The sequence below is a fragment of the Balaenoptera physalus genome (genome assembly GCF_965194825.1).
Source record: "Balaenoptera physalus genome assembly, contig: HAP1_SCAFFOLD_1323, whole genome shotgun sequence".
NCBI lineage: Eukaryota > Metazoa > Chordata > Mammalia > Artiodactyla > Balaenopteridae > Balaenoptera > Balaenoptera physalus.
In genome coordinates, this window is record NW_028125473.1 from 144,468 (window position 1) to 215,705 (window position 71,238).

A 71,238-nucleotide genomic window follows, 5' to 3' on the forward strand; every position below is an offset into this window, starting at 1 on the left:
ATTAGACTTGGCTTGGTGTAAGTGGTTTGGAGGGTTAGCATTAGGGCTGGGGCTGGTGTGAGGGTTGGGGCTGTGTATGGTTTATGGTTGCTGTGATGGTTTAAGTTTTATGCTTAATGAGTTATTTATGGGTATGGTTAATGAATATATTTTATGGTTTGCTTATGGTTATGGTTTGGCTTACTGGTTAAGGTTTATGGTTTTGGTCTCAGGGTGTTAGGGTTCTGTGTTAGAGTGGGTGTTAGGGTATGGGTGAGAATTGGGGTACAGGTAGGATGCGGGTAGAGCATGGGTTAGGGTAAGGTACAGGTTTAGGGTACGGGTTAGGCTAAGGTTAGGTCAGGGCTTAGGGTCAGGATCAGAGTTTAGGTTTAGGGTCCATGTCAGGATTAGCGTCAAGGTTGAGCGAGGCCATTGTTTTCTGCTCCTCCAGTTCTGGATTCTCATTGATAGATGAATGAAATGTCTGCTCTGGTCACCCACTGTTTCAAATTGAGCTCAGCCTTAGTCAAGGGTTCTTAGGGCCTCAGAGGTCATGCAGGGTTTCCCTCCACCCTCCCTCCTGGGAAGGGTGATGCAGGCCCCACTCTGTGTGGGCAGCCCCAGGTCCAGCATGGCCCTGACATGCAGGATACTAAGTAGACGTGATGTAAGACTTGGTGCATCAGTCTGCCAGCCCCCAGGTGCTGCCTTTTTTTTTTTTTCTTAATTAATTAATTAATTAATTTGGGGCTGTGTTGGGTCTGCATTGCTGCACGGAGGCTTTCTCTAGTTGCGGCGAGTGGGGGCTTCTCATTGCGGTGGCTTCTCTTGTTGCAGAGCACAGGCTCTAAGCGCGTGGGCTTCAGCAGTTGTGGCTCGCGGGTTCCAGAGCGCAGGCTCAGTAGTTGTGGTGCACGGGCTTAGTTGCTCCACAGCATGTGGGATCTTCCCGGACCAGGGCTCAAACCCGTGTCCCCTGCATTGGCAGGTGGATTCTTAACCACTGCGCCACCAGGGAAGTCTGGTGTTGCGTTCGTGAGGGCTGGTGGGGCCCTCTTGGGACTGGACAGATCCTTTGTTCCATCTGCACGGGTGTCCAAGCAGGTCTCAGAACAGCCCTTGGCCTCTGAGCATCCAGGCAGGCACCCACGTTCCTCCAGCTCAGGTTAGCCTTGGCCCCTCCATCCCCGTGGCCAATTACTGAGCTGATTGTGTCTTTACTCTTTAAAATTAAATCACTCTCTCCAGGTGGGCGAGAAGTTTACTTGTGAACTTGGTTAGGGTTAGGGGTTAGGGGTTAAGGGTAGGGGTTAGGGTCAGGGTTAGGGCTAGGGCTAGGGCTAGGGGTTAGGGTTAGGCTTAGGGTTGGGTTAGGGTTAGGGGTTAGGTTTAGGGTTAGGGTTAGTGTTGGGTTAGGGTTAGGGTTAAGGTAGGGTTAGGGTTGGGTTAGGGTTAGGGTTTAGGGTTAGGGTGTCCAGCCTTACGTCCCATTCAGCTGTGAGTGTAGATGTGGTCAGTCCAGTTGCATCAGAGCCCCTGATTGAATTTTGTAAGAATTCCTCTCTCTCTCACTGTCTTTCTTTTTTTATAATTAATTTTTATAGTGGGGTGTAGCTGATTTGCAATGTTGTGTTTCTTGGTGCTGTACATCCACCTGAGTCACTTACAGAGAGACATCAATAAATTCTTTTCTAGTTTCTAGTAGTCAGATAGATGTTTTTTCTGTGAATAGAGTGTGCTGAGTCCAGTTCCTTGAACAATGAGTATGTCTCGGCGATTACATTATTGGCGTATGGAACGGTATCTGTGCCAATTTCAACCTCCTGGTTTATGCATCACCGCACCACACTTTTCCCCTTAAGCAGCCATCAGTGTGTTTTGTAAATGTGTGATGGTGTTCGGTTTGTAATTCAGTTCATGGTTGGCGATTTTTAGATTCCCTTTATAAGTGATATCTTATGATAAGTTTCTCTTGCTGTCTAACTTATTTCACTCTCAATGACCAAACATAAGTCCCCCTGAGTTGCTGCAACTGGCCTCATTTCATTGATTTCAGGGCTGAGTAATATTCCGTTGTGCTTAAGTACCAAATTTTCTTTCACCATTTTTTCCTTCCAAGGACTATTAAGTTGTACCCAAGTCGAGGCTGTTGTAAACATAGCAGCAGTAAACGGGGTGCCTGCGTCCTGTGGATTTTTGGTTTTTCCAACATATAGGCCCATGAGTGGAAGCACCCTATGCTTTGTAGCTCTGTTTTTTAGATGTTTTAGGAAACACAGCACACTTCTCCAGAGTGGCCGTTGGCAATTTACATTCCCCCCTTCAGCGTAACAAGGCTCCCTTTTCTCCTCTCCTTGTCCTGCATATCTGGTTTTTACCCTTTGTGAGGATGGTCCTTTTTTCTGATTCGAAGTGATACCTCTTTGTAGTGTTGATTTGCATTGCCCGCTTCTTTGGTTGGCCAAAAAGGGCGTATGCGTTTTTCCTGAATATATTCTGGAAGTTAAATTTGAGAGACAGCTTTTTTTGTTTAATGGATTAATTAATTTATTTATTTTTGGCTGTGTTGGGTCTTCGTTTCTGTGTGAAGGCTTTCTCTAGTTGTGGCAAGCGGGGGCCACTCTTCATCGCGGTGCGCGGGCCTCTCACTATCGCGGCCTCTCTTGTTGCGGAGCACAGGCTCCAGACGTGCAGGCTCAATAGTTGTGGCTCACGGGCCTAGTTGCTCCGCGGCATGTGGGATCTTCCCAGGTCAGGGCTCGAACCCGTGTCCCCTGCATTAGCAGGCAGATTCTCAACCACTGCGCCACCAGGGAAGCCCCTTGAATAGTTTTGTATTTAAAATTTGTCTGTGGGGACTTCCCTGGTGACGCAGTGGTTAAGAGTCCGCCTGCCAATGCAGGGGACACGGGCTCGAGCCCTGGTCCGGGAAGATCCCACATGCCGCAGAGCAACCAAGCCTGCGCGGCACAACTACTGAAGCCTGCGCGCCTAGAGCCCATGCTCGCCCACAAGAAAAGCCACCGCAATGAGAAGCCCGTGCACCGCAACGAAGAGTAGCCCCGCTCGACGCAACTAGAGAAAGCCCACATGCAGCAACGAAGACCCAACGCAGCCAAACATAAATTAGAAACTACAATAAAATTTGCCTCTGAATAACTTTGAGTGAATTTGGTATAAGTTGTAAAGTTTGCATCTACATTCACTTCATTCCAAATGGTTTCCAATTAATTGTTCCTTAACTACTTTTAGAAAACTTTTGGGATAGAGACTCCATTTTAGTTTGAATGTCCAGTTTAATGGATTCAGCAGTCCTGTCAGTAGGGCACGCTGCCTCCAGTGACGTGTGAGGGAGGCGCGGCCTGCACTTCCTGCACTGACCACAGGGTGGCGCCGAGTTCGCCTCTCTGACCCACAGCGCATGCTCGTTCCCTGGGAACTCGATTGTGAGGTCAGCTGAGAGCAGTTGAGCCTCCTCAGGCGCGGCGGCGGGGGCGGAGGCCTTCCGGTAGGACGCCCGGCTCAGTGTCTCTGCTGAGAGGAGCTCGGTCTCCGTCTCCTTAGGACTCGCTGGGGTTTCGGCTTCAGGACAAAGTGGGGCTGCGTCCACGCTAACTAGGGAACTAGGTTTCCTGAGGACCCAGGTGATGCCTGAGGAAAAGGTGAAGAGACGGTGAGGAAAAGTGGGGAGAAGCTTCCTGTGGGCGACGGACCGTTGAGGGGGTCCGTCTTCGTGTGAGCGAGGGAGGGCTTGGCGTGGAAAGCTGGGTTTTTGTTCAGGTTTGTGTGCAGGGTAGCCAGCATGAGTTATGGGGCGTCCAGTTTTCCCAGCACCATTTATGGTGGGGAGTGTCGTGCTCCTTGGTGTGTCCTTGGTCCCTGTGTCATAAATTCACCGACCCCGTCCGTGGGGGTTGAATTCCGGTCTCTCTGTCCTGTTCCTCTGGTCCCTGTGCCCGTTTTGAGCCAGTTCCACACTGTTTTGGTGACTGTAGCTTCTCAGCAGAGTGTGACGTCAGGGAGGGAGATGCCTCCAGCCCGTTCTCTTTTTTCAGGGTTTCTTTGGCTATTTGGGGTCCTTTGTGGTTCCCCACAGATATTAGGAGGATTTGCTCTATTTGGGGGGAAAATACCATGGAATTTTGGGAGGGATTGCATTCACTGTGTCCACTGCTTTGGGTAGCATGGATATTTTAACAACATTAATTGTTCCATTCCATGAGAACAGGATATCTTTCCATTTATTGGTGTGTTTTTCAATGTCTTCATCAATGTCTTAAAGTTTTCAGTGTGCAGGTCTTTCACCTCCTTGGTTGACTTTATTCCCAGGTATTTTGTTCTTTTTGATGCAGTTGTAAATAGGGTTGCTTTCTTTCTCTTTCTGATGGTTCATTATTAGTGTTTAGAAATGCAACTGGTTTCTGTGTATTGATTTTGCAACTTTACTGAATTTATTTACTAGTACTAATCGTTTTTTTGTGGCATGAAGTGGAAAATTGGCATTCAAAAATCCCACTGTTTCTACCATATCCAGGTCGTCCACAACACGGAGGACAGCGGCTCCTCATATAACCTTCCCACGGTGCCTCTAAATGACATGTGGACTTTGGGTGAACTGGATCTGGGTAAGGCTTGGCTTCTATCTGGAAGTTTGATGTTTTCTCTGCTTTTCTGGCATGCTATTGACATACATGATGTTTTGAAAAGTAATTGACTTTCCAGTAATTTCAAACATACAACTTTACATACATAAAAACAAGTCTTGTACCTTGATTAAATATACTCCTAAATATTGATGTTGACATTATTACAAATGGAATTGTTCTCATCAATTCTTTTTCAGATTATTTTTTGCCAGCGTATGCATATAAGATAGATTTTCATGAATTGATATTTTGTTCTATAACTTTGCTTATTAATTAGTTGATTAGCTCAAAGAATTTCTTTGCTGATTATAGGTAGTTTTATATATAAGATGATGTGACCTATGTTCTGTGAAGAGACACGGTTTTAATTTTTCCATTCACCCATGGATGCCTTTTATTTCTTTCCTCAAGATTCTGGGTAGAACTTCCAGTACACTATTGAGTAACGGTGATGAAGGCCAGCTTCCTGGCCTTGTTCCTGATTTCAGGAGTAAATCTTTCAGTCTTTAACATTGAGCACGATGTTTGCTGTGGCTTTTTGTACTACTCTTTTCCATATTGAACAAATTTCCTTTTCTTCCTGCTTTCTTGAGTGTTTTTCATGAAATAACACTGGATTTTCATTGTAGATTTTTTGCATGAATTGATATGGTTATGTGTTTTTACTTCACACCATTATTGTGGTTGAATACATTGCTTACTTTTAATATGTTGAGCAACCTGAAATTCCTGGTGTAGAGATACTTGCTTATGGCATTATCCATTTAAAGTTCTGTTGGTTTCATGTTGCTATTATTGTGTGATAGATTTTTACATTCATATTTGTAAGTTGTACTGGGGTAGTTTTCTTGTTTTTTTCCTCTATTTTTAAAATCTTTTTTAAAATAGTGGTTTTATTTCATTCTAATTATTTATTTATTTTGGCCACGTCCCATGGCTTGTGGGATCTTAGTTCCCCAGTCAGGGATCGAACCCGAGCCCTTGGCAGTGAAAGCACAGAGTCCTAACCACTGGGCCACCAGAGAATTCCCCAGTTTTCTTTTTCAAGATGTATTTGTATAATCTGATTAGACTTGGCTTGGTGTAAGTGGTTTGGAGGGTTAGCATTAGGGCTGGGGCTGGTGTGAGGGTTGGGGCTGTGTATGGTTTATGGTTGCTGTGATGGTTTAAGTTTTATGCTTAATGAGTTATTTATGGGTATGGTTAATGAATATATTTTATGGTTTGCTTATGGTTATGGTTTGGCTTACTGGTTAAGGTTTATGGTTTTGGTCTCAGGGTGTTAGGGTTCTGTGTTAGAGTGGGTGTTAGGGTATGGGTGAGAATTGGGGTACAGGTAGGATGCGGGTAGAGCATGGGTTAGGGTAAGGTACAGGTTTAGGGTACGGGTTAGGCTAAGGTTAGGTCAGGGCTTAGGGTCAGGATCAGAGTTTAGGTTTAGGGTCCATGTCAGGATTAGCGTCAAGGTTGAGCGAGGCCATTGTTTTCTGCTCCTCCAGTTCTGGATTCTCATTGATAGATGAATGAAATGTCTGCTCTGGTCACCCACTGTTTCAAATTGAGCTCAGCCTTAGTCAAGGGTTCTTAGGGCCTCAGAGGTCATGCAGGGTTTCCCTCCACCCTCCCTCCTGGGAAGGGTGATGCAGGCCCCACTCTGTGTGGGCAGCCCCAGGTCCAGCATGGCCCTGACATGCAGGATACTAAGTAGACGTGATGTAAGACTTGGTGCATCAGTCTGCCAGCCCCCAGGTGCTGCCTTTTTTTTTTTTTCTTAATTAATTAATTAATTAATTTGGGGCTGTGTTGGGTCTGCATTGCTGCACGGAGGCTTTCTCTAGTTGCGGCGAGTGGGGGCTTCTCATTGCGGTGGCTTCTCTTGTTGCAGAGCACAGGCTCTAAGCGCGTGGGCTTCAGCAGTTGTGGCTCGCGGGTTCCAGAGCGCAGGCTCAGTAGTTGTGGTGCACGGGCTTAGTTGCTCCACAGCATGTGGGATCTTCCCGGACCAGGGCTCAAACCCGTGTCCCCTGCATTGGCAGGTGGATTCTTAACCACTGCGCCACCAGGGAAGTCTGGTGTTGCGTTCGTGAGGGCTGGTGGGGCCCTCTTGGGACTGGACAGATCCTTTGTTCCATCTGCACGGGTGTCCAAGCAGGTCTCAGAACAGCCCTTGGCCTCTGAGCATCCAGGCAGGCACCCACGTTCCTCCAGCTCAGGTTAGCCTTGGCCCCTCCATCCCCGTGGCCAATTACTGAGCTGATTGTGTCTTTACTCTTTAAAATTAAATCACTCTCTCCAGGTGGGCGAGAAGTTTACTTGTGAACTTGGTTAGGGTTAGGGGTTAGGGGTTAAGGGTAGGGGTTAGGGTCAGGGTTAGGGCTAGGGCTAGGGCTAGGGGTTAGGGTTAGGCTTAGGGTTGGGTTAGGGTTAGGGGTTAGGTTTAGGGTTAGGGTTAGTGTTGGGTTAGGGTTAGGGTTAAGGTAGGGTTAGGGTTGGGTTAGGGTTAGGGTTTAGGGTTAGGGTGTCCAGCCTTACGTCCCATTCAGCTGTGAGTGTAGATGTGGTCAGTCCAGTTGCATCAGAGCCCCTGATTGAATTTTGTAAGAATTCCTCTCTCTCTCACTGTCTTTCTTTTTTTATAATTAATTTTTATAGTGGGGTGTAGCTGATTTGCAATGTTGTGTTTCTTGGTGCTGTACATCCACCTGAGTCACTTACAGAGAGACATCAATAAATTCTTTTCTAGTTTCTAGTAGTCAGATAGATGTTTTTTCTGTGAATAGAGTGTGCTGAGTCCAGTTCCTTGAACAATGAGTATGTCTCGGCGATTACATTATTGGCGTATGGAACGGTATCTGTGCCAATTTCAACCTCCTGGTTTATGCATCACCGCACCACACTTTTCCCCTTAAGCAGCCATCAGTGTGTTTTGTAAATGTGTGATGGTGTTCGGTTTGTAATTCAGTTCATGGTTGGCGATTTTTAGATTCCCTTTATAAGTGATATCTTATGATAAGTTTCTCTTGCTGTCTAACTTATTTCACTCTCAATGACCAAACATAAGTCCCCCTGAGTTGCTGCAACTGGCCTCATTTCATTGATTTCAGGGCTGAGTAATATTCCGTTGTGCTTAAGTACCAAATTTTCTTTCACCATTTTTTCCTTCCAAGGACTATTAAGTTGTACCCAAGTCGAGGCTGTTGTAAACATAGCAGCAGTAAACGGGGTGCCTGCGTCCTGTGGATTTTTGGTTTTTCCAACATATAGGCCCATGAGTGGAAGCGCCCTATGCTTTGTAGCTCTGTTTTTTAGATGTTTTAGGAAACACAGCACACTTCTCCAGAGTGGCCGTTGGCAATTTACATTCCCCCCTTCAGCGTAACAAGGCTCCCTTTTCTCCTCTCCTTGTCCTGCATATCTGGTTTTTACCCTTTGTGAGGATGGTCCTTTTTTCTGATTCGAAGTGATACCTCTTTGTAGTGTTGATTTGCATTGCCCGCTTCTTTGGTTGGCCAAAAAGGGCGTATGCGTTTTTCCTGAATATATTCTGGAAGTTAAATTTGAGAGACAGCTTTTTTTGTTTAATGGATTAATTAATTTATTTATTTTTGGCTGTGTTGGGTCTTCGTTTCTGTGTGAAGGCTTTCTCTAGTTGTGGCAAGCGGGGGCCACTCTTCATCGCGGTGCGCGGGCCTCTCACTATCGCGGCCTCTCTTGTTGCGGAGCACAGGCTCCAGACGTGCAGGCTCAATAGTTGTGGCTCACGGGCCTAGTTGCTCCGCGGCATGTGGGATCTTCCCAGGTCAGGGCTCGAACCCGTGTCCCCTGCATTAGCAGGCAGATTCTCAACCACTGCGCCACCAGGGAAGCCCCTTGAATAGTTTTGTATTTAAAATTTGTCTGTGGGGACTTCCCTGGTGACGCAGTGGTTAAGAGTCCGCCTGCCAATGCAGGGGACACGGGCTCGAGCCCTGGTCCGGGAAGATCCCACATGCCGCAGAGCAACCAAGCCTGCGCGGCACAACTACTGAAGCCTGCGCGCCTAGAGCCCATGCTCGCCCACAAGAGAAGCCACCGCAATGAGAAGCCCGTGCACCGCAACGAAGAGTAGCCCCGCTCGACGCAACTAGAGAAAGCCCACATGCAGCAACGAAGACCCAACGCAGCCAAACATAAATTAGAAACTACAATAAAATTTGCCTCTGAATAACTTTGAGTGAATTTGGTATAAGTTGTAAAGTTTGCATCTACATTCACTTCATTCCAAATGGTTTCCAATTAATTGTTCCTTAACTACTTTTAGAAAACTTTTGGGATAGAGACTCCATTTTAGTTTGAATGTCCAGTTTAATGGATTCAGCAGTCCTGTCAGTAGGGCACGCTGCCTCCAGTGACGTGTGAGGGAGGCGCGGCCTGCACTTCCTGCACTGACCACAGGGTGGCGCCGAGTTCGCCTCTCTGACCCACAGCGCATGCTCGTTCCCTGCGAACTCGATTGTGAGGTCAGCTGAGAGCAGTTGAGCCTCCTCAGGCGCGGCGGCGGGGGCGGAGGCCTTCCGGTAGGACGCCCGGCTCAGTGTCTCTGCTGAGAGGAGCTCGGTCTCCGTCTCCTTAGGACTCGCTGGGGTTTCGGCTTCAGGACAAAGTGGGGCTGCGTCCACGCTAACTAGGGAACTAGGTTTCCTGAGGACCCAGGTGATGCCTGAGGAAAAGGTGAAGAGACGGTGAGGAAAAGTGGGGAGAAGCTTCCTGTGGGCGACGGACCGTTGAGGGGGTCCGTCTTCGTGTGAGCGAGGGAGGGCTTGGCGTGGAAAGCTGGGTTTTTGTTCAGGTTTGTGTGCAGGGTAGCCAGCATGAGTTATGGGGCGTCCAGTTTTCCCAGCACCATTTATGGTGGGGAGTGTCGTGCTCCTTGGTGTGTCCTTGGTCCCTGTGTCATAAATTCACCGACCCCGTCCGTGGGGGTTGAATTCCGGTCTCTCTGTCCTGTTCCTCTGGTCCCTGTGCCCGTTTTGAGCCAGTTCCACACTGTTTTGGTGACTGTAGCTTCTCAGCAGAGTGTGACGTCAGGGAGGGAGATGCCTCCAGCCCGTTCTCTTTTTGCAGGGTTTCTTTGGCTATTTGGGGTCCTTTGTGGTTCCCCACAGATATTAGGAGGATTTGCTCTATTTGGGGGGAAAATACCATGGAATTTTGGGAGGGATTGCATTCACTGTGTCCACTGCTTTGGGTAGCATGGATATTTTAACAACATTAATTGTTCCATTCCATGAGAACAGGATATCTTTCCATTTATTGGTGTGTTTTTCAATGTCTTCATCAATGTCTTAAAGTTTTCAGTGTGCAGGTCTTTCACCTCCTTGGTTGACTTTATTCCCAGGTATTTTGTTCTTTTTGATGCAGTTGTAAATAGGGTTGCTTTCTTTCTCTTTCTGATGGTTCATTATTAGTGTTTAGAAATGCAACTGGTTTCTGTGTATTGATTTTGCAACTTTACTGAATTTATTTACTAGTACTAATCGTTTTTTTGTGGCATGAAGTGGAAAATTGGCATTCAAAAATCCCACTGTTTCTACCATATCCAGGTCGTCCACAACACGGAGGACAGCGGCTCCTCATATAACCTTCCCACGGTGCCTCTAAATGACATGTGGACTTTGGGTGAACTGGATCTGGGTAAGGCTTGGCTTCTATCTGGAAGTTTGATGTTTTCTCTGCTTTTCTGGCATGCTATTGACATACATGATGTTTTGAAAAGTAATTGACTTTCCAGTAATTTCAAACATACAACTTTACATACATAAAAACAAGTCTTGTACCTTGATTAAATATACTCCTAAATATTGATGTTGACATTATTACAAATGGAATTGTTCTCATCAATTCTTTTTCAGATTATTTTTTGCCAGCGTATGCATATAAGATAGATTTTCATGAATTGATATTTTGTTCTATAACTTTGCTTATTAATTAGTTGATTAGCTCAAAGAATTTCTTTGCTGATTATAGGTAGTTTTATATATAAGATGATGTGACCTATGTTCTGTGAAGAGACACGGTTTTAATTTTTCCATTCACCCATGGATGCCTTTTATTTCTTTCCTCAAGATTCTGGGTAGAACTTCCAGTACACTATTGAGTAACGGTGATGAAGGCCAGCTTCCTGGCCTTGTTCCTGATTTCAGGAGTAAATCTTTCAGTCTTTAACATTGAGCACGATGTTTGCTGTGGCTTTTTGTACTACTCTTTTCCATATTGAACAAATTTCCTTTTCTTCCTGCTTTCTTGAGTGTTTTTCATGAAATAACACTGGATTTTCATTGTAGATTTTTTGCATGAATTGATATGGTTATGTGTTTTTACTTCACACCATTATTGTGGTTGAATACATTGCTTACTTTTAATATGTTGAGCAACCTGAAATTCCTGGTGTAGAGATACTTGCTTATGGCATTATCCATTTAAAGTTCTGTTGGTTTCATGTTGCTATTATTGTGTGATAGATTTTTACATTCATATTTGTAAGTTGTACTGGGGTAGTTTTCTTGTTTTTTTCCTCTATTTTTAAAATCTTTTTTAAAATAGTGGTTTTATTTCATTCTAATTATTTATTTATTTTGGCCACGTCCCATGGCTTGTGGGATCTTAGTTCCCCAGTCAGGGATCGAACCCGAGCCCTTGGCAGTGAAAGCACAGAGTCCTAACCACTGGGCCACCAGAGAATTCCCCAGTTTTCTTTTTCAAGATGTATTTGTATAATCTGATTAGACTTGGCTTGGTGTAAGTGGTTTGGAGGGTTAGCATTAGGGCTGGGGCTGGTGTGAGGGTTGGGGCTGTGTATGGTTTATGGTTGCTGTGATGGTTTAAGTTTTATGCTTAATGAGTTATTTATGGGTATGGTTAATGAATATATTTTATGGTTTGCTTATGGTTATGGTTTGGCTTACTGGTTAAGGTTTATGGTTTTGGTCTCAGGGTGTTAGGGTTCTGTGTTAGAGTGGGTGTTAGGGTATGGGTGAGAATTGGGGTACAGGTAGGATGCGGGTAGAGCATGGGTTAGGGTAAGGTACAGGTTTAGGGTACGGGTTAGGCTAAGGTTAGGTCAGGGCTTAGGGTCAGGATCAGAGTTTAGGTTTAGGGTCCATGTCAGGATTAGCGTCAAGGTTGAGCGAGGCCATTGTTTTCTGCTCCTCCAGTTCTGGATTCTCATTGATAGATGAATGAAATGTCTGCTCTGGTCACCCACTGTTTCAAATTGAGCTCAGCCTTAGTCAAGGGTTCTTAGGGCCTCAGAGGTCATGCAGGGTTTCCCTCCACCCTCCCTCCTGGGAAGGGTGATGCAGGCCCCACTCTGTGTGGGCAGCCCCAGGTCCAGCATGGCCCTGACATGCAGGATACTAAGTAGACGTGATGTAAGACTTGGTGCATCAGTCTGCCAGCCCCCAGGTGCTGCCTTTTTTTTTTTTCTTAATTAATTAATTAATTAATTTGGGGCTGTGTTGGGTCTGCATTGCTGCACGGAGGCTTTCTCTAGTTGCGGCGAGTGGGGGCTTCTCATTGCGGTGGCTTCTCTTGTTGCAGAGCACAGGCTCTAAGCGCGTGGGCTTCAGCAGTTGTGGCTCGCGGGTTCCAGAGCGCAGGCTCAGTAGTTGTGGTGCACGGGCTTAGTTGCTCCACAGCATGTGGGATCTTCCCGGACCAGGGCTCAAACCCGTGTCCCCTGCATTGGCAGGTGGATTCTTAACCACTGCGCCACCAGGGAAGTCTGGTGTTGCGTTCGTGAGGGCTGGTGGGGCCCTCTTGGGACTGGACAGATCCTTTGTTCCATCTGCACGGGTGTCCAAGCAGGTCTCAGAACAGCCCTTGGCCTCTGAGCATCCAGGCAGGCACCCACGTTCCTCCAGCTCAGGTTAGCCTTGGCCCCTCCATCCCCGTGGCCAATTACTGAGCTGATTGTGTCTTTACTCTTTAAAATTAAATCACTCTCTCCAGGTGGGCGAGAAGTTTACTTGTGAACTTGGTTAGGGTTAGGGGTTAGGGGTTAAGGGTAGGGGTTAGGGTCAGGGTTAGGGCTAGGGCTAGGGCTAGGGGTTAGGGTTAGGCTTAGGGTTGGGTTAGGGTTAGGGGTTAGGTTTAGGGTTAGGGTTAGTGTTGGGTTAGGGTTAGGGTTAAGGTAGGGTTAGGGTTGGGTTAGGGTTAGGGTTTAGGGTTAGGGTGTCCAGCCTTACATCCCATTCAGCTGTGAGTGTAGATGTGGTCAGTCCAGTTGCATCAGAGCCCCTGATTGAATTTTGTAAGAATTCCTCTCTCTCTCACTGTCTTTCTTTTTTTATAATTAATTTTTATAGTGGGGTGTAGCTGATTTGCAATGTTGTGTTTCTTGGTGCTGTACATCCACCTGAGTCACTTACAGAGAGACATCAATAAATTCTTTTCTAGTTTCTAGTAGTCAGATAGATGTTTTTTCTGTGAATAGAGTGTGCTGAGTCCAGTTCTTTGAACAATGAGTATGTCTCGGCGATTACATTATTGGCGTATGGAACGGTATCTGTGCCAATTTCAACCTCCTGGTTTATGCATCACCGCTCCACACTTCTCCCCTTAAGCAGCCATCAGTGTGTTTTGTAAATGTGTGATGGTGTTCGGTTTGTAATTCAGTTCATGGTTGCCGATTTTTAGATTCCCTTTATAAGTGATATCTTATGATAAGTTTCTCTTGCTGTCTAACTTATTTCACTCTCAATGACCAAACATAAGTCCCCCTGAGTTGCTGCAACTGGCCTCATTTCATTGATTTCAGGGCTGAGTAATATTCCGTTGTGCTTAAGTACCAAATTTTCTTTCACCATTTTTTCCTTCCAAGGACTATTAAGTTGTACCCAAGTCGAGGCTGTTGTAAACATAGCAGCAGTAAACGGGGTGCCTGCGTCCAGTGGATTTTTGGTTTTTCCAACATATAGGCCCATGAGTGGAATCGCCCTATGCTTTGTAGCTCTGTTTTTTAGATGTTTTAGGAAACACAGCACACTTCTCCAGAGTGGCCGTTGGCAATTTACATTCCCCCCTTCAGCGTAACAAGGCTCCCTTTTCTCCTCTCCTTGTCCTGCCTATCTGGTTTTTACCCTTTGTGAGGATGGTCCTTTTTTCTGATTCGAAGTGATACCTCTTTGTAGTGTTGATTTGCATTGCCCGCTTCTTTGGTTGGCCAAAAAGGGCGTATGCGTTTTTCCTGAATATATTCTGGAAGTTAAATTTGAGAGACAGCTTTTTTTGTTTAATGGATTAATTAATTAATTTATTTTTGGCTGTGTTGGGTCTTCGTTTCTGTGTGAAGGCTTTCTCTAGTTGTGGCAAGCGGGGGCCACTCTTCATCGCGGTGCGCGGGCCTCTCACTATCGCGGCCTCTCTTGTTGCGGAGCACAGGCTCCAGACGTGCAGGCTCAATAGTTGTGGCTCACGGGCCTAGTTGCTCCGCGGCATGTGGGATCTTCCCAGGTCAGGGCTCGAACCCGTGTCCCCTGCATTAGCAGGCAGATTCTCAACCACTGCGCCACCAGGGAAGCCCCTTGAATAGTTTTGTATTTAAAATTTGTCTGTGGGGACTTCCCTGGTGACGCAGTGGTTAAGAGTCCGCCTGCCAATGCAGGGGACACGGGCTCGAGCCCTGGTCCGGGAAGATCCCACATGCCGCAGAGCAACCAAGCCTGCGCGGCACAACTACTGAAGCCTGCGCGCCTAGAGCCCATGCTCGCCCACAAGAGAAGCCACCGCAATGAGAAGCCCGTGCACCGCAACGAAGAGTAGCCCCGCTCGACGCAACTAGAGAAAGCCCACATGCAGCAACGAAGACCCAACGCAGCCAAACATAAATTAGAAACTACAATAAAATTCGCCTCTGAATAACTTTGAGTGAATTTGGTATAAGTTGTAAAGTTTGCATCTACATTCACTTCATTCCAAATGGTTTCCAATTAATTGTTCCTTAACTACTTTTAGAAAACTTTTGGGATAGAGACTCCATTTTAGTTTGAATGTCCAGTTTAATGGATTCAGCAGTCCTGTCAGTAGGGCACGCTGCCTCCAGTGACCTGTGAGGGAGGCGCGGCCTGCACTTCCTGCACTGACCACAGGGTGGCGCCGAGTTCGCCTCTCTGACCCACAGCGCATGCTCGTTCCCTGGGAACTCGATTGTGAGGTCAGCTGAGAGCAGTTGAGCCTCCTCAGGCGCGGCGGCGGGGGCGGAGGCCTTCCGGTAGGACGCCCGGCTCAGTGTCTCTGCTGAGAGGAGCTCGGTCTCCGTCTCCTTAGGACTCGCTGGGGTTTCGGCTTCAGGACAAAGTGGGGCTGCGTCCACGCTAACTAGGGAACTAGGTTTCCTGAGGACCCAGGTGATGCCTGAGGAAAAGGTGAAGAGACGGTGAGGAAAAGTGGGGAGAAGCTTCCTGTGGGCGACGGACCGTTGAGGGGGTCCGTCTTCGTGTGAGCGAGGGAGGGCTTGGCGTGGAAAGCTGGGTTTTTGTTCAGGTTTGTGTGCAGGGTAGCCAGCATGAGTTATGGGGCGTCCAGTTTTCCCAGCACCATTTATGGTGGGGAGTGTCGTGCTCCTTGGTGTGTCCTTGGTCCCTGTGTCATAAATTCACCGACCCCGTCCGTGGGGGTTGAATTCCGGTCTCTCTGTCCTGTTCCTCTGGTCCCTGTGCCCGTTTTGAGCCAGTTCCACACTGTTTTGGTGACTGTAGCTTCTCAGCAGAGTGTGACGTCAGGGAGGGAGATGCCTCCAGCCCGTTCTCTTTTTGCAGGGTTTCTTTGTCTATTTGGGGTCCTTTGTGGTTCCCCACAGATATTAGGAGGATTTGCTCTATTTGGGGGGAAAATACCATGGAATTTTGGGAGGGATTGCATTCACTGTGTCCACTGCTTTGGGTAGCATGGATATTTTAACAACATTAATTGTTCCATTCCATGAGAACAGGATATCTTTCCATTTATTGGTGTGTTTTTCAATGTCTTCATCAATGTCTTAAAGTTTTCAGTGTGCAGGTCTTTCACCTCCTTGGTTGACTTTATTCCCAGGTATTTTGTTCTTTTTGATGCAGTTGTAAATAGGGTTGCTTTCTTTCTCTTTCTGATGGTTCATTATTAGTGTTTAGAAATGCAACTGGTTTCTGTGTATTGATTTTGCAACTTTACTGAATTTATTTACTAGTACTAATCGTTTTTTTGTGGCATGAAGTGGAAAATTGGCATTCAAAAATCCCACTGTTTCTACCATATCCAGGTCGTCCACAACACGGAGGACAGCGGCTCCTCATATAACCTTCCCACGGTGCCTCTAAATGACATGTGGACTTTGGGTGAACTGGATCTGGGTAAGGCTTGGCTTCTATCTGGAAGTTTGATGTTTTCTCTGCTTTTCTGGCATGCTATTGACATACATGATGTTTTGAAAAGTAATTGACTTTCCAGTAATTTCAAACATACAACTTTACATACATAAAAACAAGTCTTGTACCTTGATTAAATATACTCCTAAATATTGATGTTGACATTATTACAAATGGAATTGTTCTCATCAATTCTTTTTCAGATTATTTTTTGCCAGCGTATGCATATAAGATAGATTTTCATGAATTGATATTTTGTTCTATAACTTTGCTTATTAATTAGTTGATTAGCTCAAAGAATTTCTTTGCTGATTATAGGTAGTTTTATATATAAGATGATGTGACCTATGTTCTGTGAAGAGACACGGTTTTAATTTTTCCATTCACCCATGGATGCCTTTTATTTCTTTCCTCAAGATTCTGGGTAGAACTTCCAGTACACTATTGAGTAACGGTGATGAAGGCCAGCTTCCTGGCCTTGTTCCTGATTTCAGGAGTAAATCTTTCAGTCTTTAACATTGAGCACGATGTTTGCTGTGGCTTTTTGTACTACTCTTTTCCATATTGAACAAATTTCCTTTTCTTCCTGCTTTCTTGAGTGTTTTTCATGAAATAACACTGGATTTTCATTGTAGATTTTTTGCATGAATTGATATGGTTATGTGTTTTTACTTCACACCATTATTGTGGTTGAATACATTGCTTACTTTTAATATGTTGAGCAACCTGAAATTCCTGGTGTAGAGATACTTGCTTATGGCATTATCCATTTAAAGTTCTGTTGGTTTCATGTTGCTATTATTGTGTGATAGATTTTTACATTCATATTTGTAAGTTGTACTGGGGTAGTTTTCTTGTTTTTTTCCTCTATTTTTAAAATCTTTTTTAAAATAGTGGTTTTATTTCATTCTAATTATTTATTTATTTTGGCCACGTCCCATGGCTTGTGGGATCTTAGTTCCCCAGTCAGGGATCGAACCCGAGCCCTTGGCAGTGAAAGCACAGAGTCCTAACCACTGGGCCACCAGAGAATTCCCCAGTTTTCTTTTTCAAGATGTATTTGTATAATCTGATTAGACTTGGCTTGGTGTAAGTGGTTTGGAGGGTTAGCATTAGGGCTGGGGCTGGTGTGAGGGTTGGGGCTGTGTATGGTTTATGGTTGCTGTGATGGTTTAAGTTTTATGCTTAATGAGTTATTTATGGGTATGGTTAATGAATATATTTTATGGTTTGCTTATGGTTATGGTTTGGCTTACTGGTTAAGGTTTATGGTTTTGGTCTCAGGGTGTTAGGGTTCTGTGTTAGAGTGGGTGTTAGGGTATGGGTGAGAATTGGGGTACAGGTAGGATGCGGGTAGAGCATGGGTTAGGGTAAGGTACAGGTTTAGGGTACGGGTTAGGCTAAGGTTAGGTCAGGGCTTAGGGTCAGGATCAGAGTTTAGGTTTAGGGTCCATGTCAGGATTAGCGTCAAGGTTGAGCGAGGCCATTGTTTTCTGCTCCTCCAGTTCTGGATTCTCATTGATAGATGAATGAAATGTCTGCTCTGGTCACCCACTGTTTCAAATTGAGCTCAGCCTTAGTCAAGGGTTCTTAGGGCCTCAGAGGTCATGCAGGGTTTCCCTCCACCCTCCCTCCTGGGAAGGGTGATGCAGGCCCCACTCTGTGTGGGCAGCCCCAGGTCCAGCATGGCCCTGACATGCAGGATACTAAGTAGACGTGATGTAAGACTTGGTGCATCAGTCTGCCAGCCCCCAGGTGCTGCCTTTTTTTTTTTTCTTAATTAATTAATTAATTAATTTGGGGCTGTGTTGGGTCTGCATTGCTGCACGGAGGCTTTCTCTAGTTGCGGCGAGTGGGGGCTTCTCATTGCGGTGGCTTCTCTTGTTGCAGAGCACAGGCTCTAAGCGCGTGGGCTTCAGCAGTTGTGGCTCGCGGGTTCCAGAGCGCAGGCTCAGTAGTTGTGGTGCACGGGCTTAGTTGCTCCACAGCATGTGGGATCTTCCCGGACCAGGGCTCAAACCCGTGTCCCCTGCATTGGCAGGTGGATTCTTAACCACTGCGCCACCAGGGAAGTCTGGTGTTGCGTTCGTGAGGGCTGCTGGGGCCCTCTTGGGACTGGACAGATCCTTTGTTCCATCTGCACGGGTGTCCAAGCAGGTCTCAGAACAGCCCTTGGCCTCTGAGCATCCAGGCAGGCACCCACGTTCCTCCAGCTCAGGTTAGCCTTGGCCCCTCCATCCCCGTGGCCAATTACTGAGCTGATTGTGTCTTTACTCTTTAAAATTAAATCACTCTCTCCAGGTGGGCGAGAAGTTTACTTGTGAACTTGGTTAGGGTTAGGGGTTAGGGGTTAAGGGTAGGGGTTAGGGTCAGGGTTAGGGCTAGGGCTAGGGCTAGGGGTTAGGGTTAGGCTTAGGGTTGGGTTAGGGTTAGGGGTTAGGTTTAGGGTTAGGGTTAGTGTTGGGTTAGGGTTAGGGTTAAGGTAGGGTTAGGGTTGGGTTAGGGTTAGGGTTTAGGGTTAGGGTGTCCAGCCTTACGTCCCATTCAGCTGTGAGTGTAGATGTGGTCAGTCCAGTTGCATCAGAGCCCCTGATTGAATTTTGTAAGAATTCCTCTCTCTCTCACTGTCTTTCTTTTTTTATAATTAATTTTTATAGTGGGGTGTAGCTGATTTGCAATGTTGTGTTTCTTGGTGCTGTACATCCACCTGAGTCACTTACAGAGAGACATCAATAAATTCTTTTCTAGTTTCTAGTAGTCAGATAGATGTTTTTTCTGTGAATAGAGTGTGCTGAGTCCAGTTCTTTGAACAATGAGTATGTCTTGGCGATTACATTATTGGCGTATGGAACGGTATCTGTGCCAATTTCAACCTCCTGGTTTATGCATCACCGCTCCACACTTCTCCCCTTAAGCAGCCATCAGTGTGTTTTGTAAATGTGTGATGGTGTTCGGTTTGTAATTCAGTTCATGGTTGCCGATTTTTAGATTCCCTTTATAAGTGATATCTTATGATAAGTTTCTCTTGCTGTCTAACTTATTTCACTCTCAATGACCAAACATAAGTCCCCCTGAGTTGCTGCAACTGGCCTCATTTCATTGATTTCAGGGCTGAGTAATATTCCGTTGTGCTTAAGTACCAAATTTTCTTTCACCATTTTTTCCTTCCAAGGACTATTAAGTTGTACCCAAGTCGAGGCTGTTGTAAACATAGCAGCAGTAAACGGGGTGCCTGCGTCCTGTGGATTTTTGGTTTTTCCAACATATAGGCCCATGAGTGGAAGCGCCCTATGCTTTGTAGCTCTGTTTTTTAGATGTTTTAGGAAACACAGCACACTTCTCCAGAGTGGCCGTTGGCAATTTACATTCCCCCCTTCAGCGTAACAAGGCTCCCTTTTCTCCTCTCCTTGTCCTGCATATCTGGTTTTTACCCTTTGTGAGGATGGTCCTTTTTTCTGATTCGAAGTGATACCTCTTTGTAGTGTTGATTTGCATTGCCCGCTTCTTTGGTTGGCCAAAAAGGGCGTATGCGTTTTTCCTGAATATATTCTGGAAGTTAAATTTGAGAGACAGCTTTTTTTGTTTAATGGATTAATTAATTAATTTATTTTTGGCTGTGTTGGGTCTTCGTTTCTGTGTGAAGGCTTTCTCTAGTTGTGGCAAGCGGGGGCCACTCTTCATCGCGGTGCGCGGGCCTCTCACTATCGCGGCCTCTCTTGTTGCGGAGCACAGGCTCCAGACGTGCAGGCTCAATAGTTGTGGCTCACGGGCCTAGTTGCTCCGCGGCATGTGGGATCTTCCCAGGTCAGGGCTCGAACCCGTGTCCCCTGCATTAGCAGGCAGATTCTCAACCACTGCGCCACCAGGGAAGCCCCTTGAATAGTTTTGTATTTAAAATTTGTCTGTGGGGACTTCCCTGGTGACGCAGTGGTTAAGAGTCCGCCTGCCAATGCAGGGGACACGGGCTCGAGCCCTGGTCCGGGAAGATCCCACATGCCGCAGAGCAACCAAGCCTGCGCGGCACAACTACTGAAGCCTGCGCGCCTAGAGCCCATGCTCGCCCACAAGAGAAGCCACCGCAATGAGAAGCCCGTGCACCGCAACGAAGAGTAGCCCCGCTCGACGCAACTAGAGAAAGCCCACATGCAGCAACGAAGACCCAACGCAGCCAAACATAAATTAGAAACTACAATAAAATTCGCCTCTGAATAACTTTGAGTGAATTTGGTATAAGTTGTAAAGTTTGCATCTACATTCACTTCATTCCAAATGGTTTCCAATTAATTGTTCCTTAACTACTTTTAGAAAACTTTTGGGATAGAGACTCCATTTTAGTTTGAATGTCCAGTTTAATGGATTCAGCAGTCCTGTCAGTAGGGCACGCTGCCTCCAGTGACCTGTGAGGGAGGCGCGGCCTGCACTTCCTGCACTGACCACAGGGTGGCGCCGAGTTCGCCTCTCTGACCCACAGCGCATGCTCGTTCCCTGCGAACTCGATTGTGAGGTCAGCTGAGAGCAGTTGAGCCTCCTCAGGCGCGGCGGCGGGGGCGGAGGCCTTCCGGTAGGACGCCCGGCTCAGTGTCTCTGCTGAGAGGAGCTCGGTCTCCGTCTCCTTAGGACTCGCTGGGGTTTCGGCTTCAGGACAAAGTGGGGCTGCGTCCACGCTAACTAGGGAACTAGGTTTCCTGAGGACCCAGGTGATGCCTGAGGAAAAGGTGAAGAGACGGTGAGGAAAAGTGGGGAGAAGCTTCCTGTGGGCGACGGACCGTTGAGGGGGTCCGTCTTCGTGTGAGCGAGGGAGGGCTTGGCGTGGAAAGCTGGGTTTTTGTTCAGGTTTGTGTGCAGGGTAGCCAGCATGAGTTATGGGGCGTCCAGTTTTCCCAGCACCATTTATGGTGGGGAGTGTCGTGCTCCTTGGTGTGTCCTTGGTCCCTGTGTCATAAATTCACCGACCCCGTCCGTGGGGGTTGAATTCCGGTCTCTCTGTCCTGTTCCTCTGGTCCCTGTGCCCGTTTTGAGCCAGTTCCACACTGTTTTGGTGACTGTAGCTTCTCAGCAGAGTGTGACGTCAGGGAGGGAGATGCCTCCAGCCCGTTCTCTTTTTGCAGGGTTTCTTTGTCTATTTGGGGTCCTTTGTGGTTCCCCACAGATATTAGGAGGATTTGCTCTATTTGGGGGGAAAATACCATGGAATTTTGGGAGGGATTGCATTCACTGTGTCCACTGCTTTGGGTAGCATGGATATTTTAACAACATTAATTGTTCCATTCCATGAGAACAGGATATCTTTCCATTTATTGGTGTGTTTTTCAATGTCTTCATCAATGTCTTAAAGTTTTCAGTGTGCAGGTCTTTCACCTCCTTGGTTGACTTTATTCCCAGGTATTTTGTTCTTTTTGATGCAGTTGTAAATAGGGTTGCTTTCTTTCTCTTTCTGATGGTTCATTATTAGTGTTTAGAAATGCAACTGGTTTCTGTGTATTGATTTTGCAACTTTACTGAATTTATTTACTAGTACTAATCGTTTTTTTGTGGCATGAAGTGGAAAATTGGCATTCAAAAATCCCACTGTTTCTACCATATCCAGGTCGTCCACAACACGGAGGACAGCGGCTCCTCATATAACCTTCCCACGGTGCCTCTAAATGACATGTGGACTTTGGGTGAACTGGATCTGGGTAAGGCTTGGCTTCTATCTGGAAGTTTGATGTTTTCTCTGCTTTTCTGGCATGCTATTGACATACATGATGTTTTGAAAAGTAATTGACTTTCCAGTAATTTCAAACATACAACTTTACATACATAAAAACAAGTCTTGTACCTTGATTAAATATACTCCTAAATATTGATGTTGACATTATTACAAATGGAATTGTTCTCATAAATTCTTTTTCAGATTATTTTTTGCCAGCGTATGCATATAAGATAGATTTTCATGAATTGATATTTTGTTCTATAACTTTGCTTATTAATTAGTTGATTAGCTCAAAGAATTTCTTTGCTGATTATAGGTAGTTTTATATATAAGATGATGTGACCTATGTTCTGTGAAGAGACACGGTTTTAATTTTTCCATTCACCCATGGATGCCTTTTATTTCTTTCCTCAAGATTCTGGGTAGAACTTCCAGTACACTATTGAGTAACGGTGATGAAGGCCAGCTTCCTGGCCTTGTTCCTGATTTCAGGAGTAAATCTTTCAGTCTTTAACATTGAGCACGATGTTTGCTGTGGCTTTTTGTACTACTCTTTTCCATATTGAACAAATTTCCTTTTCTTCCTGCTTTCTTGAGTGTTTTTCATGAAATAACACTGGATTTTCATTGTAGATTTTTTGCATGAATTGATATGGTTATGTGTTTTTACTTCACACCATTATTGTGGTTGAATACATTGCTTACTTTTAATATGTTGAGCAACCTGAAATTCCTGGTGTAGAGATACTTGCTTATGGCATTATCCATTTAAAGTTCTGTTGGTTTCATGTTGCTATTATTGTGTGATAGATTTTTACATTCATATTTGTAAGTTGTACTGGGGTAGTTTTCTTGTTTTTTTCCTCTATTTTTAAAATCTTTTTTAAAATAGTGGTTTTATTTCATTCTAATTATTTATTTATTTTGGCCACGTCCCATGGCTTGTGGGATCTTAGTTCCCCAGTCAGGGATCGAACCCGAGCCCTTGGCAGTGAAAGCACAGAGTCCTAACCACTGGGCCACCAGAGAATTCCCCAGTTTTCTTTTTCAAGATGTATTTGTATAATCTGATTAGACTTGGCTTGGTGTAAGTGGTTTGGAGGGTTAGCATTAGGGCTGGGGCTGGTGTGAGGGTTGGGGCTGTGTATGGTTTATGGTTGCTGTGATGGTTTAAGTTTTATGCTTAATGAGTTATTTATGGGTATGGTTAATGAATATATTTTATGGTTTGCTTATGGTTATGGTTTGGCTTACTGGTTAAGGTTTATGGTTTTGGTCTCAGGGTGTTAGGGTTCTGTGTTAGAGTGGGTGTTAGGGTATGGGTGAGAATTGGGGTACAGGTAGGATGCGGGTAGAGCATGGGTTAGGGTAAGGTACAGGTTTAGGGTACGGGTTAGGCTAAGGTTAGGTCAGGGCTTAGGGTCAGGATCAGAGTTTAGGTTTAGGGTCCATGTCAGGATTAGCGTCAAGGTTGAGCGAGGCCATTGTTTTCTGCTCCTCCAGTTCTGGATTCTCATTGATAGATGAATGAAATGTCTGCTCTGGTCACCCACTGTTTCAAATTGAGCTCAGCCTTAGTCAAGGGTTCTTAGGGCCTCAGAGGTCATGCAGGGTTTCCCTCCACCCTCCCTCCTGGGAAGGGTGATGCAGGCCCCACTCTGTGTGGGCAGCCCCAGGTCCAGCATGGCCCTGACATGCAGGATACTAAGTAGACGTGATGTAAGACTTGGTGCATCAGTCTGCCAGCCCCCAGGTGCTGCCTTTTTTTTTTTTTCTTAATTAATTAATTAATTAATTTGGGGCTGTGTTGGGTCTGCATTGCTGCACGGAGGCTTTCTCTAGTTGCGGCGAGTGGGGGCTTCTCATTGCGGTGGCTTCTCTTGTTGCAGAGCACAGGCTCTAAGCGCGTGGGCTTCAGCAGTTGTGGCTCGCGGGTTCCAGAGCGCAGGCTCAGTAGTTGTGGTGCACGGGCTTAGTTGCTCCACAGCATGTGGGATCTTCCCGGACCAGGGCTCAAACCCGTGTCCCCTGCATTGGCAGGTGGATTCTTAACCACTGCGCCACCAGGGAAGTCTGGTGTTGCGTTCGTGAGGGCTGGTGGGGCCCTCTTGGGACTGGACAGATCCTTTGTTCCATCTGCACGGGTGTCCAAGCAGGTCTCAGAACAGCCCTTGGCCTCTGAGCATCCAGGCAGGCACCCACGTTCCTCCAGCTCAGGTTAGCCTTGGCCCCTCCATCCCCGTGGCCAATTACTGAGCTGATTGTGTCTTTACTCTTTAAAATTAAATCACTCTCTCCAGGTGGGCGAGAAGTTTACTTGTGAACTTGGTTAGGGTTAGGGGTTAGGGGTTAAGGGTAGGGGTTAGGGTCAGGGTTAGGGCTAGGGCTAGGGCTAGGGGTTAGGGTTAGGCTTAGGGTTGGGTTAGGGTTAGGGGTTAGGTTTAGGGTTAGGGTTAGTGTTGGGTTAGGGTTAGGGTTAAGGTAGGGTTAGGGTTGGGTTAGGGTTAGGGTTTAGGGTTAGGGTGTCCAGCCTTACGTCCCATTCAGCTGTGAGTGTAGATGTGGTCAGTCCAGTTGCATCAGAGCCCCTGATTGAATTTTGTAAGAATTCCTCTCTCTCTCACTGTCTTTCTTTTTTTATAATTAATTTTTATAGTGGGGTGTAGCTGATTTGCAATGTTGTGTTTCTTGGTGCTGTACATCCACCTGAGTCACTTACAGAGAGACATCAATAAATTCTTTTCTAGTTTCTAGTAGTCAGATAGATGTTTTTTCTGTGAATAGAGTGTGCTGAGTCCAGTTCCTTGAACAATGAGTATGTCTCGGCGATTACATTATTGGCGTATGGAACGGTATCTGTGCCAATTTCAACCTCCTGGTTTATGCATCACCGCACCACACTTTTCCCCTTAAGCAGCCATCAGTGTGTTTTGTAAATGTGTGATGGTGTTCGGTTTGTAATTCAGTTCATGGTTGGCGATTTTTAGATTCCCTTTATAAGTGATATCTTATGATAAGTTTCTCTTGCTGTCTAACTTATTTCACTCTCAATGACCAAACATAAGTCCCCCTGAGTTGCTGCAACTGGCCTCATTTCATTGATTTCAGGGCTGAGTAATATTCCGTTGTGCTTAAGTACCAAATTTTCTTTCACCATTTTTTCCTTCCAAGGACTATTAAGTTGTACCCAAGTCGAGGCTGTTGTAAACATAGCAGCAGTAAACGGGGTGCCTGCGTCCTGTGGATTTTTGGTTTTTCCAACATATAGGCCCATGAGTGGAAGCGCCCTATGCTTTGTAGCTCTGTTTTTTAGATGTTTTAGGAAACACAGCACACTTCTCCAGAGTGGCCGTTGGCAATTTACATTCCCCCCTTCAGCGTAACAAGGCTCCCTTTTCTCCTCTCCTTGTCCTGCATATCTGGTTTTTACCCTTTGTGAGGATGGTCCTTTTTTCTGATTCGAAGTGATACCTCTTTGTAGTGTTGATTTGCATTGCCCGCTTCTTTGGTTGGCCAAAAAGGGCGTATGCGTTTTTCCTGAATATATTCTGGAAGTTAAATTTGAGAGACAGCTTTTTTTGTTTAATGGATTAATTAATTTATTTATTTTTGGCTGTGTTGGGTCTTCGTTTCTGTGTGAAGGCTTTCTCTAGTTGTGGCAAGCGGGGGCCACTCTTCATCGCGGTGCGCGGGCCTCTCACTATCGCGGCCTCTCTTGTTGCGGAGCACAGGCTCCAGACGTGCAGGCTCAATAGTTGTGGCTCACGGGCCTAGTTGCTCCGCGGCATGTGGGATCTTCCCAGGTCAGGGCTCGAACCCGTGTCCCCTGCATTAGCAGGCAGATTCTCAACCACTGCGCCACCAGGGAAGCCCCTTGAATAGTTTTGTATTTAAAATTTGTCTGTGGGGACTTCCCTGGTGACGCAGTGGTTAAGAGTCCGCCTGCCAATGCAGGGGACACGGGCTCGAGCCCTGGTCCGGGAAGATCCCACATGCCGCAGAGCAACCAAGCCTGCGCGGCACAACTACTGAAGCCTGCGCGCCTAGAGCCCATGCTCGCCCACAAGAGAAGCCACCGCAATGAGAAGCCCGTGCACCGCAACGAAGAGTAGCCCCGCTCGACGCAACTAGAGAAAGCCCACATGCAGCAACGAAGACCCAACGCAGCCAAACATAAATTAGAAACTACAATAAAATTCGCCTCTGAATAACTTTGAGTGAATTTGGTATAAGTTGTAAAGTTTGCATCTACATTCACTTCATTCCAAATGGTTTCCAATTAATTGTTCCTTAACTACTTTTAGAAAACTTTTGGGATAGAGACTCCATTTTAGTTTGAATGTCCAGTTTAATGGATTCAGCAGTCCTGTCAGTAGGGCACGCTGCCTCCAGTGACGTGTGAGGGAGGCGCGGCCTGCACTTCCTGCACTGACCACAGGGTGGCGCCGAGTTCGCCTCTCTGACCCACAGCGCATGCTCGTTCCCTGCGAACTCGATTGTGAGGTCAGCTGAGAGCAGTTGAGCCTCCTCAGGCGCGGCGGCGGGGGCGGAGGCCTTCCGGTAGGACGCCCGGCTCAGTGTCTCTGCTGAGAGGAGCTCGGTCTCCGTCTCCTTAGGACTCGCTGGGGTTTCGGCTTCAGGACAAAGTGGGGCTGCGTCCACGCTAACTAGGGAACTAGGTTTCCTGAGGACCCAGGTGATGCCTGAGGAAAAGGTGAAGAGACGGTGAGGAAAAGTGGGGAGAAGCTTCCTGTGGGCGACGGACCGTTGAGGGGGTCCGTCTTCGTGTGAGCGAGGGAGGGCTTGGCGTGGAAAGCTGGGTTATTGTTCAGGTTTGTGTGCAGGGTAGCCAGCATGAGTTATGGGGCGTCCAGTTTTCCCAGCACCATTTATGGTGGGGAGTGTCGTGCTCCTTGGTGTGTCCTTGGTCCCTGTGTCATAAATTCACCGACCCCGTCCGTGGGGGTTGAATTCCGGTCTCTCTGTCCTGTTCCTCTGGTCCCTGTGCCCGTTTTGAGCCAGTTCCACACTGTTTTGGTGACTGTAGCTTCTCAGCAGAGTGTGACGTCAGGGAGGGAGATGCCTCCAGCCCGTTCTCTTTTTGCAGGGTTTCTTTGGCTATTTGGGGTCCTTTGTGGTTCCCCACAGATATTAGGAGGATTTGCTCTATTTGGGGGGAAAATACCATGGAATTTTGGGAGGGATTGCATTCACTGTGTCCACTGCTTTGGGTAGCATGGATATTTTAACAACATTAATTGTTCCATTCCATGAGAACAGGATATCTTTCCATTTATTGGTGTGTTTTTCAATGTCTTCATCAATGTCTTAAAGTTTTCAGTGTGCAGGTCTTTCACCTCCTTGGTTGACTTTATTCCCAGGTATTTTGTTCTTTTTGATGCAGTTGTAAATAGGGTTGCTTTCTTTCTCTTTCTGATGGTTCATTATTAGTGTTTAGAAATGCAACTGGTTTCTGTGTATTGATTTTGCAACTTTACTGAATTTATTTACTAGTACTAATCGTTTTTTTGTGGCATGAAGTGGAAAATTGGCATTCAAAAATCCCACTGTTTCTACCATATCCAGGTCGTCCACAACACGGAGGACAGCGGCTCCTCATATAACCTTCCCACGGTGCCTCTAAATGACATGTGGACTTTGGGTGAACTGGATCTGGGTAAGGCTTGGCTTCTATCTGGAAGTTTGATGTTTTCTCTGCTTTTCTGGCATGCTATTGACATACATGATGTTTTGAAAAGTAATTGACTTTCCAGTAATTTCAAACATACAACTTTACATACATAAAAACAAGTCTTGTACCTTGATTAAATATACTCCTAAATATTGATGTTGACATTATTACAAATGGAATTGTTCTCATCAATTCTTTTTCAGATTATTTTTTGCCAGCGTATGCATATAAGATAGATTTTCATGAATTGATATTTTGTTCTATAACTTTGCTTATTAATTAGTTGATTAGCTCAAAGAATTTCTTTGCTGATTATAGGTAGTTTTATATATAAGATGATGTGACCTATGTTCTGTGAAGAGACACGGTTTTAATTTTTCCATTCACCCATGGATGCCTTTTATTTCTTTCCTCAAGATTCTGGGTAGAACTTCCAGTACACTATTGAGTAACGGTGATGAAGGCCAGCTTCCTGGCCTTGTTCCTGATTTCAGGAGTAAATCTTTCAGTCTTTAACATTGAGCACGATGTTTGCTGTGGCTTTTTGTACTACTCTTTTCCATATTGAACAAATTTCCTTTTCTTCCTGCTTTCTTGAGTGTTTTTCATGAAATAACACTGGATTTTCATTGTAGATTTTTTGCATGAATTGATATGGTTATGTGTTTTTACTTCACACCATTATTGTGGTTGAATACATTGCTTACTTTTAATATGTTGAGCAACCTGAAATTCCTGGTGTAGAGATACTTGCTTATGGCATTATCCATTTAAAGTTCTGTTGGTTTCATGTTGCTATTATTGTGTGATAGATTTTTACATTCATATTTGTAAGTTGTACTGGGGTAGTTTTCTTGTTTTTTTCCTCTATTTTTAAAATCTTTTTTAAAATAGTGGTTTTATTTCATTCTAATTATTTATTTATTTTGGCCACGTCCCATGGCTTGTGGGATCTTAGTTCCCCAGTCAGGGATCGAACCCGAGCCCTTGGCAGTGAAAGCACAGAGTCCTAACCACTGGGCCACCAGAGAATTCCCCAGTTTTCTTTTTCAAGATGTATTTGTATAATCTGATTAGACTTGGCTTGGTGTAAGTGGTTTGGAGGGTTAGCATTAGGGCTGGGGCTGGTGTGAGGGTTGGGGCTGTGTATGGTTTATGGTTGCTGTGATGGTTTAAGTTTTATGCTTAATGAGTTATTTATGGGTATGGTTAATGAATATATTTTATGGTTTGCTTATGGTTATGGTTTGGCTTACTGGTTAAGGTTTATGGTTTTGGTCTCAGGGTGTTAGGGTTCTGTGTTAGAGTGGGTGTTAGGGTATGGGTGAGAATTGGGGTACAGGTAGGATGCGGGTAGAGCATGGGTTAGGGTAAAGTACAGGTTTAGGGTACGGGTTAGGCTAAGGTTAGGTCAGGGCTTAGGGTCAGGATCAGAGTTTAGGTTTAGGGTCCATGTCAGGATTAGCGTCAAGGTTGAGCGAGGCCATTGTTTTCTGCTCCTCCAGTTCTGGATTCTCATTGATAGATGAATGAAATGTCTGCTCTGGTCACCCACTGTTTCAAATTGAGCTCAGCCTTAGTCAAGGGTTCTTAGGGCCTCAGAGGTCATGCAGGGTTTCCCTCCACCCTCCCTCCTGGGAAGGGTGATGCAGGCCCCACTCTGTGTGGGCAGCCCCAGGTCCAGCATGGCCCTGACATGCAGGATACTAAGTAGACGTGATGTAAGACTTGGTGCATCAGTCTGCCAGCCCCCAGGTGCTGCCTTTTTTTTTTTTCTTAATTAATTAATTAATTAATTTGGGGCTGTGTTGGGTCTGCATTGCTGCACGGAGGCTTTCTCTAGTTGCGGCGAGTGGGGGCTTCTCATTGCGGTGGCTTCTCTTGTTGCAGAGCACAGGCTCTAAGCGCGTGGGCTTCAGCAGTTGTGGCTCGCGGGTTCCAGAGCGCAGGCTCAGTAGTTGTGGTGCACGGGCTTAGTTGCTCCACAGCATGTGGGATCTTCCCGGACCAGGGCTCAAACCCGTGTCCCCTGCATTGGCAGGTGGATTCTTAACCACTGCGCCACCAGGGAAGTCTGGTGTTGCGTTCGTGAGGGCTGGTGGGGCCCTCTTGGGACTGGACAGATCCTTTGTTCCATCTGCACGGGTGTCCAAGCAGGTCTCAGAACAGCCCTTGGCCTCTGAGCATCCAGGCAGGCACCCACGTTCCTCCAGCTCAGGTTAGCCTTGGCCCCTCCATCCCCGTGGCCAATTACTGAGCTGATTGTGTCTTTACTCTTTAAAATTAAATCACTCTCTCCAGGTGGGCGAGAACTTTACTTGTGAACTTGGTTAGGGTTAGGGGTTAGGGGTTAAGGGTAGGGGTTAGGGTCAGGGTTAGGGCTAGGGCTAGGGCTAGGGGTTAGGGTTAGGCTTAAGGTTGGGTTAGGGTTAGGGGTTAGGTTTAGGGTTAGGGTTAGTGTTGGGTTAGGGTTAGGGTTAAGGTAGGGTTAGGGTTGGGTTAGGGTTAGGGTTTAGGGTTAGGGTGTCCAGCCTTACGTCCCATTCAGCTGTGAGTGTAGATGTGGTCAGTCCAGTTGCATCAGAGCCCCTGATTGAATTTTGTAAGAATTCCTCTCTCTCTCACTGTCTTTCTTTTTTTATAATTAATTTTTATAGTGGGGTGTAGCTGATTTGCAATGTTGTGTTTCTTGGTGCTGTACATCCACCTGAGTCACTTACAGAGAGACATCAATAAATTCTTTTCTAGTTTCTAGTAGTCAGATAGATGTTTTTTCTGTGAATAGAGTGTGCTGAGTCCAGTTCCTTGAACAATGAGTATGTCTCGGCGATTACATTATTGGCGTATGGAACGGTATCTGTGCCAATTTCAACCTCCTGGTTTATGCATCACCACACCACACTTTTCCCCTTAAGCAGCCATCAGTGTGTTTTGTAAATGTGTGATGGTGTTCGGTTTGTAATTCAGTTCATGGTTGGCGATTTTTAGATTCCCTTTATAAGTGATATCTTATGATAAGTTTCTCTTGCTGTCTAACTTATTTCACTCTCAATGACCAAACATAAGTCCCCCTGAGTTGCTGCAACTGGCCTCATTTCATTGATTTCAGGGCTGAGTAATATTCCGTTGTGCTTAAGTACCAAATTTTCTTTCACCATTTTTTCCTTCCAAGGACTATTAAGTTGTACCCAAGTCGAGGCTGTTGTAAACATAGCAGCAGTAAACGGGGTGCCTGCGTCCTGTGGATTTTTGGTTTTTCCAACATATAGGCCCATGAGTGGAAGCGCCCTATGCTTTGTAGCTCTGTTTTTTAGATGTTTTAGGAAACACAGCACACTTCTCCAGAGTGGCCGTTGGCAATTTACATTCCCCCCTTCAGCGTAACAAGGCTCCCTTTTCTCCTCTCCTTGTCCTGCCTATCTGGTTTTTACCCTTTGTGAGGATGGTCCTTTTTTCTGATTCGAAGTGATACCTCTTTGTAGTGTTGATTTGCATTGCCCGCTTCTTTGGTTGGCCAAAAAGGGCGTATGCGTTTTTCCTGAATATATTCTGGAAGTTAAATTTGAGAGACAGCTTTTTTTGTTTAATGGATTAATTAATTAATTTATTTTTGGCTGTGTTGGGTCTTCGTTTCTGTGTGAAGGCTTTCTCTAGTTGTGGCAAGCGGGGGTCACTCTTCATCGCGGTGCGCGGGCCTCTCACTATCGCGGCCTCTCTTGTTGCGGAGCACAGGCTCCAGACGTGCAGGCTCAATAGTTGTGGCTCACGGGCCTAGTTGCTCCGCGGCATGTGGGATCTTCCCAGGTCAGGGCTCGAACCCGTGTCCCCTGCATTAGCAGGCAGATTCTCAACCACTGCGCCACCAGGGAAGCCCCTTGAATAGTTTTGTATTTAAAATTTGTCTGTGGGGACTTCCCTGGTGACGCAGTGGTTAAGAGTCCGCCTGCCAATGCAGGGGACACGGGCTCGAGCCCTGGTCCGGGAAGATCCCACATGCCGCAGAGCAACCAAGCCTGCGCGGCACAACTACTGAAGCCTGCGCGCCTAGAGCCCATGCTCGCCCACAAGAGAAGCCACCGCAATGAGAAGCCCGTGCACCGCAACGAAGAGTAGCCCCGCTCGACGCAACTAGAGAAAGCCCACATGCAGCAACGAAGACCCAACGCAGCCAAACATAAATTAGAAACTACAATAAAATTCGCCTCTGAATAACTTTGAGTGAATTTGGTATAAGTTGTAAAGTTTGCATCTACATTCACTTCATTCCAAATGGTTTCCAATTAATTGTTCCTTAACTACTTTTAGAAAACTTTTGGGATAGAGACTCCATTTTAGTTTGAATGTCCAGTTTAATGGATTCAGCAGTCCTGTCAGTAGGGCACGCTGCCTCCAGTGACCTGTGAGGGAGGCGCGGCCTGCACTTCCTGCACTGACCACAGGGTGGCGCCGAGTTCGCCTCTCTGACCCACAGCGCATGCTCGTTCCCTGCGAACTCGATTGTGAGGTCAGCTGAGAGCAGTTGAGCCTCCTCAGGCGCGGCGGCGGGGGCGGAGGCCTTCCGGTAGGACGCCCTGCTCAGTGTCTCTGCTGAGAGGAGCTCGGTCTCCGTCTCCTTAGGACTCGCTGGGGTTTCGGCTTCAGGACAAAGTGGGGCTGCGTCCACGCTGACTAGGGAACTAGGTTTCCTGAGGACCCAGGTGATGCCTGAGGAAAAGGTGAAGAGACGGTGAGGAAAAGTGGGGAGAAGCTTCCTGTGGGCGACGGACCGTTGAGGGGGTCCGTCTTCGTGTGAGCGAGGGAGGGCTTGGCGTGGAAAGCTGGGTTATTGTTCAGGTTTGTGTGCAGGGTAGCCAGCATGAGTTATGGGGCGTCCAGTTTTCCCAGCACCATTTATGGTGGGGAGTGTCGTGCTCCTTGGTGTGTCCTTGGTCCCTGTGTCATAAATTCACCGACCCCGTCCGTGGGGGTTGAATTCCGGTCTCTCTGTCCTGTTCCTCTGGTCCCTGTGCCCGTTTTGAGCCAGTTCCACACTGTTTTGGTGACTGTAGCTTCTCAGCAGAGTGTGACGTCAGGGAGGGAGATGCCTCCAGCCCGTTCTCTTTTTGCAGGGTTTCTTTGGCTATTTGGGGTCCTTTGTGGTTCCCCACAGATATTAGGAGGATTTGCTCTATTTGGGGGGAAAATACCATGGAATTTTGGGAGGGATTGCATTCACTGTGTCCACTGCTTTGGGTAGCATGGATATTTTAACAACATTAATTGTTCCATTCCATGAGAACAGGATATCTTTCCATTTATTGGTGTGTTTTTCAATGTCTTCATCAATGTCTTAAAGTTTTCAGTGTGCAGGTCTTTCACCTCCTTGGTTGACTTTATTCCCAGGTATTTTGTTCTTTTTGATGCAGTTGTAAATAGGGTTGCTTTCTTTCTCTTTCTGATGGTTCATTATTAGTGTTTAGAAATGCAACTGGTTTCTGTGTATTGATTTTGCAACTTTACTGAATTTATTTACTAGTACTAATCGTTTTTTTGTGGCATGAAGTGGAAAATTGGCATTCAAAAATCCCACTGTTTCTACCATATCCAGGTCGTCCACAACACGGAGGACAGCGGCTCCTCATATAACCTTCCCACGGTGCCTCTAAATGACATGTGGACTTTGGGTGAACTGGATCTGGGTAAGGCTTGGCTTCTATCTGGAAGTTTGATGTTTTCTCTGCTTTTCTGGCATGCTATTGACATACATGATGTTTTGAAAAGTAATTGACTTTCCAGTAATTTCAAACATACAACTTTACATACATAAAAACAAGTCTTGTACCTTGATTAAATATACTCCTAAATATTGATGTTGACATTATTACAAATGGAATTGTTCTCATCAATTCTTTTTCAGATTATTTTTTGCCAGCGTATGCATATAAGATAGATTTTCATGAATTGATATTTTGTTCTATAACTTTGCTTATTAATTAGTTGATTAGCTCAAATAATTTCTTTGCTGATTATAGGTAGTTTTATATATAAGATGATGTGACCTATGTTCTGTGAAGAGACACGGTTTTAATTTTTCCATTCACCCATGGATGCCTTTTATTTCTTTCCTCAAGATTCTGGGTAGAACTTCCAGTACACTATTGAGTAACGGTGATGAAGGCCAGCTTCCTGGCCTTGTTCCTGATTTCAGGAGTAAATCTTTCAGTCTTTAACATTGAGCACGATGTTTGCTGTGGCTTTTTGTACTACTCTTTTCCATATTGAACAAATTTCCTTTTCTTCCTGCTTTCTTGAGTGTTTTTCATGAAATAACACTGGATTTTCATTGTAGATTTTTTGCATGAATTGATATGGTTATGTGTTTTTACTTCACACCATTATTGTGGTTGAATACATTGCTTACTTTTAATATGTTGAGCAACCTGAAATTCCTGGTGTAGAGATACTTGCTTATGGCATTATCCATTTAAAGTTCTGTTGGTTTCATGTTGCTATTATTGTGTGATAGATTTTTACATTCATATTTGTAAGTTGTACTGGGGTAGTTTTCTTGTTTTTTTCCTCTATTTTTAAAATCTTTTTTAAAATAGTGGTTTTATTTCATTCTAATTATTTATTTATTTTGGCCACGTCCCATGGCTTGTGGGATCTTAGTTCCCCAGTCAGGGATCAAACCCGAGCCCTTGGCAGTGAAAGCACAGAGTCCTAACCACTGGGCCACCAGAGAATTCCCCAGTTTTCTTTTTCAAGATGTATTTGTATAATCTGATTAGACTTGGCTTGGTGTAAGTGGTTTGGAGGGTTAGCATTAGGGCTGGGGCTGGTGTGAGGGTTGGGGCTGTGTATGGTTTATGGTTGCTGTGATGGTTTAAGTTTTATGCTTAATGAGTTATTTATGGGTATGGTTAATGAATATATTTTATGGTTTGCTTATGGTTATGGTTTGGCTTATTGGTTAAGGTTTATGGTTTTGGTCTCAGGGTGTTAGGGTTCTGTGTTAGAGTGCGTGTTAGGGTATGGGTGAGAATTGGGGTACAGGTAGGATGCGGGTAGAGCATGGGTTAGGGTAAGGTACAGGTTTAGGGTACGGGTTAGGCTAAGGTTAGGTCAGGGCTTAGGGTCAGGGTCAGAGTTTAGGGTTAGGGTCCATGTCAGGATTAGCGTCAAGGTTGAGCGAGGCCATTGTTTTCTGCTCCTCCAGTTCTGGATTCTCATTGATAGATGAATGAAATGTCTGCTCTGGTCACCCACTGTTTCAAATTGAGCTCAGCCTTAGTCAAGGGTTCTTAGGGCCTCAGAGGTCATGCAGGGTTTCCCTCCACCCTCCCTCCTGGGAAGGGTGATGCAGGCCCCACTCTGTGTGGGCAGCCCCAGGTCCAGCATGGCCCTGACATGCAGGATACTAAGTAGACGTGATGTAAGACTTGGTGCATCAGTCTGCCAGCCCCCAGGGGCTGCCTTTTTTTTTTTTTCTTAATTAATTAATTAATTAATTAATTTGGGGCTGTGTTGGGTCTGCATTGCTGCACGGAGGCTTTCTCTAGTTGCGGCGAGTGGGGGCTTCTCATTGCGGTGGCTTCTCTTGTTGCAGAGCACAGGCTCTAAGCGCGTGGGCTTCAGCAGTTGTGGCTCGCGGGTTCTAGAGCGCAGGCTCAGTAGTTGTGGTGCACGGGCTTAGTTGCTCCACAGAATGTGGGATCTTCCCGGACCAGGGCTCAAACCCGTGTCCCCTGCATTGGCAGGTGGATTCTTAACCACTGCGCCACCAGGGAAGTCTGGTGTTGCGTTCGTGAGGGCTGGTGGGGCCCTCTTGGGACTGGACGGATCCTGTGTTCCATCTGCACGGGTGTCCAAGCAGGTCTCAGAACAGCCCTTGGCCTCTGAGCATCCAGGCAGGCACCCACGTTCCTCCAGCTCAGGTTAGCCTTGGCCCCTCCATCCCCGTGGCCAATTACTGAGCTGATTGTGTCTTTACTCTTTAAAATTAAATCACTCTCTCCAGGTGGGCGAGAAGTTTACTTGTGAACTTGGTTAGGGTGAGGGGTTAGGGGTTAAGGGTTAGGGGTTAGGGTCAGGGTTAGGGCTAGGGCTAGGGCTAGGGGTTAGGGTTAGGCTTAGGGTTGGGTTAGGGTTAGGGGTTAGGTTTAGGGTTAGGGTTAGTGTTGGGTTAGGGTTAGGGTTAAGGTAGGGTTAGGGTTGGGTTAGGGTTAGGGTTTAGGGTTAGGGTGTCCAGCTTTACGTCCCATTCAGCTGTGAGTGTAGATGTGGTCAGTCCAGTTGCATCACAGCCCCTGATTGAATTTTGTAAGAATTCCTCTCTCTCTCACTGTCTTTCTTTTTTTATAATTAATTTCTAGAGTGGGGTGTAGCTGATTTGCAATGTTGTGTTTCTTGGTGCTGTACATCCACCTGAGTCACTTACAGAGAGACATCAATAAATTCTTTTCTAGTTTCTAGTAGTCAGATAGATGTTTTTTTCTGTGAATAGAGTGTGCTGAGTCCAGTTCCTTGAACAATGAGTATGTCTTGGCGATTACATTATTGGCGTATGGAACGGTATCTGTGCCAATTTCAACCTCCTGGTTTATGCATCACCGCACCACACTTCTCCCCTTAAGCAGCCATCAGTGTGTTTTGTAAATGTGTGATGGTGTTCGGTTTGTAATTCAGTTCATGGTTGGCGATTTTTAGATTCCCTTTATAAGTGATATCTTATGATAAGTTTCTCTTGCTGTCTAACTTATTTCACTCTCAATGACCAAACATAAGTCCCCCTGAGTTGCTGCAACTGGCCTCATTTCATTGATTTCAGGGCTGAGTAATATTCCGTTGTGCTTAAGTACCAAATTTTCTTTCACCATTTTTTCCTTCCAAGGACTATTAAGTTGTACCCAAGTCGAGGCTGTTGTAAACATAGCAGCAGTAAACGGGGTGCCTGCGTCCTGTGGATTTTTGGTTTTTCCAACATATAGGCCCATGAGTGGAAGCGCCCTATGCTTTGTAGCTCTGTTTTTTAGATGTTTTAGGAAACACAGCACACTTCTCCAGAGTGGCCGTTGGCAATTTACATTCCCCCCTTCAGCGTAACAAGGCTCCCTTTTCTCCTCTCCTTGTCCTGCCTATCTGGTTTTTACCCTTTGTGAGGATGGTCCTTTTTTCTGATTGGAAGTGATACCTCTTTGTAGTGTTGATTTGAATTGCCCGCTTCTTTGGTTGGCCAAAAAGGGCGTATGCATTTTTCCTGAATATATTCTGGAAGTTAAATTTGAGAGACAGCTTTTTTTGTTTAATTGATTAATTAATTTATTTATTTTTGGCTGTGTTGGGTCTTCGTTTCTGTGTGAAGGCTTTCTCTAGTTGTGGCAAGCGGGGGCCACTCTTCATCGCGGTGTGCGGGCCTCTCACTATCGCGGCCTCTCTTGTTGCGGAGCACAGGCTCCAGACGTGCAGGCTCAATAGTTGTGGCTCACGGGCCTAGTTGCTCCGCGGCATGTGGGATCTTCCCAGGTCAGGGCTCGAACCCGTGTCCCCTGCATTAGCAGGCAGATTCTCAACCACTGCGCCACCAGGGAAGCCCCTTGAATAGTTTTGTATTTAAAATTTGTCTGTGGGGACTTCCCTGGTGACGCAGTGGTTAAGAGTCCGCCTGCCAATGCAGGGGACACGGGCTCGAGCCCTGGTCCGGGAAGATCCCACATGCCGCAGAGCAACCAAGCCTGCGCGGCACAACTACTGAAGCCTGCGCGCCTAGAGCCCATGCTCGCCCACAAGAGAAGCCACCGCAGTGAGAAGCCCGAGCACCGCAACGAAGAGTAGCCCCGCTCGACGCAACTAGAGAAAGCCCACATGCAGCAACGAAGACCCAACGCAGCCAAACATAAATTAGAAACTACAATAAAATTTGCCTCTGAATAACTTTGAGTGAATTTGGTATAAGTTGTAAAGTTTGCATCTACATTCACTTCATTCCAAATGGTTTCCAATTAATTGTTCCTTAACTACTTTTAGAAAACTTTTGGGATAGGGACTCCATTTTAGTTTGAATGTCCAGTTTAATGGATTCAGCAGTCCTGTCAGTAGGGCACGCTGCCTCCAGTGACCTGTGAGGGAGGCGCGGCCTGCACTTCCTGCACTGACCACATGGTGGCGCCGAGTTCACCTCTCTGACCCACAGCGCATGCTCGTTCCCTGGGAACTCGATTGTGAGGTCAGCTGAGAGCAGTTGAGCCTCCTCAGGCGCGGCGGCGGGGGCGGAGGCCTTCCGGTAGGACGCCCGGCTCAGTGTCTCTGCTGAGAGGAGCTCGGTCTCCGTCTCCTTAGGACTCGCTGGGGTTTCGGCTTCAGGACAAAGTGGGGCTGCGTCCACGCTGACTAGGGAACTAGGTTTCCTGAGGACCCAGGTGATGCCTGAGGAAAAGGTGAAGAGACGGTGAGGAAAAGTGGGGAGAAGCTTCCTGTGGGCGACTGACCGTTGAGGGGGTCCGTCTTCGTGTGAGCGAGGGAGGGCTTGGCGTGGAAAGCTGGGTTTTTGTTCAGGTTTGTGTGCAGGGTAGGCAGCATGAGTTATGGGGCGTCCAGTTTTCCCAGCACCATTTATGGTGGGGAGTGTCGTGCTCCTTGGTGTGTCCTTGGTCCCTGTGTCATAAATTCACCGACCCCGTCCGTGGGGGTTGAATTCTGGTCTCTGTGTCCTGTTCCTCTGGTCCCTGTGCCCGTTTTGAGCCAGTTCCACACTGTTTTGGTGACTGTAGCTTCTCAGCAGAGTGTGACGTCAGGGAGGGAGATGCCTCCAGCCCGTTCTCTTTTTGCAGGGTTTCTTTGGCTATTTGGGGTCCTTTGTGGTTCCCCACAGATATTAGGAGGATTTGCTCTATTTGGGGGGAAAATACCATGGAATTTTGGGAGGGATTGCATTCACTGTGTCCACTGCTTTGGGTAGCATGGATATTTTAACAACATTAATTGTTCCATTCCATGAGAACAGGATATCTTTCCATTTATTGGTGTGTTTTTCAATGTCTTCATCAATGTCTTAAAGTTTTCAGTGTGCAGGTCTTTCACCTCCTTGGTTGACTTTATTCCCAGGTATTTTGTTCTTTTTGATGCAGTTGTAAATGGGGTTGCTTTCTTTCTCTTTCTGATGGTTCATTATTAGTGTTTAGAAATGCAACTGATTTCTGTGTATTGATTTTGCAACTTTACTGAATTTATTTATTAGTTCTAATAGTGTTTTTGTGGCATGAAGTGGAAAATTGGAATTCAAAAATCCCACTGTTTCTACCATATCCAGGTCGTCCACAACACGGAGGACAGCGGCTCCTAATATAACCTTCCCACGGTGCCTCTAAATGACATGTGGACTTTGGGTGAACTGGATCTGGGTAAGGCTTGGCTTCTATCTGGAAGTTTGATGTTTTCTCTGCTTTTCTGGCATGCTATTGACATACATGATGTTTTGAAAAGTAATTGACTTTCCAGTAATTTCAAACATACAACTTTACATACATAAAAACAAGTCTTGTACCTTGATTAAATATACTCCTAAATATTGATGTTGACATTATTACAAATGGAATTGTTCTCATCAATTCTTTTTCAGATTATTTTTTGCCAGCGTATGCATATAAGATAGATTTTCATGAATTGATATTTTGTTCTATAACTTTGCTTATTAATTAGTTGATTAGCTCAAAGAATTTCTTTGCTGATTATAGGTAGTTTTATATATAAGATGATGTGACCTATGTTCTGTGAAGAGACACGGTTTTAATTTTTCCATTCACCCATGGATGCCTTTTATTTCTTTCCTCAAGATTCTGGGTGGAACTTCCAGTACACTATTGAGTAACGGTGATGAAGGCCAGCTTCCTGGCCTTGTTCCTGATTTCAGGAGTAAATCTTTCAGTCTTTAACATTGAGCACGATGTTTGCTGTGGCTTTTTGTACTACTCTTTTCCATATTGAACAAATTTCCTTTTCTTCCTGCTTTCTTGAGTGTTTTTCATGAAATAACACTGGATTTTCATTGTAGATTTTTTGCATGAATTGATATGGTTATGTGTTTTTACTTCACACCATTATTGTGGTTGAATACATTGCTTACTTTTAATATGTTGAGCAACCTGAAATTCCTGGTGTAGAGATACTTGCTTATGGCATTATCCATTTAAAGTTCTGTTGGTTTCATGTTGCTATTATTGTGTGATAGATTTTTACATTCATATTTGTAAGTTGTACTGGGGTAGTTTTCTTGCTTTTTTCCTCTATTTTTAAAATCTTTTTTAAAATAGTGGTTTTATTTCATTCTAATTATTTATTTATTTTGGCCACGTCCCATGGCTTGTGGGATCTTAGTTCCCCAGTCAGGGATCGAACCCGAGCCCTTGGCAGTGAAAGCACAGAGTCCTAACCACTGGGCCACCAGAGAATTCCCCAGTTTTCTTTTTCAAGATGTATTTGTATAATCTGATTAGACTTGGCTTGGTGTAAGTGGTTTGGAGGGTTAGCATTAGGGCTGGGGCTGGTGTGAGGGTTGGGGCTGTGTATGGTTTATGGTTGCTGTTATGGTTTAAGTTTTATGCTTAATGAGTTATTTATGGGTATGGTTAATGAATATATTTTATGGTTTGCTTATGGTTATGGTTTGGCTTATTGGTTAAGGTTTATGGTTTTGGTCTCAGGGTGTTAGGGTTCTGTGTTAGAGTGCGTGTTAGGGTATGGGTGAGAATTGGGGTACAGGTAGGATGCGGGTAGAGCATGGGTTAGGGTAAGGTACAGGTTTAGGGTACGGGTTAGGCTAAGGTTAGGTCAGGGCTTAGGGTCAGGGTCAGAGTTTAGGGTTAGGGTCCATGTCAGGATTAGCGTCAAGGTTGAGCGAGGCCATTGTTTTCTGCTCCTCCAGTTCTGGATTCTCATTGATAGATGAATGAAATGTCTGCTCTGGTCACCCACTGTTTCAAATTGAGCTCAGCCTTAGTCAAGGGTTCTTAGGGCCTCAGAGGTCATGCAGGGTTTCCCTCCACCCTCCCTCCTGGGAAGGGTGATGCAGGCCCCACTCTGTGTGGGCAGCCCCAGGTCCAGCATGGCCCTGACATGCAGGATACTAAGTAGACGTGATGTAAGACTTGGTGCATCAGTCTGCCAGCCCCCAGGGGCTGCCTTTTTTTTTTTTTCTTAATTAATTAATTAATTAATTAATTTGGGGCTGTGTTGGGTCTGCATTGCTGCACGGAGGCTTTCTCTAGTTGCGGCGAGTGGGGGCTTCTCATTGCGGTGGCTTCTCTTGTTGCAGAGCACAGGCTCTAAGCGCGTGGGCTTCAGCAGTTGTGGCTCGCGGGTTCTAGAGCGCAGGCTCAGTAGTTGTGGTGCACGGGCTTAGTTGCTCCACAGCATGTGGGATCTTCCCGGACCAGGGCTCAAACCCGTGTCCCCTGCATTGGCAGGTGGATTCTTAACCACTGCGCCACCAGGGAAGTCTGGTGTTGCGTTCGTGAGGGCTGGTGGGGCCCTCTTGGGACTGGACGGATCCTTTGTTCCATGTGCACGGGTGTCCAAGCAGGTCTCAGAACAGCCCTTGGCCTCTGAGCATCCAGGCAGGCACCCACGTTCCTCCAGCTCAGGTTAGCCTTGGCCCCTCCATCCCCGTGGCCAATTACTGAGCTGATTGTGTCTTTACTCTTTAAAATTAAATCACTCTCTCCAGGTGGGCGAGAAGTTGACTTGTGAACTTGGTTAGGGTGAGGGGTTAGGGGTTAAGGGTTAGGGGTTAGGGTCAGGGTTAGGGCTAGGGCTAGGGGTTAGGGTTAGGCTTAGGGTTGGGTTAGGGTTAGGGGTTAGGTTTAGGGTTAGGGTTAGTGTTGGGTTAGGGTTAGGGTTAAGGTAGGGTTAGGGTTGGGTTAGGGTTAGGGTTTAGGGTTAGGGTGTCCAGCTTTACGTCCCATTCAGCTGTGAGTGTAGATGTGGTCAGTCCAGTTGCATCACAGCCCCTGATTGAATTTTGTAAGAATTCCTCTCTCTCTCACTGTCTTTCTTTTTTTATAATTAATTTTTAGAGTGGGGTGTAGCTGATTTGCAATGTCGTGTTTCTTGGTGCTGTACATCCACCTGAGTCACTTACAGAGAGACATCACTAAATTCTTTTCTAGTTTCTAGTAGTCAGATAGATGTTTTTTTCTGTGAATAGAGTGTGCTGAGTCCAGTTCCTTGAACAATGAGTATGTCTTGGCGATTACATTATTGGCGTATGGAACGGTATCTGTGCCAATTTCAACCTCCTGGTTTATGCATCACCGCACCACACTTCTCCCCTTAAGCAGCCATCAGTGTGTTTTGTAAATGTGTGATGGTGTTCGGTTTGTAATTCAGTTCATGGTTGGCGATTTTTAGATTCCCTTTATAAGTGATATCTTATGATAAGTTTCTCTTGCTGTCTAACTTATTTCACTCTCAATGACCAAACATAAGTCCCCCTGAGTTGCTGCAACTGGCCTCATTTCATTGATTTCAGGGCTGAGTAATATTCCGTTGTGCTTAAGTACCAAATTTTCTTTCACCATTTTTTCCTTCCAAGGACTATTAAGTTGTACCCAAGTCGAGGCTGTTGTAAACATAGCAGCAGTAAACGGGGTGCCTGCGTCCTGTGGATTTTTGGTTTTTCCAACATATAGGCCCATGAGTGGAAGCGCCCTATGCTTTGTAGCTCTGTTTTTTAGATGTTTTAGGAAACACAGCACACTTCTCCAGAGTGGCCGTTGGCAATTTACATTCCCCCCTTCAGCGTAACAAGGCTCCCTTTTCTCCTCTCCTTGTCCTGCCTATCTGGTTTTTACCCTTTGTGAGGATGGTCCTTTTTTCTGATTCGAAGTGATACCTCTTTGTAGTGTTGATTTGCATTGCCGCTTCTTTGGTTGGCCAAAAAGGGCGTATGCATTTTTCCCGAATATATTCTGGAAGTTAAATTTGAGAGACAGCTTTTTTTGTTTAATTGATTAATTAATTTATTTATTTTTGGCTGTGTTGGGTCTTCGTTTCTGTGTGAAGGCTTTCTCTAGTTGTGGCAAGCGGGGGCCACTCTTCATCGCGGTGCGCGGGCCTCTCACTATCGCGGCCTCTCTTGTTGCGGAGCACAGGCTCCAGACGTGCAGGCTCAATAGTTGTGGCTCACGGGCCTAGTTGCTCCGCGGCATGTGGGATCTTCCCAGGTCAGGGCTCGAACCCGTGTCCCCTGCATTAGCAGGCAGATTCTCAACCACTGCGCCACCAGGGAAGCCCCTTGAATAGTTTTGTATTTAAAATTTGTCTGTGGGGACTTCCCTGGTGACGCAGTGGTTAAGAGTCCGCCTGCCAATGCAGGGGACACGGGCTCGAGCCCTGGTCCGGGAAGATCCCACATGCCGCAGAGCAACCAAGCCTGCGCGGCACAACTACTGAAGCCTGCGCGCCTAGAGCCCATGCTCGCCCACAAGAGAAGCCACCGCAGTGAGAAGCCCGAGCACCGCAACGAAGAGTAGCCCCGCTCGACGCAACTAGAGAAAGCCCACATGCAGCAACGAAGACCCAACGCAGCCAAACATAAATTAGAAACTACAATAAAATTTGCCTCTGAATAACTTTGAGTGAATTTGGTATAAGTTGTAAAGTTTGCATCTACATTCACTTCATTCCAAATGGTTTCCAATTAATTGTTCCTTAACTACTTTTAGAAAACTTTTGGGATAGGGACTCCATTTTAGTTTGAATGTCCAGTTTAATGGATTCAGCAGTCCTGTCAGTAGGGCACGCTGCCTCCAGTGACCTGTGAGGGAGGCGCGGCCTGCACTTCCTGCACTGACCACATGGTGGCGCCGAGTTCACCTCTCTGACCCACAGCGCATGCTCGTTCCCTGGGAACTCGATTGTGAGGTCAGCTGAGAGCAGTTGAGCCTCCTCAGGCGCGGGGGCGGGGGCGGAGGCCTTCCGGTAGGACGCCCGGCTCAGTGTCTCTGCTGAGAGGAGCTCGGTCTCCGTCTCCTTAGGACTCGCTGGGGTTTCGGCTTCAGGACAAAGTGGGGCTGCGTCCACGCTGACTAGGGAACTAGGTTTCCTGAGGACCCAGGTGATGCCTGAGGAAAAGGTGAAGAGACGGTGAGGAAAAGTGGGGAGAAGCTTCCTGTGGGCGACTGACCGTTGAGGGGGTCCGTCTTCGTGTGAGCGAGGGAGGGCTTGGCGTGGAAAGCTGGGTTTTTGTTCAGGTTTGTGTGCAGGGTAGGCAGCATGAGTTATGGGGCGTCCAGTTTTCCCAGCACCATTTATGGTGGGGAGTGTCGTGCTCCTTGGTGTGTCCTTGGTCCCTGTGTCATAAATTCACCGACCCCGTCCGTGGGGGTTGAATTCTGGTCTCTGTGTCCTGTTCCTCTGGTCCCTGTGCCCGTTTTGAGCCAGTTCCACACTGTTTTGGTGACTGTAGCTTCTCAGCAGAGTGTGACGTCAGGGAGGGAGATGCCTCCAGCCCGTTCTCTTTTTGCAGGGTTTCTTTGGCTATTTGGGGTCCTTTGTGGTTCCCCACAGATATTAGGAGGATTTGCTCTATTTGGGGGGAAAATACCATGGAATTTTGGGAGGGATTGCATTCACTGTGTCCACTGCTTTGGGTAGCATGGATATTTTAACAACATTAATTGTTCCATTCCATGAGAACAGGATATCTTTCCATTTATTGGTGTGTTTTTCAATGTCTTCATCAATGTCTTAAAGTTTTCAGTGTGCAGGTCTTTCACCTCCTTGGTTGACTTTATTCCCAGGTATTTTGTTCTTTTTGATGCAGTTGTAAATGGGGTTGCTTTCTTTCTCTTTCTGATGGTTCATTATTAGTGTTTAGAAATGCAACTGATTTCTGTGTATTGATTTTGCAACTTTACTGAATTTATTTATTAGTTCTAATAGTGTTTTTGTGGCATGAAGTGGAAAATTGGAATTCAAAAATCCCACTGTTTCTACCATATCCAGGTCGTCCACAACACGGAGGACAGCGGCTCCTAATATAACCTTCCCACGGTGCCTCTAAATGACATGTGGACTTTGGGTGAACTGGATCTGGGTAAGGCTTGGCTTCTATCTGGAAGTTTGATGTTTTCTCTGCTTTTCTGGCATGCTATTGACATACATGATGTTTTGAAAAGTAATTGACTTTCCAGTAATTTCAAACATACAACTTTACATACATAAAAACAAGTCTTGTACCTTGATTAAATATACTCCTAAATATTGATGTTGACATTATTACAAATGGAATTGTTCTCATCAATTCTTTTTCAGATTATTTTTTGCCAGCGTATGCATATAAGATAGATTTTCATGAATTGATATTTTGTTCTATAACTTTGCTTATTAATTAGTTGATTAGCTCAAAGAATTTCTTTGCTGATTATAGGTAGTTTTATATATAAGATGATGTGACCTATGTTCTGTGAAGAGACACGGTTTTAATTTTTCCATTCACCCATGGATGCCTTTTATTTCTTTCCTCAAGATTCTGGGTGGAACTTCCAGTACACTATTGAGTAACGGTGATGAAGGCCAGCTTCCTGGCCTTGTTCCTGATTTCAGGAGTAAATCTTTCAGTCTTTAACATTGAGCACGATGTTTGCTGTGGCTTTTTGTACTACTCTTTTCCATATTGAACAAATTTCCTTTTCTTCCTGCTTTCTTGAGTGTTTTTCATGAAATAACACTGGATTTTCATTGTAGATTTTTTGCATGAATTGATATGGTTATGTGTTTTTACTTCACACCATTATTGTGGTTGAATACATTGCTTACTTTTAATATGTTGAGCAACCTGAAATTCCTGGTGTAGAGATACTTGCTTATGGCATTATCCATTTAAAGTTCTGTTGGTTTCATGTTGCTATTATTGTGTGATAGATTTTTACATTCATATTTGTAAGTTGTACTGGGGTAGTTTTCTTGCTTTTTTCCTCTATTTTTAAAATCTTTTTTAAAATAGTGGTTTTATTTCATTCTAATTATTTATTTATTTTGGCCACGTCCCATGGCTTGTGGGATCTTAGTTCCCCAGTCAGGGATCGAACCCGAGCCCTTGGCAGTGAAAGCACAGAGTCCTAACCACTGGGCCACCAGAGAATTCCCCAGTTTTCTTTTTCAAGATGTATTTGTATAATCTGATTAGACTTGGCTTGGTGTAAGTGGTTTGGAGGGTTAGCATTAGGGCTGGGGCTGGTGTGAGGGTTGGAGCTGTGTATGGTTTATGGTTGCTGTTATGGTTTAAGTTTTATGCTTAATGAGTTATTTATGGGTATGGTTAATGAATATATTTTATGGTTTGCTTATGGTTATGGTTTGGCTTATTGGTTAAGGTTTATGGTTTTGGTCTCAGGGTGTTAGGGTTCTGTGTTAGAGTGCGTGTTAGGGTATGGGTGAGAATTGGGGTACAGGTAGGATGCGGGTAGAGCATGGGTTAGGGTAAGGTACAGGTTTAGGGTACGGGTTAGGCTAAGGTTAGGTCAGGGCTTAGGGTCAGGGTCAGAGTTTAGGGTTAGGGTCCATGTCAGGATTAGCGTCAAGGTTGAGCGAGGCCATTGTTTTCTGCTCCTCCAGTTCTGGATTCTCATTGATAGATGAATGAAATGTCTGCTCTGGTCACCCACTGTTTCAAATTGAGCTCAGCCTTAGTCAAGGGTTCTTAGGGCCTCAGAGGTCATGCAGGGTTTCCCTCCACCCTCCCTCCTGGGAAGGGTGATGCAGGCCCCACTCTGTGTGGGCAGCCCCAGGTCCAGCATGGCCCTGACATGCAGGATACTAAGTAGACGTGATGTAAGACTTGGTGCATCAGTCTGCCAGCCCCCAGGGGCTGCCTTTTTTTTTTTTTCTTAATTAATTAATTAATTAATTAATTTGGGGCTGTGTTGGGTCTGCATTGCTGCACGGAGGCTTTCTCTAGTTGCGGCGAGTGGGGGCTTCTCATTGCGGTGGCTTCTCTTGTTGCAGAGCACAGGCTCTAAGCGCGTGGGCTTCAGCAGTTGTGGCTCGCGGGTTCTAGAGCGCAGGCTCAGTAGTTGTGGTGCACGGGCTTAGTTGCTCCACAGCATGTGGGATCTTCCCGGACCAGGGCTCAAACCCGTGTCCCCTGCATTGGCAGGTGGATTCTTAACCACTGCGCCACCAGGGAAGTCTGGTGTTGCGTTCGTGAGGGCTGGTGGGGCCCTCTTGGGACTGGACGGATCCTTTGTTCCATGTGCACGGGTGTCCAAGCAGGTCTCAGAACAGCCCTTGGCCTCTGAGCATCCAGGCAGGCACCCACGTTCCTCCAGCTCAGGTTAGCCTTGGCCCCTCCATCCCCGTGGCCAATTACTGAGCTGATTGTGTCTTTACTCTTTAAAATTAAATCACTCTCTCCAGGTGGGCGAGAAGTTGACTTGTGAACTTGGTTAGGGTGAGGGGTTAGGGGTTAAGGGTTAGGGGTTAGGGTCAGGGTTAGGGCTAGGGCTAGGGGTTAGGGTTAGGCTTAGGGTTGGGTTAGGGTTAGGGGTTAGGTTTAGGGTTAGGGTTAGTGTTGGGTTAGGGTTAGGGTTAAGGTAGGGTTAGGGTTGGGTTAGGGTTAGGGTTTAGGATTAGGGTGTCCAGCTTTACGTCCCATTCAGCTGTGAGTGTAGATGTGGTCAGTCCAGTTGCATCACAGCCCCTGATTGAATTTTGTAAGAATTCCTCTCTCTCTCACTGTCTTTCTTTTTTTATAATTAATTTTTAGAGTGGGGTGTAGCTGATTTGCAATGTCGTGTTTCTTGGCGCTGTACATCCACCTGAGTCACTTACAGAGAGACATCACTAAATTCTTTTCTAGTTTCTAGTAGTCAGATAGATGTTTTTTTCTGTGAATAGAGTGTGCTGAGTCCAGTTCCTTGAACAATGAGTATGTCTTGGCGATTACATTATTGGCGTATGGAACGGTATCTGTGCCAATTTCAACCTCCTGGTTTATGCATCACCGCACCACACTTCTCCCCTTAAGCAGCCATCAGTGTGTTTTGTAAATGTGTGATGGTGTTCGGTTTGTAATTCAGTTCATGGTTGGCGATTTTTAGATTCCCTTTATAAGTGATATCTTATGATAAGTTTCTCTTGCTGTCTAACTTATTTCACTCTCAATGACCAAACATAAGTCCCCCTGAGTTGCTGCAACTGGCCTCATTTCATTGATTTCAGGGCTGAGTAATATTCCGTTGTGCTTAAGTACCAAATTTTCTTTCACCATTTTTTCCTTCCAAGGACTATTAAGTTGTACCCAAGTCGAGGCTGTTGTAAACATAGCAGCAGTAAACGGGGTGCCTGCGTCCTGTGGATTTTTGGTTTTTCCAACATATAGGCCCATGAGTGGAAGCGCCCTATGCTTTGTAGCTCTGTTTTTTAGATGTTTTAGGAAACACAGCACACTTCTCCAGAGTGGCCGTTGGCAATTTACATTCCCCCCTTCAGCGTAACAAGGCTCCCTTTTCTCCTCTCCTTGTCCTGCCTATCTGGTTTTTACCCTTTGTGAGGATGGTCCTTTTTTCTGATTCGAAGTGATACCTCTTTGTAGTGTTGATTTGCATTGCCCGCTTCTTTGGTTGGCCAAAAAGGGCGTATGCATTTTTCCCGAATATATTCTGGAAGTTAAATTTGAGAGACAGCTTTTTTTGTTTAATTGATTAATTAATTTATTTATTTTTGGCTGTGTTGGGTCTTCGTTTCTGTGTGAAGGCTTTCTCTAGTTGTGGCAAGCGGGGGCCACTCTTCATCGCGGTGCGCGGGCCTCTCACTATCGCGGCCTCTCTTGTTGCGGAGCACAGGCTCCAGACGTGCAGGCTCAATAGTTGTGGCTCACGGGCCTAGTTGCTCCGCGGCATGTGGGATCTTCCCAGGTCAGGGCTCGAACCCGTGTCCCCTGCATTAGCAGGCAGATTCTCAACCACTGCGCCACCAGGGAAGCCCCTTGAATAGTTTTGTATTTAAAATTTGTCTGTGGGGACTTCCCTGGTGACGCAGTGGTTAAGAGTCCGCCTGCCAATGCAGGGGACACGGGCTCGAGCCCTGGTCCGGGAAGATCCCACATGCCGCAGAGCAACCAAGCCTGCGCGGCACAACTACTGAAGCCTGCGCGCCTAGAGCCCATGCTCGCCCACAAGAGAAGCCACCGCAGTGAGAAGCCCGAGCACCGCAACGAAGAGTAGCCCCGCTCGACGCAACTAGAGAAAGCCCACATGCAGCAACGAAGACCCAACGCAGCCAAACATAAATTAGAAACTACAATAAAATTTGCCTCTGAATAACTTTGAGTGAATTTGGTATAAGTTGTAAAGTTTGCATCTACATTCACTTCATTCCAAATGGTTTCCAATTAATTGTTCCTTAACTACTTTTAGAAAACTTTTGGGATAGGGACTCCATTTTAGTTTGAATGTCCAGTTTAATGGATTCAGCAGTCCTGTCAGTAGGGCACGCTGCCTCCAGTGACCTGTGAGGGAGGCGCGGCCTGCACTTCCTGCACTGACCACATGGTGGCGCCGAGTTCACCTCTCTGACCCACAGCGCATGCTCGTTCCCTGGGAACTCGATTGTGAGGTCAGCTGAGAGCAGTTGAGCCTCCTCAGGCGCGGGGGCGGGGGCGGAGGCCTTCCGGTAGGACGCCCGGCTCAGTGTCTCTGCTGAGAGGAGCTCGGTCTCCGTCTCCTTAGGACTCGCTGGGGTTTCGGCTTCAGGACAAAGTGGGGCTGCGTCCACGCTGACTAGGGAACTAGGTTTCCTGAGGACCCAGGTGATGCCTGAGGAAAAGGTGAAGAGACGGTGAGGAAAAGTGGGGAGAAGCTTCCTGTGGGCGACTGACCGTTGAGGGGGTCCGTCTTCGTGTGAGCGAGGGAGGGCTTGGCGTGGAAAGCTGGGTTTTTGTTCAGGTTTGTGTGCAGGGTAGGCAGCATGAGTTATGGGGCGTCCAGTTTTCCCAGCACCATTTATGGTGGGGAGTGTCGTGCTCCTTGGTGTGTCCTTGGTCCCTGTGTCATAAATTCACCGACCCCGTCCGTGGGGGTTGAATTCTGGTCTCTGTGTCCTGTTCCTCTGGTCCCTGTGCCCGTTTTGAGCCAGTTCCACACTGTTTTGGTGACTGTAGCTTCTCAGCAGAGTGTGACGTCAGGGAGGGAGATGCCTCCAGCCCGTTCTCTTTTTTCAGGGTTTCTTTGGCTATTTGGGGTCCTTTGTGGTTCCCCACAGATATTAGGAGGATTTGCTCTATTTGGGGGGAAAATACCATGGAATTTTGGGAGGGATTGCATTCACTGTGTCCACTGCTTTGGGTAGCATGGATATTTTAACAACATTAATTGTTCCATTCCATGAGAACAGGATATCTTTCCATTTATTGGTGTGTTTTTCAATGTCTTCATCAATGTCTTAAAGTTTTCAGTGTGCAGGTCTTTCACCTCCTTGGTTGACTTTATTCCCAGGTATTTTGTTCTTTTTGATGCAGTTGTAAATGGGGTTGCTTTCTTTCTCTTTCTGATGGTTCATTATTAGTGTTTAGAAATGCAACTGATTTCTGTGTATTGATTTTGCAACTTTACTGAATTTATTTATTAGTTCTAATAGTGTTTTTGTGGCATGAAGTGGAAAATTGGAATTCAAAAATCCCACTGTTTCTACCATATCCAGGTCGTCCACAACACGGAGGACAGCGGCTCCTAATATAACCTTCCCACGGTGCCTCTAAATGACATGTGGACTTTGGGTGAACTGGATCTGGGTAAGGCTTGGCTTCTATCTGGAAGTTTGATGTTTTCTCTGCTTTTCTGGCATGCTATTGACATACATGATGTTTTGAAAAGTAATTGACTTTCCAGTAATTTCAAACATACAACTTTACATACATAAAAACAAGTCTTGTACCTTGATTAAATATACTCCTAAATATTGATGTTGACATTATTACAAATGGAATTGTTCTCATCAATTCTTTTTCAGATTATTTTTTGCCAGCGTATGCATATAAGATAGATTTTCATGAATTGATATTTTGTTCTATAACTTTGCTTATTAATTAGTTGATTAGCTCAAAGAATTTCTTTGCTGATTATAGGTAGTTTTATATATAAGATGATGTGACCTATGTTCTGTGAAGAGACACGGTTTTAATTTTTCCATTCACCCATGGATGCCTTTTATTTCTTTCCTCAAGATTCTGGGTGGAACTTCCAGTACACTATTGAGTAACGGTGATGAAGGCCAGCTTCCTGGCCTTGTTCCTGATTTCAGGAGTAAATCTTTCAGTCTTTAACATTGAGCACGATGTTTGCTGTGGCTTTTTGTACTACTCTTTTCCATATTGAACAAATTTCCTTTTCTTCCTGCTTTCTTGAGTGTTTTTCATGAAATAACACTGGATTTTCATTGTAGATTTTTTGCATGAATTGATATGGTTATGTGTTTTTACTTCACACCATTATTGTGGTTGAATACATTGCTTACTTTTAATATGTTGAGCAACCTGAAATTCCTGGTGTAGAGATACTTGCTTATGGCATTATCCATTTAAAGTTCTGTTGGTTTCATGTTGCTATTATTGTGTGATAGATTTTTACATTCATATTTGTAAGTTGTACTGGGGTAGTTTTCTTGCTTTTTTCCTCTATTTTTAAAATCTTTTTTAAAATAGTGGTTTTATTTCATTCTAATTATTTATTTATTTTGGCCACGTCCCATGGCTTGTGGGATCTTAGTTCCCCAGTCAGGGATCGAACCCGAGCCCTTGGCAGTGAAAGCACAGAGTCCTAACCACTGGGCCACCAGAGAATTCCCCAGTTTTCTTTTTCAAGATGTATTTGTATAATCTGATTAGACTTGGCTTGGTGTAAGTGGTTTGGAGGGTTAGCATTAGGGCTGGGGCTGGTGTGAGGGTTGGAGCTGTGTATGGTTTATGGTTGCTGTTATGGTTTAAGTTTTATGCTTAATGAGTTATTTATGGGTATGGTTAATGAATATATTTTATGGTTTGCTTATGGTTATGGTTTGGCTTATTGGTTAAGGTTTATGGTTTTGGTCTCAGGGTGTTAGGGTTCTGTGTTAGAGTGCGTGTTAGGGTATGGGTGAGAATTGGGGTACAGGTAGGATGCGGGTAGAGCATGGGTTAGGGTAAGGTACAGGTTTAGGGTACGGGTTAGGCTAAGGTTAGGTCAGGGCTTAGGGTCAGGGTCAGAGTTTAGGGTTAGGGTCCATGTCAGGATTAGCGTCAAGGTTGAGCGAGGCCATTGTTTTCTGCTCCTCCAGTTCTGGATTCTCATTGATAGATGAATGAAATGTCTGCTCTGGTCACCCACTGTTTCAAATTGAGCTCAGCCTTAGTCAAGGGTTCTTAGGGCCTCAGAGGTCATGCAGGGTTTCCCTCCACCCTCCCTCCTGGGAAGGGTGATGCAGGCCCCTCTCTGTGTGGGCAGCCCCAGGTCCAGCATGCCCCTGACATGCAGGATACTAAGTAGACGTGATGTAAGACTTGGTGCATCAGTCTGCCAGCCCCCAGGGGCTGCCTTTTTTTTTTTTCTTAATTAATTAATTAATTAATTAATTTGGGGCTGTGTTGGGTCTGCATTGCTGCACGGAGGCTTTCTCTAGTTGCGGCGAGTGGGGGCTTCTCATTGCGGTGGCTTCTCTTGTTGCAGAGCACAGGCTCTAAGCGCGTGGGCTTCAGCAGTTGTGGCTCGCGGGTTCTAGAGCGCAGGCTCAGTAGTTGTGGTGCACGGGCTTAGTTGCTCCACAGCATGTGGGATCTTCCCGGACCAGGGCTCAAACCCGTGTCCCCTGCATTGGCAGGTGGATTCTTAACCACTGCGCCACCAGGGAAGTCTGGTGTTGCGTTCGTGAGGGCTGGTGGGGCCCTCTTGGGACTGGACGGATCCTTTGTTCCATCTGCACGGGTGTCCAAGCAGGTCTCAGAACAGCCCTTGGCCTCTGAGCATCCAGGCAGGCACCCACGTTCCTCCAGCTCAGGTTAGCCTTGGCCCCTCCATCCCCGTGGCCAATTACTGAGCTGATTGTGTCTTTACTCTTTAAAATTAAATCACTCTCTCCAGGTGGGCGAGAAGTTGACTTGTGAACTTGGTTAGGGTGAGGGGTTAGGGGTTAAGGGTTAGGGGTTAGGGTCAGGGTTAGGGCTAGGGCTAGGGGTTAGGGTTAGGCTTAGGGTTGGGTTAGGGTTAGGGGTTAGGTTTAGGGTTAGGGTTAGTGTTGGGTTAGGGTTAGGGTTAAGGTAGGGTTAGGGTTGGGTTAGGGTTAGGGTTTAGGATTAGGGTGTCCAGCTTTACGTCCCATTCAGCTGTGAGTGTAGATGTGGTCAGTCCAGTTGCATCACAGCCCCTGATTGAATTTTGTAAGAATTCCTCTCTCTCTCACTGTCTTTCTTTTTTTATAATTAATTTTTAGAGTGGGGTGTAGCTGATTTGCAATGTCGTGTTTCTTGGTGCTGTACATCCACCTGAGTCACTTACAGAGAGACATCATTAAATTCTTTTCTAGTTTCTAGTAGTCAGATAGATGTTTTTTTCTGTGAATAGAGTGTGCTGAGTCCAGTTCCTTGAACAATGAGTATGTCTTGGCGATTACATTATTGGCGTATGGAACGGTATCTGTGCCAATTTCAACCTCCTGGTTTATGCATCACCGCACCACACTTCTCCCCTTAAGCAGCCATCAGTGTGTTTTGTAAATGTGTGATGGTGTTCGGTTTGTAATTCAGTTCATGGTTGGCGATTTTTAGATTCCCTTTATAAGTGATATCTTATGATAAGTTTCTCTTGCTGTCTAACTTATTTCACTCTCAATGACCAAACATAAGTCCCCCTGAGTTGCTGCAACTGGCCTCATTTCATTGATTTCAGGGCTGAGTAATATTCCGTTGTGCTTAAGTACCAAATTTTCTTTCACCATTTTTTCCTTCCAAGGACTATTAAGTTGTACCCAAGTCGAGGCTGTTGTAAACATAGCAGCAGTAAACGGGGTGCCTGCGTCCTGTGGATTTTTGGTTTTTCCAACATATAGGCCCATGAGTGGAAGCGCCCTATGCTTTGTAGCTCTGTTTTTTAGATGTTTTAGGAAACACAGCACACTTCTCCAGAGTGGCCGTTGGCAATTTACATTCCCCCCTTCAGCGTAACAAGGCTCCCTTTTCTCCTCTCCTTGTCCTGCCTATCTGGTTTTTACCCTTTGTGAGGATGGTCCTTTTTTCTGATTCGAAGTGATACCTCTTTGTAGTGTTGATTTGCATTGCCCGCTTCTTTGGTTGGCCAAAAAGGGCGTATGCATTTTTCCCGAATATATTCTGGAAGTTAAATTTGAGAGACAGCTTTTTTTGTTTAATTGATTAATTAATTTATTTATTTTTGGCTGTGTTGGGTCTTCGTTTCTGTGTGAAGGCTTTCTCTAGTTGTGGCAAGCGGGGGCCACTCTTCATCGCGGTGCGCGGGCCTCTCACTATCGCGGCCTCTCTTGTTGCGGAGCACAGGCTCCAGACGTGCAGGCTCAATAGTTGTGGCTCACGGGCCTAGTTGCTCCGCGGCATGTGGGATCTTCCCAGGTCAGGGCTCGAACCCGTGTCCCCTGCATTAGCAGGCAGATTCTCAACCACTGCGCCACCAGGGAAGCCCCTTGAATAGTTTTGTATTTAAAATTTGTCTGTGGGGACTTCCCTGGTGACGCAGTGGTTAAGAGTCCGCCTGCCAATGCAGGGGACACGGGCTCGAGCCCTGGTCCGGGAAGATCCCACATGCCGCAGAGCAACCAAGCCTGCGCGGCACAACTACTGAAGCCTGCGCGCCTAGAGCCCATGCTCGCCCACAAGAGAAGCCACCGCAGTGAGAAGCCCGAGCACCGCAACGAAGAGTAGCCCCGCTCGACGCAACTAGAGAAAGCCCACATGCAGCAACGAAGACCCAACGCAGCCAAACATAAATTAGAAACTACAATAAAATTTGCCTCTGAATAACTTTGAGTGAATTTGGTATAAGTTGTAAAGTTTGCATCTACATTCACTTCATTCCAAATGGTTTCCAATTAATTGTTCCTTAACTACTTTTAGAAAACTTTTGGGATAGAGACTCCATTTTAGTTTGAATGTCCAGTTTAATGGATTCAGCAGTCCTGTCAGTAGGGCACGCTGCCTCCAGTGACCTGTGAGGGAGGCGCGGCCTGCACTTCCTGCACTGACCACATGGTGGCGCCGAGTTCACCTCTCTGACCCACAGCGCATGCTCGTTCCCTGGGAACTCGATTGTGAGGTCAGCTGAGAGCAGTTGAGCCTCCTCAGGCGCGGGGGCGGGGGCGGAGGCCTTCCGGTAGGACGCCCGGCTCAGTGTCTCTGCTGAGAGGAGCTCGGTCTCCGTCTCTTTAGGACTCGCTGGGGTTTCGGCTTCAGGACAAAGTGGGGCTGCGTCCACGCTGACTAGGGAACTAGGTTTCCTGAGGACCCAGGTGATGCCTGAGGAAAAGGTGAAGAGACGGTGAGGAAAAGTGGGGAGAAGCTTCCTGTGGGCGACTGACCGTTGAGGGGGTCCGTCTTCGTGTGAGCGAGGGAGGGCTTGGCGTGGAAAGCTGGGTTTTTGTTCAGGTTTGTGTGCAGGGTAGGCAGCATGAGTTATGGGGCGTCCAGTTTTCCCAGCACCATTTATGGTGGGGAGTGTCGTGCTCCTTGGTGTGTCCTTGGTCCCTGTGTCATAAATTCACCGACCCCGTCCGTGGGGGTTGAATTCTGGTCTCTGTGTCCTGTTCCTCTGGTCCCTGTGCCCGTTTTGAGCCAGTTCCACACTGTTTTGGTGACTGTAGCTTCTCAGCAGAGTGTGACGTCAGGGAGGGAGATGCCTCCAGCCCGTTCTCTTTTTGCAGGGTTTCTTTGGCTATTTGGGGTCCTTTGTGGTTCCCCACAGATATTAGGAGGATTTGCTCTATTTGGGGGGAAAATACCATGGAATTTTGGGAGGGATTGCATTCACTGTGTCCACTGCTTTGGGTAGCATGGATATTTTAACAACATTAATTGTTCCATTCCATGAGAACAGGATATCTTTCCATTTATTGGTGTGTTTTTCAATGTCTTCATCAATGTCTTAAAGTTTTCAGTGTGCAGGTCTTTCACCTCCTTGGTTGACTTTATTCCCAGGTATTTTGTTCTTTTTGATGCAGTTGTAAATGGGGTTGCTTTCTTTCTCTTTCTGATGGTTCATTATTAGTGTTTAGAAATGCAACTGATTTCTGTGTATTGATTTTGCAACTTTACTGAATTTATTTATTAGTTCTAATAGTGTTTTTGTGGCATGAAGTGGAAAATTGGAATTCAAAAATCCCACTGTTTCTACCATATCCAGGTCGTCCACAACACGGAGGACAGCGGCTCCTAATATAACCTTCCCACGGTGCCTCTAAATGACATGTGGACTTTGGGTGAACTGGATCTGGGTAAGGCTTGGCTTCTATCTGGAAGTTTGATGTTTTCTCTGCTTTTCTGGCATGCTATTGACATACATGATGTTTTGAAAAGTAATTGACTTTCCAGTAATTTCAAACATACAACTTTACATACATAAAAACAAGTCTTGTACCTTGATTAAATATACTCCTAAATATTGATGTTGACATTATTACAAATGGAATTGTTCTCATCAATTCTTTTTCAGATTATTTTTTGCCAGCGTATGCATATAAGATAGATTTTCATGAATTGATATTTTGTTCTATAACTTTGCTTATTAATTAGTTGATTAGCTCAAAGAATTTCTTTGCTGATTATAGGTAGTTTTATATATAAGATGATGTGACCTATGTTCTGTGAAGAGACACGGTTTTAATTTTTCCATTCACCCATGGATGCCTTTTATTTCTTTCCTCAAGATTCTGGGTGGAACTTCCAGTACACTATTGAGTAACGGTGATGAAGGCCAGCTTCCTGGCCTTGTTCCTGATTTCAGGAGTAAATCTTTCAGTCTTTAACATTGAGCACGATGTTTGCTGTGGCTTTTTGTACTACTCTTTTCCATATTGAACAAATTTCCTTTTCTTCCTGCTTTCTTGAGTGTTTTTCATGAAATAACACTGGATTTTCATTGTAGATTTTTTGCATGAATTGATATGGTTATGTGTTTTTACTTCACACCATTATTGTGGTTGAATACATTGCTTACTTTTAATATGTTGAGCAACCTGAAATTCCTGGTGTAGAGATACTTGCTTATGGCATTATCCATTTAAAGTTCTGTTGGTTTCATGTTGCTATTATTGTGTGATAGATTTTTACATTCATATTTGTAAGTTGTACTGGGGTAGTTTTCTTGCTTTTTTCCTCTATTTTTAAAATCTTTTTTAAAATAGTGGTTTTATTTCATTCTAATTATTTATTTATTTTGGCCACGTCCCATGGCTTGTGGGATCTTAGTTCCCCAGTCAGGGATCGAACCCGAGCCCTTGGCAGTGAAAGCACAGAGTCCTAACCACTGGGCCACCAGAGAATTCCCCAGTTTTCTTTTTCAAGATGTATTTGTATAATCTGATTAGACTTGGCTTGGTGTAAGTGGTTTGGAGGGTTAGCATTAGGGCTGGGGCTGGTGTGAGGGTTGGGGCTGTGTATGGTTTATGGTTGCTGTTATGGTTTAAGTTTTATGCTTAATGAGTTATTTATGGGTATGGTTAATAAATATATTTTATGGTTTGCTTATGGTTATGGTTTGGCTTATTGGTTAAGGTTTATGGTTTTGGTCTCAGGGTGTTAGGGTTCTGTGTTAGAGTGCGTGTTAGGGTATGGGTGAGAATTGGGGTACAGGTAGGATGCGGGTAGAGCATGGGTTAGGGTAAGGTACAGGTTTAGGGTACGGGTTAGGCTAAGGTTAGGTCAGGGCTTAGGGTCAGGGTCAGAGTTTAGGGTTAGGGTCCATGTCAGGATTAGCGTCAAGGTTGAGCGAGGCCATTGTTTTCTGCTCCTCCAGTTCTGGATTCTCATTGATAGATGAATGAAATGTCTGCTCTGGTCACCCACTGTTTCAAATTGAGCTCAGCCTTAGTCAAGGGTTCTTAGGGCCTCAGAGGTCATGCAGGGTTTCCCTCCACCCTCCCTCCTGGGAAGGGTGATGCAGGCCCCTCTCTGTGTGGGCAGCCCCAGGTCCAGCATGCCCCTGACATGCAGGATACTAAGTAGACGTGATGTAAGACTTGGTGCATCAGTCTGCCAGCCCCCAGGGGCTGCCTTTTTTTTTTTTTCTTAATTAATTAATTAATTAATTTGGGGCTGTGTTGGGTCTGCATTGCTGCACGGAGGCTTTCTCTAGTTGCGGCGAGTGGGGGCTTCTCATTGCGGTGGCTTCTCTTGTTGCAGAGCACAGGCTCTAAGCGCGTGGGCTTCAGCAGTTGTGGCTCGCGGGTTCTAGAGCGCAGGCTCAGTAGTTGTGGTGCACGGGCTTAGTTGCTCCACAGCATGTGGGATCTTCCCGGACCAGGGCTCAAACCCGTGTCCCCTGCATTGGCAGGTGGATTCTTAACCACTGCGCCACCAGGGAAGTCTGGTGTTGCGTTCGTGAGGGCTGGTGGGGCCCTCTTGGGACTGGACGGATCCTTTGTTCCATCTGCACGGGTGTCCAAGCAGGTCTCAGAACAGCCCTTGGCCTCTGAGCATCCAGGCAGGCACCCACGTTCCTCCAGCTCAGGTTAGCCTTGGCCCCTCCATCCCCGTGGCCAATTACTGAGCTGATTGTGTCTTTACTCTTTAAAATTAAATCACTCTCTCCAGGTGGGCGAGAAGTTGACTTGTGAACTTGGTTAGGGTGAGGGGTTAGGGGTTAAGGGTTAGGGGTTAGGGTCAGGGTTAGGGCTAGGGCTAGGGGTTAGGGTTAGGCTTAGGGTTGGGTTAGGGTTAGGGGTTAGGTTTAGGGTTAGGGTTAGTGTTGGGTTAGGGTTAGGGTTAAGGTAGGGTTAGGGTTGGGTTAGGGTTAGGGTTTAGGGTTAGGGTGTCCAGCTTTACGTCCCATTCAGCTGTGAGTGTAGATGTGGTCAGTCCAGTTGCATCACAGCCCCTGATTGAATTTTGTAAGAATTCCTCTCTCTCTCACTGTCTTTCTTTTTTTATAATTAATTTTTAGAGTGGGGTGTAGCTGATTTGCAATGTTGTGTTTCTTGGTGCTGTACATCCACCTGAGTCACTTACAGAGAGACATCACTAAATTCTTTTCTAGTTTCTAGTAGTCAGATAGATGTTTTTTTCTGTGAATAGAGTGTGCTGAGTCCAGTTCCTTGAACAATGAGTATGTCTTGGCGATTACATTATTGGCGTATGGAACGGTATCTGTGCCAATTTCAACCTCCTGGTTTATGCATCACCGCACCACACTTCTCCCCTTAAGCAGCCATCAGTGTGTTTTGTAAATGTGTGATGGTGTTCGGTTTGTAATTCAGTTCATGGTTGGCGATTTTTAGATTCCCTTTATAAGTGATATCTTATGATAAGTTTCTCTTGCTGTCTAACTTATTTCACTCTCAATGACCAAACATAAGTCCCCCTGAGTTGCTGCAACTGGCCTCATTTCATTGATTTCAGGGCTGAGTAATATTCCGTTGTGCTTAAGTACCAAATTTTCTTTCACCATTTTTTCCTTCCAAGGACTATTAAGTTGTACCCAAGTCGAGGCTGTTGTAAACATAGCAGCAGTAAACGGGGTGCCTGCGTCCTGTGGATTTTTGGTTTTTCCAACATATAGGCCCATGAGTGGAAGCGCCCTATGCTTTGTAGCTCTGTTTTTTAGATGTTTTAGGAAACACAGCACACTTCTCCAGAGTGGCCGTTGGCAATTTACATTCCCCCCTTCAGCGTAACAAGGCTCCCTTTTCTCCTCTCCTTGTCCTGCCTATCTGGTTTTTACCCTTTGTGAGGATGGTCCTTTTTTCTGATTCGAAGTGATACCTCTTTGTAGTGTTGATTTGCATTGCCCGCTTCTTTGGTTGGCCAAAAAGGGCGTATGCATTTTTCCTGAATATATTCTGGAAGTTAAATTTGAGAGACAGCTTTTTTTGTTTAATTGATTAATTAATTTATTTATTTTTGGCTGTGTTGGGTCTTCGTTTCTGTGTGAAGGCTTTCTCTAGTTGTGGCAAGCGGGGGCCACTCTTCATCGCGGTGCGCGGGCCTCTCACTATCGCGGCCTCTCTTGTTGCGGAGCACAGGCTCCAGACGTGCAGGCTCAATAGTTGTGGCTCACGGGCCTAGTTGCTCCGCGGCATGTGGGATCTTCCCAGGTCAGGGCTCGAACCCGTGTCCCCTGCATTAGCAGGCAGATTCTCAACCACTGCGCCACCAGGGAAGCCCCTTGAATAGTTTTGTATTTAAAATTTGTCTGTGGGGACTTCCCTGGTGACGCAGTGGTTAAGAGTCCGCCTGCCAATGCAGGGGACACGGGCTCGAGCCCTGGTCCGGGAAGATCCCACATGCCGCAGAGCAACCAAGCCTGCGCGGCACAACTACTGAAGCCTGCGCGCCTAGAGCCCATGCTCGCCCACAAGAGAAGCCACCGCAGTGAGAAGCCCGAGCACCGCAACGAAGAGTAGCCCCGCTCGACGCAACTAGAGAAAGCCCACATGCAGCAACGAAGACCCAACGCAGCCAAACATAAATTAGAAACTACAATAAAATTTGCCTCTGAATAACTTTGAGTGAATTTGGTATAAGTTGTAAAGTTTGCATCTACATTCACTTCATTCCAAATGGTTTCCAATTAATTGTTCCTTAACTACTTTTAGAAAACTTTTGGGATAGGGACTCCATTTTAGTTTGAATGTCCAGTTTAATGGATTCAGCAGTCCTGTCAGTAGGGCACGCTGCCTCCAGTGACCTGTGAGGGAGGCGCGGCCTGCACTTCCTGCACTGACCACATGGTGGCGCCGAGTTCACCTCTCTGACCCACAGCGCATGCTCGTTCCCTGGGAACTCGATTGTGAGGTCAGCTGAGAGCAGTTGAGCCTCCTCAGGCGCGGGGGCGGGGGCGGAGGCCTTCCGGTAGGACGCCCGGCTCAGTGTCTCTGCTGAGAGGAGCTCGGTCTCCGTCTCCTTAGGACTCGCTGGGGTTTCGGCTTCAGGACAAAGTGGGGCTGCGTCCACGCTGACTAGGGAACTAGGTTTCCTGAGGACCCAGGTGATGCCTGAGGAAAAGGTGAAGAGACGGTGAGGAAAAGTGGGGAGAAGCTTCCTGTGGGCGACTGACCGTTGAGGGGGTCCGTCTTCGTGTGAGCGAGGGAGGGCTTGGCGTGGAAAGCTGGGTTTTTGTTCAGGTTTGTGTGCAGGGTAGGCAGCATGAGTTATGGGGCGTCCAGTTTTCCCAGCACCATTTATGGTGGGGAGTGTCGTGCTCCTTGGTGTGTCCTTGGTCCCTGTGTCATAAATTCACCGACCCCGTCCGTGGGGGTTGAATTCTGGTCTCTGTGTCCTGTTCCTCTGGTCCCTGTGCCCGTTTTGAGCCAGTTCCACACTGTTTTGGTGACTGTAGCTTCTCAGCAGAGTGTGACGTCAGGGAGGGAGATGCCTCCAGCCCGTTCTCTTTTTGCAGGGTTTCTTTGGCTATTTGGGGTCCTTTGTGGTTCCCCACAGATATTAGGAGGATTTGCTCTATTTGGGGGGAAAATACCATGGAATTTTGGGAGGGATTGCATTCACTGTGTCCACTGCTTTGGGTAGCATGGATATTTTAACAACATTAATTGTTCCATTCCATGAGAACAGGATATCTTTCCATTTATTGGTGTGTTTTTCAATGTCTTCATCAATGTCTTAAAGTTTTCAGTGTGCAGGTCTTTCACCTCCTTGGTTGACTTTATTCCCAGGTATTTTGTTCTTTTTGATGCAGTTGTAAATGGGGTTGCTTTCTTTCTCTTTCTGATGGTTCATTATTAGTGTTTAGAAATGCAACTGATTTCTGTGTATTGATTTTGCAACTTTACTGAATTTATTTATTAGTTCTAATAGTGTTTTTGTGGCATGAAGTGGAAAATTGGAATTCAAAAATCCCACTGTTTCTACCATATCCAGGTCGTCCACAACACGGAGGACAGCGGCTCCTAATATAACCTTCCCACGGTGCCTCTAAATGACATGTGGACTTTGGGTGAACTGGATCTGGGTAAGGCTTGGCTTCTATCTGGAAGTTTGATGTTTTCTCTGCTTTTCTGGCATGCTATTGACATACATGATGTTTTGAAAAGTAATTGACTTTCCAGTAATTTCAAACATACAACTTTACATACATAAAAACAAGTCTTGTACCTTGATTAAATATACTCCTAAATATTGATGTTGACATTATTACAAATGGAATTGTTCTCATCAATTCTTTTTCAGATTATTTTTTGCCAGCGTATGCATATAAGATAGATTTTCATGAATTGATATTTTGTTCTATAACTTTGCTTATTAATTAGTTGATTAGCTCAAAGAATTTCTTTGCTGATTATAGGTAGTTTTATATATAAGATGATGTGACCTATGTTCTGTGAAGAGACACGGTTTTAATTTTTCCATTCACCCATGGATGCCTTTTATTTCTTTCCTCAAGATTCTGGGTGGAACTTCCAGTACACTATTGAGTAACGGTGATGAAGGCCAGCTTCCTGGCCTTGTTCCTGATTTCAGGAGTAAATCTTTCAGTCTTTAACATTGAGCACGATGTTTGCTGTGGCTTTTTGTACTACTCTTTTCCATATTGAACAAATTTCCTTTTCTTCCTGCTTTCTTGAGTGTTTTTCATGAAATAACACTGGATTTTCATTGTAGATTTTTTGCATGAATTGATATGGTTATGTGTTTTTACTTCACACCATTATTGTGGTTGAATACATTGCTTACTTTTAATATGTTGAGCAACCTGAAATTCCTGGTGTAGAGATACTTGCTTATGGCATTATCCATTTAAAGTTCTGTTGGTTTCATGTTGCTATTATTGTGTGATAGATTTTTACATTCATATTTGTAAGTTGTACTGGGGTAGTTTTCTTGCTTTTTTCCTCTATTTTTAAAATCTTTTTTAAAATAGTGGTTTTATTTCATTCTAATTATTTATTTATTTTGGCCACGTCCCATGGCTTGTGGGATCTTAGTTCCCCAGTCAGGGATCGAACCCGAGCCCTTGGCAGTGAAAGCACAGAGTCCTAACCACTGGGCCACCAGAGAATTCCCCAGTTTTCTTTTTCAAGATGTATTTGTATAATCTGATTAGACTTGGCTTGGTGTAAGTGGTTTGGAGGGTTAGCATTAGGGCTGGGGCTGGTGTGAGGGTTGGGGCTGTGTATGGTTTATGGTTGCTGTTATGGTTTAAGTTTTATGCTTAATGAGTTATTTATGGGTATGGTTAATGAATATATTTTATGGTTTGCTTATGGTTATGGTTTGGCTTATTGGTTAAGGTTTATGGTTTTGGTCTCAGGGTGTTAGGGTTCTGTGTTAGAGTGCGTGTTAGGGTATGGGTGAGAATTGGGGTACAGGTAGGATGCGGGTAGAGCATGGGTTAGGGTAAGGTACAGGTTTAGGGTACGGGTTAGGCTAAGGTTAGGTCAGGGCTTAGGGTCAGGGTCAGAGTTTAGGGTTAGGGTCCATGTCAGGATTAGCGTCAAGGTTGAGCGAGGCCATTGTTTTCTGCTCCTCCAGTTCTGGATTCTCATTGATAGATGAATGAAATGTCTGCTCTGGTCACCCACTGTTTCAAATTGAGCTCAGCCTTAGTCAAGGGTTCTTAGGGCCTCAGAGGTCATGCAGGGTTTCCCTCCACCCTCCCTCCTGGGAAGGGTGATGCAGGCCCCTCTCTGTGTGGGCAGCCCCAGGTCCAGCATGCCCCTGACATGCAGGATACTAAGTAGACGTGATGTAAGACTTGGTGCATCAGTCTGCCAGCCCCCAGGGGCTGCCTTTTTTTTTTTTTCTTAATTAATTAATTAATTAATTTGGGGCTGTGTTGGGTCTGCATTGCTGCACGGAGGCTTTCTCTAGTTGCGGCGAGTGGGGGCTTCTCATTGCGGTGGCTTCTCTTGTTGCAGAGCACAGGCTCTAAGCGCGTGGGCTTCAGCAGTTGTGGCTCGCGGGTTCTAGAGCGCAGGCTCAGTAGTTGTGGTGCACGGGCTTAGTTGCTCCACAGCATGTGGGATCTTCCCGGACCAGGGCTCAAACCCGTGTCCCCTGCATTGGCAGGTGGATTCTTAACCACTGCGCCACCAGGGAAGTCTGGTGTTGCGTTCGTGAGGGCTGGTGGGGCCCTCTTGGGACTGGACGGATCCTTTGTTCCATGTGCACGGGTGTCCAAGCAGGTCTCAGAACAGCCCTTGGCCTCTGAGCATCCAGGCAGGCACCCACGTTCCTCCAGCTCAGGTTAGCCTTGGCCCCTCCATCCCCGTGGCCAATTACTGAGCTGATTGTGTCTTTACTCTTTAAAATTAAATCACTCTCTCCAGGTGGGCGAGAAGTTGACTTGTGAACTTGGTTAGGGTGAGGGGTTAGGGGTTAAGGGTTAGGGGTTAGGGTCAGGGTTAGGGCTAGGGCTAGGGGTTAGGGTTAGGCTTAGGGTTGGGTTAGGGTTAGGGGTTAGGTTTAGGGTTAGGGTTAGTGTTGGGTTAGGGTTAGGGTTAAGGTAGGGTTAGGGTTGGGTTAGGGTTAGGGTTTAGGGTTAGGGTGTCCAGCTTTACGTCCCATTCAGCTGTGAGTGTAGATGTGGTCAGTCCAGTTGCATCACAGCCCCTGATTGAATTTTGTAAGAATTCCTCTCTCTCTCACTGTCTTTCTTTTTTTATAATTAATTTTTAGAGTGGGGTGTAGCTGATTTGCAATGTCGTGTTTCTTGGTGCTGTACATCCACCTGAGTCACTTACAGAGAGACATCACTAAATTCTTTTCTAGTTTCTAGTAGTCAGATAGATGTTTTTTTCTGTGAATAGAGTGTGCTGAGTCCAGTTCCTTGAACAATGAGTATGTCTTGGCGATTACATTATTGGCGTATGGAACGGTATCTGTGCCAATTTCAACCTCCTGGTTTATGCATCACCGCACCACACTTCTCCCCTTAAGCAGCCATCAGTGTGTTTTGTAAATGTGTGATGGTGTTCGGTTTGTAATTCAGTTCATGGTTGGCGATTTTTAGATTCCCTTTATAAGTGATATCTTATGATAAGTTTCTCTTGCTGTCTAACTTATTTCACTCTCAATGACCAAACATAAGTCCCCCTGAGTTGCTGCAACTGGCCTCATTTCATTGATTTCAGGGCTGAGTAATATTCCGTTGTGCTTAAGTACCAAATTTTCTTTCACCATTTTTTCCTTCCAAGGACTATTAAGTTGTACCCAAGTCGAGGCTGTTGTAAACATAGCAGCAGTAAACGGGGTGCCTGCGTCCTGTGGATTTTTGGTTTTTCCAACATATAGGCCCATGAGTGGAAGCGCCCTATGCTTTGTAGCTCTGTTTTTTAGATGTTTTAGGAAACACAGCACACTTCTCCAGAGTGGCCGTTGGCAATTTACATTCCCCCCTTCAGCGTAACAAGGCTCCCTTTTCTCCTCTCCTTGTCCTGCCTATCTGGTTTTTACCCTTTGTGAGGATGGTCCTTTTTTCTGATTGGAAGTGATACCTCTTTGTAGTGTTGATTTGCATTGCCCGCTTCTTTGGTTGGCCAAAAAGGGCGTATGCATTTTTCCCGAATATATTCTGGAAGTTAAATTTGAGAGACAGCTTTTTTTGTTTAATTGATTAATTAATTAATTTATTTTTGGCTGTGTTGGGTCTTCGTTTCTGTGTGAAGGCTTTCTCTAGTTGTGGCAAGCGGGGGCCACTCTTCATCGCGGTGCGCGGGCCTCTCACTATCGCGGCCTCTCTTGTTGCGGAGCACAGGCTCCAGACGTGCAGGCTCAATAGTTGTGGCTCACGGGCCTAGTTGCTCCGCGGCATGTGGGATCTTCCCAGGTCAGGGCTCGAACCCGTGTCCCCTGCATTAGCAGGCAGATTCTCAACCACTGCGCCACCAGGGAAGCCCCTTGAATAGTTTTGTATTTAAAATTTGTCTGTGGGGACTTCCCTGGTGACGCAGTGGTTAAGAGTCCGCCTGCCAATGCAGGGGACACGGGCTCGAGCCCTGGTCCGGGAAGATCCCACATGCCGCAGAGCAACCAAGCCTGCGCGGCACAACTACTGAAGCCTGCGCGCCTAGAGCCCATGCTCGCCCACAAGAGAAGCCACCGCAGTGAGAAGCCCGAGCACCGCAACGAAGAGTAGCCCCGCTCGACGCAACTAGAGAAAGCCCACATGCAGCAACGAAGACCCAACGCAGCCAAACATAAATTAGAAACTACAATAAAATTTGCCTCTGAATAACTTTGAGTGAATTTGGTATAAGTTGTAAAGTTTGCATCTACATTCACTTCATTCCAAATGGTTTCCAATTAATTGTTCCTTAACTACTTTTAGAAAACTTTTGGGATAGAGACTCCATTTTAGTTTGAATGTCCAGTTTAATGGATTCAGCAGTCCTGTCAGTAGGGCACGCTGCCTCCAGTGACCTGTGAGGGAGGCGCGGCCTGCACTTCCTGCACTGACCACATGGTGGCGCCGAGTTCACCTCTCTGACCCACAGCGCATGCTCGTTCCCTGGGAACTCGATTGTGAGGTCAGCTGAGAGCAGTTGAGCCTCCTCAGGCGCGGGGGCGGGGGCGGAGGCCTTCCGGTAGGACGCCCGGCTCAGTGTCTCTGCTGAGAGGAGCTCGGTCTCCGTCTCCTTAGGACTCGCTGGGGTTTCGGCTTCAGGACAAAGTGGGGCTGCGTCCACGCTGACTAGGGAACTAGGTTTCCTGAGGACCCAGGTGATGCCTGAGGAAAAGGTGAAGAGACAGTGAGGAAAAGTGGGGAGAAGCTTCCTGTGGGCGACTGACCGTTGAGGGGGTCCGTCTTCGTGTGAGCGAGGGAGGGCTTGGCGTGGAAAGCTGGGTTTTTGTTCAGGTTTGTGTGCAGGGTAGGCAGCATGAGTTATGGGGCGTCCAGTTTTCCCAGCACCATTTATGGTGGGGAGTGTCGTGCTCCTTGGTGTGTCCTTGGTCCCTGTGTCATAAATTCACCGACCCCGTCCGTGGGGGTTGAATTCTGGTCTCTGTGTCCTGTTCCTCTGGTCCCTGTGCCCGTTTTGAGCCAGTTCCACACTGTTTTGGTGACTGTAGCTTCTCAGCAGAGTGTGACGTCAGGGAGGGAGATGCCTCCAGCCCGTTCTCTTTTTGCAGGGTTTCTTTGGCTATTTGGGGTCCTTTGTGGTTCCCCACAGATATTAGGAGGATTTGCTCTATTTGGGGGGAAAATACCATGGAATTTTGGGAGGGATTGCATTCACTGTGTCCACTGCTTTGGGTAGCATGGATATTTTAACAACATTAATTGTTCCATTCCATGAGAACAGGATATCTTTCCATTTATTGGTGTGTTTTTCAATGTCTTCATCAATGTCTTAAAGTTTTCAGTGTGCAGGTCTTTCACCTCCTTGGTTGACTTTATTCCCAGGTATTTTGTTCTTTTTGATGCAGTTGTAAATGGGGTTGCTTTCTTTCTCTTTCTGATGGTTCATTATTAGTGTTTAGAAATGCAACTGATTTCTGTGTATTGATTTTGCAACTTTACTGAATTTATTTATTAGTTCTAATAGTGTTTTTGTGGCATGAAGTGGAAAATTGGAATTCAAAAATCCCACTGTTTCTACCATATCCAGGTCGTCCACAACACGGAGGACAGCGGCTCCTAATATAACCTTCCCACGGTGCCTCTAAATGACATGTGGACTTTGGGTGAACTGGATCTGGGTAAGGCTTGGCTTCTATCTGGAAGTTTGATGTTTTCTCTGCTTTTCTGGCATGCTATTGACATACATGATGTTTTGAAAAGTAATTGACTTTCCAGTAATTTCAAACATACAACTTTACATACATAAAAACAAGTCTTGTACCTTGATTAAATATACTCCTAAATATTGATGTTGACATTATTACAAATGGAATTGTTCTCATCAATTCTTTTTCAGATTATTTTTTGCCAGCGTATGCATATAAGATAGATTTTCATGAATTGATATTTTGTTCTATAACTTTGCTTATTAATTAGTTGATTAGCTCAAAGAATTTCTTTGCTGATTATAGGTAGTTTTATATATAAGATGATGTGACCTATGTTCTGTGAAGAGACACGGTTTTAATTTTTCCATTCACCCATGGATGCCTTTTATTTCTTTCCTCAAGATTCTGGGTGGAACTTCCAGTACACTATTGAGTAACGGTGATGAAGGCCAGCTTCCTGGCCTTGTTCCTGATTTCAGGAGTAAATCTTTCAGTCTTTAACATTGAGCACGATGTTTGCTGTGGCTTTTTGTACTACTCTTTTCCATATTGAACAAATTTCCTTTTCTTCCTGCTTTCTTGAGTGTTTTTCATGAAATAACACTGGATTTTCATTGTAGATTTTTTGCATGAATTGATATGGTTATGTGTTTTTACTTCACACCATTATTGTGGTTGAATACATTGCTTACTTTTAATATGTTGAGCAACCTGAAATTCCTGGTGTAGAGATACTTGCTTATGGCATTATCCATTTAAAGTTCTGTTGGTTTCATGTTGCTATTATTGTGTGATAGATTTTTACATTCATATTTGTAAGTTGTACTGGGGTAGTTTTCTTGCTTTTTTCCTCTATTTTTAAAATCTTTTTTAAAATAGTGGTTTTATTTCATTCTAATTATTTATTTATTTTGGCCACGTCCCATGGCTTGTGGGATCTTAGTTCCCCAGTCAGGGATCGAACCCGAGCCCTTGGCAGTGAAAGCACAGAGTCCTAACCACTGGGCCACCAGAGAATTCCCCAGTTTTCTTTTTCAAGATGTATTTGTATAATCTGATTAGACTTGGCTTGGTGTAAGTGGTTTGGAGGGTTAGCATTAGGGCTGGGGCTGGTGTGAGGGTTGGGGCTGTGTATGGTTTATGGTTGCTGTTATGGTTTAAGTTTTATGCTTAATGAGTTATTTATGGGTATGGTTAATGAATATATTTTATGGTTTGCTTATGGTTATGGTTTGGCTTATTGGTTAAGGTTTATGGTTTTGGTCTCAGGGTGTTAGGGTTCTGTGTTAGAGTGCGTGTTAGGGTATGGGTGAGAATTGGGGTACAGGTAGGATGCGGGTAGAGCATGGGTTAGGGTAAGGTACAGGTTTAGGGTACGGGTTAGGCTAAGGTTAGGTCAGGGCTTAGGGTCAGGGTCAGAGTTTAGGGTTAGGGTCCATGTCAGGATTAGCGTCAAGGTTGAGCGAGGCCATTGTTTTCTGCTCCTCCAGTTCTGGATTCTCATTGATAGAAGAATGAAATGTCTGCTCTGGTCACCCACTGTTTCAAATTGAGCTCAGCCTTAGTCAAGGGTTCTTAGGGCCTCAGAGGTCATGCAGGGTTTCCCTCCACCCTCCCTCCTGGGAAGGGTGATGCAGGCCCCTCTCTGTGTGGGCAGCCCCAGGTCCAGCATGCCCCTGACATGCAGGATACTAAGTAGACGTGATGTAAGACTTGGTGCATCAGTCTGCCAGCCCCCAGGGGCTGCCTTTTTTTTTTTTTCTTAATTAATTAATTAATTAATTTGGGGCTGTGTTGGGTCTGCATTGCTGCACGGAGGCTTTCTCTAGTTGCGGCGAGTGGGGGCTTCTCATTGCGGTGGCTTCTCTTGTTGCAGAGCACAGGCTCTAAGCGCGTGGGCTTCAGCAGTTGTGGCTCGCGGGTTCTAGAGCGCAGGCTCAGTAGTTGTGGTGCACGGGCTTAGTTGCTCCACAGCATGTGGGATCTTCCCGGACCAGGGCTCAAACCCGTGTCCCCTGCATTGGCAGGTGGATTCTTAACCACTGCGCCACCAGGGAAGTCTGGTGTTGCGTTCGTGAGGGCTGGTGGGGCCCTCTTGGGACTGGACGGATCCTTTGTTCCATCTGCACGGGTGTCCAAGCAGGTCTCAGAACAGCCCTTGGCCTCTGAGCATCCAGGCAGGCACCCACGTTCCTCCAGCTCAGGTTAGCCTTGGCCCCTCCATCCCCGTGGCCAATTACTGAGCTGATTGTGTCTTTACTCTTTAAAATTAAATCACTCTCTCCAGGTGGGCGAGAAGTTGACTTGTGAACTTGGTTAGGGTGAGGGGTTAGGGGTTAAGGGTTAGGGGTTAGGGTCAGGGTTAGGGCTAGGGCTAGGGGTTAGGGTTAGGCTTAGGGTTGGGTTAGGGTTAGGGGTTAGGTTTAGGGTTAGGGTTAGTGTTGGGTTAGGGTTAGGGTTAAGGTAGGGTTAGGGTTGGGTTAGGGTTAGGGTTTAGGGTTAGGGTGTCCAGCTTTACGTCCCATTCAGCTGTGAGTGTAGATGTGGTCAGTCCAGTTGCATCACAGCCCCTGATTGAATTTTGTAAGAATTCCTCTCTCTCTCACTGTCTTTCTTTTTTTATAATTAATTTTTAGAGTGGGGTGTAGCTGATTTGCAATGTCGTGTTTCTTGGTGCTGTACATCCACCTGAGTCACTTACAGAGAGACATCACTAAATTCTTTTCTAGTTTCTAGTAGTCAGATAGATGTTTTTTTCTGTGAATAGAGTGTGCTGAGTCCAGTTCCTTGAACAATGAGTATGTCTTGGCGATTACATTATTGGCGTATGGAACGGTATCTGTGCCAATTTCAACCTCCTGGTTTATGCATCACCGCACCACACTTCTCCCCTTAAGCAGCCATCAGTGTGTTTTGTAAATGTGTGATGGTGTTCGGTTTGTAATTCAGTTCATGGTTGGCGATTTTTAGATTCCCTTTATAAGTGATATCTTATGATAAGTTTCTCTTGCTGTCTAACTTATTTCACTCTCAATGACCAAACATAAGTCCCCCTGAGTTGCTGCAACTGGCCTCATTTCATTGATTTCAGGGCTGAGTAATATTCCGTTGTGTTTAAGTACCAAATTTTCTTTCACCATTTTTTCCTTCCAAGGACTATTAAGTTGTACCCAAGTCGAGGCTGTTGTAAACATAGCAGCAGTAAACGGGGTGCCTGCGTCCTGTGGATTTTTGGTTTTTCCAACATATAGGCCCATGAGTGGAAGCGCCCTATGCTTTGTAGCTCTGTTTTTTAGATGTTTTAGGAAACACAGCACACTTCTCCAGAGTGGCCGTTGGCAATTTACATTCCCCCCTTCAGCGTAACAAGGCTCCCTTTTCTCCTCTCCTTGTCCTGCCTATCTGGTTTTTACCCTTTGTGAGGATGGTCCTTTTTTCTGATTGGAAGTGATACCTCTTTGTAGTGTTGATTTGCATTGCCCGCTTCTTTGGTTGGCCAAAAAGGGCGTATGCATTTTTCCTGAATATATTCTGGAAGTTAAATTTGAGAGACAGCTTTTTTTGTTTAATTGATTAATTAATTAATTTATTTTTGGCTGTGTTGGGTCTTCGTTTCTGTGTGAAGGCTTTCTCTAGTTGTGGCAAGCGGGGGCCACTCTTCATCACGGTGCGCGGGCCTCTCACTATCGCGGCCTCTCTTGTTGCGGAGCACAGGCTCCAGACGTGCAGGCTCAATAGTTGTGGCTCACGGGCCTAGTTGCTCCGCGGCATGTGGGATCTTCCCAGGTCAGGGCTCGAACCCGTGTCCCCTGCATTAGCAGGCAGATTCTCAACCACTGCGCCACCAGGGAAGCCCCTTGAATAGTTTTGTATTTAAAATTTGTCTGTGGGGACTTCCCTGGTGACGCAGTGGTTAAGAGTCCGCCTGCCAATGCAGGGGACACGGGCTCGAGCCCTGGTCCGGGAAGATCCCA